At 40.1% G+C, this 72089-nt stretch overlaps 1 protein-coding gene across 2 annotated transcripts; it reads left to right on the plus strand.

The window, feature by feature from the left end:
- The first annotated feature begins 17929 nt into the window (after window positions 1–17929).
- Window positions 17930–40743, plus strand: stk35 (serine/threonine kinase 35). 2 transcript variants are annotated; one of them, XM_071897795.2, is made up of 4 exons: window positions 17930–18651; window positions 21624–22445; window positions 32373–34341; window positions 34412–35462. In XM_071897795.2, exons 1-2 carry the CDS (start codon window positions 18105–18107, stop codon window positions 22370–22372), a joined length of 1296 nt encoding a protein of 431 aa, XP_071753896.1. In that variant the 5' UTR covers window positions 17930–18104; the 3' UTR covers window positions 22373–22445; window positions 32373–34341; window positions 34412–35462. The 2 variants fall into 2 exon arrangements, with proteins under 2 accessions (XP_071753896.1, XP_071753897.1); XM_071897796.2 differs by lacking the exons at window positions 32373–34341; window positions 34412–35462 and adding an exon at window positions 40647–40743.
- The last annotated feature ends 31346 nt before the right edge of the window (window positions 40744–72089 follow it).

Genomic DNA, 72089 nt, shown 5'->3' on the forward strand with positions numbered 1-72089 from the left:
CGACCTCAGACTCAGGGGTAGGTACGAGAGATTTATCTCACGTCAGCCGCCATGTCCTGAAAATTGCAGCTCACTAGGCCAAAGTGTTAAGATTTTATAGGGGAGAGTGGGGTAAGGTCAGCCAGTGGGTAAGTTGAGCCACCCACTGTATCCTAGCAATGATAAACAATATGTGTCACATGACCAGACATTTAGGAAGAGACTTCCATTTCAACATGGCTGCAATGGCACCAGCCACATAGGACAAGTGGTTAGTACATTTATGCTCATAACAGTGTTAATTTTGACAGTAAATTTTGATTTAGTTTTAGTCATAGTCTTTTTACTAAAATGGCATTTAGTTTTAGTCATATTTTAGTCATCTGAATTATTTCAGTTTTAGTCTAGTTTTAGTTGACAAAATATTATAAGATTTTAGTCGACTAAATCTAAAACTTTTTAGTTTAGTTAAAGTGTAATGCATTATTTAAACGTTTTGCTCTACATTTATCCACATGACTGTACTTCTCTTTCTCCCAAATGCTGGCTGTGGCAAATACATTTCTGAACAGTTTATGGTCATTCATCAGGTCTTTTTATTGTTGTATTCTCTTATATTGTCAATATATAGGCTATTATCAATAAAGGATCCCATTACCTGGATGACTGAAAAATTATCTAATGTACTCCATTTTAAATAGTTCTATTTGTCAAACAAATAACTATACTGCCTATATCTAAAGTGCTCCCTTTAAAGAACTTTGTGTCAAAGATAACATAACTTAAAAATATAAACAGTGCTACACTGTTCTGTTTGTTGCTTGCTTTTGGCCTGTCTATAAGGTACAGAAGAATAGAAATGAGGCCCCTTTTACAGAGAAATCTGCTTTTCTGCCCCTCTGCCCTGCTACATCTCTCTGTGCTGTCAATTTCACCTGTATCTTTACATCGTTACATTACAGCCTTTAACATTGTTACATTATCTACTCTGTTTTACTGCTCAGCAGCTCCTCTGGTCCAGACTGTCCTGCTCCTCCTCAGGATGAGTCCTTTTCCTTTTTTGAAAATATTTTTCTATATTAATCTGGATTGAGGGAGCAAACATTCAGAGTCAGAGTTAAAAAGTTAATATTAACGTTATTAGTCCACTCAGTGGATACTGACTAGCAGCTATATACAGCTAATCTGCTAATCTCGGAAACCCAGCTGTATTCCGAATAATGTTAATAACTCTTAGTTCTTCTTTTCGGGAATTCAGCCAGTTGTCTTCTTGGCATGGAAAAAAAAAATATCCCTCACGCCTGCATGTGCAATGGGAGGTGCACAGACGGGTCTGGTGAGAGAAAGAGAGAGAGAGAGAGAGAGAGAAAGAGACATGAGAGCGAGAGAGAGCACGACAGAAAGAGAGAGAGCGAGAGACAGACCACACAAAGAGACTACTTCTGTTTGGATCTCTTCCCAACTCGTCTCTCCCTAACATTGTCGTCTCGTTTTTATTCGTTGACGAAAGTATCAATACATTTCGTCATAGTTTTTGTCATCATAAGTTATTTTTTATTTAGTTATTGTCTTGTTTTCGTCAATGAAAAAATGTTGTTAACACACGAAATTAACACTGGCTAATAAAATGTTTTTTGTAACAAAAACTTTTTTTTTTTTACATCAATTGTTTAATGGCTCTTGTCTCAATACCAATTTAGCTGCATTCAAACATATATACAATAATTGTTGGTCTATTACCAAGGAATAAAACCACATGAATTAATTAGCAAAAGGTTAGCAGTGAATTTTTGTTTTTTTCAAAATGGTGGCTATGGAGTGAACTGAATCAAAAGCCAAGGGGTAAATTGAGCCAGTGGTTCATCTTACCCCCATGTTGATTTCTGATATTAACAATAGTATTTTGATGAATACCTAACCCTAACCTCTAGGTCAGTAAAGAGACATCTGAATTTAACTGATTCAGTCTGACATACTATGGTCAAATATTTTACACTTTATAAATTAAGGGGAGACATCCAAGTGCACATGATTATGAGCCAGTTACGAGGCTGAATTGTTTTCAGAGCACTTGAGAAATTAAAAAAAAACATTATTCTGATGTAACACTGTGGTCTCTCCAGTAGTTCATGGACTTAATGACGCATATAAATGAAAACATAATTTACTTATTAATATGGGCTGGTCAGCAAACCAAAGTGTATATTTGGTATTTAGAAACTAGATGTCTCGAATAAGACTTTCATTATTTGTGAGGTCAGGGGTGAAATCCTTGAATTCTGAGGCACTTTTAGCTGAAATAATAGATATAAATGGATATTATTTCCCAGGTTTTTCCCCATGGGCTCACTGGAAACTCCCTGATTTGTGCCACTTTGGCTACAGTGCAGGACATACAACATCAATTTTCTAAATGTACGTATTTAGATAATTATATTACACATTATATATATTAGCACATTTTTGTGGACCATCGTCCCAAAACTCTTGTGGGCATTAAAGGCTAGAACCCTACACAGACTTCAAATCCAAAAGCAAGACAGAGGCCAATAAGGTGATCCATCTTAAGGGCATGCTGTAAGCTCTATGCTGTAGGCCATAAGCACACCTTGTTTTTCCAAATGTAAGGGTTACCCAAAAGGAGTAGGCAACCTTCAGCCTTTATACAAATAGGGGCAGACTTGATAGTCAAAGGCAGCTCAGTATCCACTCTAGGCATATGTCTGATCAATGGTGGAGGGTGCCAATACTATTGGCAGTAATATTACACACAGAAAATAAGGGGTGTTGCTATCCACAGACTGGATTTTAATGGCCACATAATGGCCACAAGGACCTTGATTAAAAATAACCTGGAGCTTCTTGCAAATCCCAGTGAGTTTTTATATTGCTCTGTCTTGCCAGCAATTTCAATAGGCTATCCACTGTATCCTTGGTAGTGTGGTAGTGTTCCGGATCCACTGTAGTACTGCCAGTTTTAGTCAAAGATGTGTTGTGAGTGTACAGTTGTTCTGGCTCTGCCAGTAATTTAGAGTTTTTGTGACACCTGCTGGTCATTTGTTATTTGCAGTATCCATTCTGTTTCCTTCCTGTGCTATAGCAAGTTGCTTTCACCACTGTAACATTCCGAGTAAGCATTAACTTCTCAATTGGGATAATTTAATCAGATATGCAAACTTCTGTTTCATATTCAAAATTGTACATAAATGAATATAAATGTAGGTGCAACCAAGTAAGTCTATCACTGAGAAATCTATATGCCATTCCTAATAGGACTGGATGAATGTAACATTTACATTAACATAATAATGATATGGATAGTGCTTCAACAATAATCATTAAACTGTGTGTATTGGGTCAATGTGTATATGAATGAAGTCTATGATGCTCTGTCCTCATGGACCAGTTATATTCCTGCTGATTTTGGTGGAGTGGGCTAAGCCCCAGTCAATACCCCTTTTGATTAGAGCCACAAATAAAGCTTACTGGCCAATGAGCTGTGACAATAGGCCAGTTGCCAGACAACCTGCCCTGTAAGCCCTGCCAGCCTGGTATGCATTGCAATGGATGCAACAAAGGGATGGCATAGTACAAAGGCATGAACTGTTTTCATTATCCTGAATTGGGTTTTAACTTTTTAATTTCCATTTGAGACAGATAAGGTAAAATAACATTAGATAACATTACAATTAGATTAAACTTTAATAATCCCTGTGGGGAAATTGGGTTGTTGTAGCAGCAAATAGTGATAGGATACAGCAAAGAAATATAGAATATACCTGTAAATATAGTTGCGAGCAGCAATGCAACAGTTTCCACTGCAGGCCAAAGATCGCAAAACCAAGTACAGCCCACTAATGTCACATGTAATGTGACATTAAGTACCTGTTAGACACACAGACGCACCAAGCTGCATGTCTCAGTGTTAGTTGATGGAAGAAGTCTTTTCTATTTTTGCTGAAGACATCCAAAATGGTGGCCAAATATTAATTGGTTCTAATTCCTTCATTTTTAATGCTATCTATGTCATACTTGGTAGGCTCTTACTAAGTCATAATGTTGCATTGTGCCATGTTTGCCATTTATAGGCCATTTGGAGTCGAATTGACAATATATTAAATACTCCATACCCTAATTTGTTCAAGTTCCGGCATGTCCAAGGACCACATATGCCAATTTGGGCATTAATCTGACTTACAGTTCATGACACAAACTTGTTCAAAGCTATTTCAAAAAATAAAAAATGGCAGAAAAAATTATAGGCAGAGCTTATGATCAGAGCCTAGACACCATACTGAACTCTGTATATTTGCATTCATTCTCAATAATCTGTATACAATACTGTTTACTGTTGGCTGACTGAAATAAATATAGTTGCATTGCAGCAATGCACCTGGGTTCACTACGTGAGGACAAGAGATGTAAAAGACCTGACTGCTATTGGGGAATGTTTGGAGCATACAGATTTACAGTTATGCAGTTGTTCAGAGCAGTTTTACTCCAACTCACAGATGAAGTGTTAGATGAATGTTGACATAGTAGTTATGCAATGGATGGAGAAATAGAAGTGCAGTGTATGATGCTAACATGGGTCTTGATTTCACACAAGAAAAGTAGTTGTATAGAGCATGTGACTATTTATAGTTATAGTAGTTGGCTAGTTGATTGAGAAGCATTTGAAGCATCACAATGCACTGAGCTAAAGGAAAAATGCAAGGCATTATGTAGTTTTTGTGTATGACACAAGGAGACACTGAAAATGTCAAATGATATAGATTTAAGCATTCACTGCACATATTGTGATGTTAGGTTGACAAACAAAATCACTGTATTTTGTTCAAATCTCGTGATATCAACATTTAGCTTGGTAAATCTATCTAAAATAATGTTTCTGACCAACTTTCAAGTGGACTAATTACTATGTCATGATTTTACAGTCAATTGAACTTTTAGTGCAAAAATTGATAGGTTGACAACTTCACAATTTTTTGCACACTAAGTAAAGGCTTACACAGTTAATGCACTTGCCAAATTGTGTCATTCTGACCTGTGGTTCATGAGAAGAATATTTTTAAAGGTTTTTAAAAAAATCCAAAATGGCAGCCTAAAATTGATGGCGGACATTATGGGTCTGAGAGGCAAAAATATTCAGCATGTCCAGATACGTATCTGCACCAACCGCAGCCCCGCAACCCCGCCCTGGCTGAGCCTCAGAGTTTGAATGCTATGTCCAGATACATCATACTATAAAGCAAGGAATCTTTGTCTGTATGTGTGTCCTTCACATATCTCGAGAACCGTTCGTCCAATCTACTTCACACTTAGCGGGTGTATTGCTGGGGACCCAAGGACGTGCAGTGTCGGATTGGACACGCGACACGTTCAATATTAATAAACTTTGAATAAACAAGTGAACAGCGCTCTGTGCAGCAGCGGGGCGGGGCGAACAGCGCTCTGTGCAGCAGCGGGGCTCAAAGCAAGCGACTGATAGCCTACGCCTATTTTGAACGGGCACTGCACTAGTATCTGTAAAAGATAAACAACATAGAATGGTCGCACACATCCTGGAACCATTCAAGGCAGGTGCTGGACCCAGAAGTGATACAATATTTAAAGGATAATGCTGGTGTTATTTAATGCATTTCTTACTGTCAACAAATCCTATGAAAATAACAAAATCAACAATGCGTTTGCTCTACTCCCATTACTTTCCGACTTCCCACGTTCCCTTTTTAGCCTTCAACCCGGAAGTCATTGGCTCCAATTGTAAGCTAAAAACCTTTAAATACAGCTCACAAAGACATAGTTTCTATTTTAAAAATCGCTGTTACCATGAAAACTCTTGTAGTTATTACCAAATCAAATTCAAATGGGAACAAATTCTTCATTACGGTGGGGACTATTTTTGGTGCTACGGAACTACTTTCCTGAGATCGCAAACGTGTTTACGGTCGGCTTATTAAGTTGTTTGAGGAAAAAGTCAGCTGGCCCGGTGCATCGCAATGATGAAATATGCTGCCAGAGCAGCAGCATGGCTCTTTGACATGTTTTAAATAGTTTTTTTAATACAATGGAGTTCTATGACTACTGGGACATGGCTTTATTGGGCATCGGCTACATGGACGAGACTTGTTGGCAAAACAAAATCATTGCTGATTTTGTTATTTTCATAGGATTTGTTGACGGTAAGAAATGCATTAAAAAAACACCAGCGTTATCCTTTAAGAAAGAAAGTCTGCACACTGTAGCTCCCTTTTGCTACTTTATTGTATACTCATTTATTACACAGGATATGATGTTAATATCCCTTGTGCCATAATCCATGGTGAGCATTCATATGGAGGCCCAATTCAGAGTTTAACAGAATGATACACTACCATACCAATGAGTACCATAGAAAACATCAGGCTACACCGTGATAAATCTACAGCACCATAAGACAGGCAGCAACATTCGACTCTAGTTTCAGGGTGAGTGTAGGCAAATCATTGGGGTTATCAAGTGGGCACTAGGGTTGTCGCGGTGGGCGGTGTTACCGGTGGCATTCGGTGTTGGAGTCCAGACCGGTGGCATTAGCCCCACACCGGGAATACCGTTATTTTGTATTTTGTAAAATAAAAGCACATATTCAGAGCTTCCATGTTCAAGTTAGGCTACAAAATGATAAATGGACATACTAACAACATACTGATCACTAATATGACAGATTAGGATGAATGGGATTAATTATTTGTCCTTACCTAGTGACAGCAATGTGTCCAGTACAATCCAATGGTAGTCTAAGGGGCGATCACACCGAGAAGCGTTGCTAGAAACGCGTCGCCACCAAAACCATTGTTTTCCTATGGTATGGTGCGCCTGGCGTGTGCTCTTCTCTTGCGACGCGCATCACGTTTTTCTGGCGGTTTTTAGGCGCGCATAAAAGTTAAAATATTCTCAACTTTTCAGCGCAAGGCGCGGAGTCGCACCGGTCGTCAATGTCACATTTGGGCCAGGCAGCCAATCAAATCAAGCAGAAGGCGGGCTTTCCTTCCTGTTTTGATGCGGTTTGATGTGGTGGAAACGGTGGGACACTGGCAAACACAGATGAAAAGCTGATATTAACGGTCTTTAACACGGTCGCACACACAGCCCTGCTCCACAGGCGCACCAAGCTGTTTTGCCTGATGCAGTCTGCCGAGGCGTTTTTGACGCGGCTGCGCCTGTAGCGACGCTTCTCGGTGTGATCGCCCCTTAAAGAAGGGCAATATGCCAGAATCTGCACTGCACTCACATTAACTACCTGAGTGTTGAGCAGTGTTATAAATCGCTGATTAAAAAGTGTTACGTTTACAAATGCCGTTAACGTGAGTTTGGAGAGGAATTATAAGTTTCACTTTCATTGTAGTGACGCTGACTTTGATAGCGCTTAGACCCTCTAGTGGCGACAGGCGGTATAACCGGTGTGACCGGTGTTGAGGAGGGAAACGACACCGGTGTCAAAATGACACCACCGTGACAACTCTAGTGGGCACCCTTCTTCACCGATGTTTTGTTGAATTAGGCCCACGACACCTCAAGAAGGCGCAACAGTGTATTCCAGCGTACCAGAAACACCCCCCTCTTTGCCCAGACTCAGCAGGCCCAAGTCCACTATACTGTCGCTGTCACCTGCACCTTGTTATCAACAACACTACTTTACATCACACACTACCATCAAAATCCCTTTCTATGCAGAACATTAAGTTACATGCTACATCTAAACCCCAACGTCACACATACTATGAGGTTTACATCCTACACTGCCCAAGCAGAGAGCAGATACCAGACCAACTCAGCAGTCTGCATATTCACATTGTATCTGCTTAGGCAAAACTAAGTCTGACTGGCCCTGCTGGGCTCCAGGGCCCGCTCAGCTGTCCAGCCACCCTCAATGTTTATACAAGTCATATGATTAATCAGAGGCCCCATTTGTGCGGGCTTTAGGTATGGTTGCTACCAACTTAATCTGCAAATAAATTCTAGCACAAGGCTACTTGTCGACACTTAGGCCCTGTTTATGCTGGCTCTAAGTCGTATTACCAAACAAGTTCTGACTCACTATGTTCACTCATGCTGCCAAGCTAATGCTTGGCTGACCAAAACATACTAGCAATCTGATACTAGCACCTGGCTAACCCAAGAATGCTACCAAGCTAGTGCTAACACAAGACTGACACAAGCATTCTACCAAGCTAATGCTAACACATAAGCATGCTACAAAACTAGTGCTAACACAAGGCTGACACAGGCATTCTACCAAGCTAATGCTAACACAAGGCCTACACAAGCATGCTACCAAGCTATTGCTACCACAAGGCTAACCCAAACATGCTACCAAGCCATTGCTAACACAAGGCCTACACAAACATGCTACCAAGCTATTGCTAACACAAGACTAACTCAAGCATGCTACCAAGCTATTGCTAGCACAGGGCTAGCTCAAGTAAGCTATCCTACAAACACACTATGTCCCTGCAACATCGTGAACGACGTTACTGCCAAATTACAGTTACAACGTTACTGCAGCAACAGGTTTATATAACACTTTATATAATAACATTGCTGCAATGTTGCTAACATTACAATTTACCGGGTATTCTAGGTCGTTGTTAGCCTGGTTCCAGACTCCTGAATCACGACCCGCCCACTCTTCAACGGCGATTTCTCGATCGGAAAAACGATCGGGCCAATCAGCGCCTTTGTGGTTTGAACCGTCGTGCAACGTTTTTTCAAAAACGTTTCATGCGTTTGCATTTCGGCAGAATAATTGCTGCCTTCAAATGGGGTCGTGTTTACCGTGTTCACGAGAAGAGTCCATATGAACCTCCTTATATTCATGACTTCGGAAGTGGAAATTTTCTGAAAGCTCTGAGTTCACGAGTCGTGTACACAACTTCCCATGTCGTAACCACGAGCTCAAGAGTTCCATTTGAAGGCAGCAAATATTTGTTGAAATCATTCCTTAACCAACATAGCTCTGTTCGAAACTGTTCCCTATTACAGAAATAGTGCACTATATAGTGTATCCGCCATTTTCTACTAGTGTCCGAATTCTCAACGGTTAATTTGATTCACTAAATAGTCCACTATAAGATACCCACAATGCACTACAAATTGTAGTGAACAGACAGTGCACCCTACAATTTCTCCTGTATACCACAATGCAATGTGATCATGTCTTACCGAAGAAGAAGAAGCAGCTAGCTAACATGTTAGCTAATAGAAACTGGAGAGTGTTCAGCCCCGACAAAACGTAGCAAAACGTTTATTTAAACGGAAACGGTGGTGCGTTGAACACCCTGTTGTGTTACACAAGCGTTGCAACTATGGCAGCTGAGAAGGCCATTCTTTGCGTTCTTTTCGAAGAATTTATGGAGCCTGATGAAATTGGTGTAAATACGTGTTTAATACAACAACATACGCTCGATGTTACAGTCACTGCCCTTGCCGTCCAGAATAGCAGAGAACATCCCAATCGAGTGAAGGGGTATGTGGAAACTGTGGTTCCTAATATAGTGATCCAACATTTGCCTCGCATTTCAGGATAAGGATAATCCACTTCTTACCTTCAAGACTGTGTTACGATCTATATGAGCTAATTATTTTATTATGAGTATTAGGCCTATCATTATTGCTGATCACTGTTGTTGTGATATGATATTGTAATATTTACCATTATATATTTAGAGTAGAGTGGAGTAGAAAAGTTTATGAAAGTGTCACTCCACAATGGTACATACAATAGCAAAAGATACAAACATGTCTTCTAATTAGTTCAATTGTTGCAGACACCAAGCTGCAGCGGACGCATTTGTAAAGGACTTTTGTTGGATCCATTGTGCGCACTACCTTTTTAATATGGCAGGGTTTATATACACGTCGCTGCTGATTGGGTAACACCTCTGACACACCCACCAAACGAGAGACAATGTACCTCAAAGCCCGTTGCACACCGTTTCGAGGAAACATGATGTTCAACCCGGAAACCGTAGCAAATCGGTGCACACCGTTTTCAGATTGAACGTGCCCCAGGTCTATTTACCGGTTGACAGCGTTGGCAAATCAACAAAAGACGTATTTGACACCTCATTCGAGTTGCCTCCGTTTTGAACCAAGAGCAGCAAAACTGCAGCAATCATCGTTACAGGTCAGCTAACTTTATCCACCAATACAGGAGGTGATATGAAAGCTGGTGCTAGTCATTAGCTCACAAGCTTGCGGCGGCGTTTATGAATGAGAATGATACGTCCATGGAAGACACACCTGGAGTATTTTCATCCTCACTGCGATACCAGATATTCAACAAGAGACATCATTGTTTTGGTGGAGCAGATTTCAATTAGAGAGGACGAACCTTGACAAGCGTTACAAGCTCTTTTTTGAGAATTATACCTCCATGACTACGAAGGTAAACAATAGGCCCTTTGCCCAAACATGGGCAAAATCTGAAGTGCCGTATTGATCGGTGCAAGTGGGCGTGGCCTATCACATATTTGCTCATAACTCAAGATGCCTTTGAGCAATCCTGATTAAACTCACTGGAGACATCCTGCGCTATCTCCTGAACATACACACCGAGTTTCGTTTAAATCCGATGGAGGGGGGACGAATGGCAGAACTTTGAGTGCGCAATTATTGAAATGCTGCAGGCTTTGTGATGATGAAACAAGTGTGTGATTGGTCTCGCTCCTTCTTTAAACAGAATTAAACTAGCTGAAGTGACTTTGCTCACCTTTGTGAAGCCTGAAACCCGCTCGTTGCTGCAAACATACCACGTGAAGATCTCTCTTCTCTTGCTTAGCTGACTGAATTTGGTGCCAAATCATGCTTGTGTGCTCTAAGCACCCGGAAAAACGTGGTATTCCTTTCCAGGTAAATTGCCAGCCTCTGCGCCACTACACTAAAGAAAATGTTCCCTTCTACATTAAGGAGGCAAATAGGCCGAGTTTTTCTCTTTGGGAATTAGGATCCCTCCTGCTCTATGCCATGATCTAGGAATAAACTGCTTTTTCCATGCTAGCTTCATTAGTTTCCATAGATATCTCAAAACATCTTGTGTACTTTTGTATACTCGGTAAGGGAGGTAACACCATTAGGCCCTGGTGCTGATGAAGCCCTTGCATGCCTTACCACCTTTTCCACCTCACTCCACTTTGGCGGGCTGTCATCTATTTGATAGTCTATTGCCCCAATGGGTGGGATATCTGGGGGCGGCCCTAGCTCTCTACCCCTCTCCTTGTCTGTATGCACCTTTTCTAAGTGGTCTTCTAGCTCCTGTCGTGTTGCTTTCAAGCTGCCACTCTTGCCTTTACTAAATAGCGTCTTAACAAATGTCTTTCTTCTTTATAAAATGCAATCCAGCTCGTTCTTTCTCTCTTCTGTTTTTCCTAAGATTTTCTGCTCTTCTTAGTGCTACCAACCGATTCCCTAGTGCTGTCTGAAGGACATTGATGTTCTCTTTCTCGATATCGCTAGCCTTCCTCCATTGCTTCCTAAGCTGCCTCATTTCTTGGATAATTCTATCAATCTCCTGCTGTCGCCTAGACTTAACTGGTGGTGCAACTACTTTATTTCTTTTCTCACAAATACCAAACCTTGCTACCCCGTAATCATAAATAATATCCCAGTTTCTCTAGCTTCTTCTCTGCCGTTCCTCTAAGTTTATCAAGAATCCCTATCAAATCTGTGTTAACAACTTCCCATTTCCTCATCTCTGCAGCCCGAGGCCATCTTACTCTAGGTTTTATCCCACTACCCTTCCCTTTCTTTGGCTGGGTGACCTCACTGCTCTCCTCACTTGGAATTTCAGTGCTATCGTCTGCCTCCTCAGTGACAGGGATACTGATATCCTGTGAACTTTGGTTTGTTTCCTGCCACTGGACTTCACCACTTTGTGCAGACTTTCTTTCTTAAATATCAGATGGATATCTGTACCATGTTTCACATCTCTACAATTAATGGCACGGCGGGGCTGAGCCTGAGACTCTGAGGGCTTACTATAGCGCCCCTATGGGCCAGTCAGTACCATTCTTTAGTAGCAAGTGACAAGGACTATCTAAGCGCCACATGTATGGTGCTTACCTAACCCTAACCCATGTATGGCCAATTATTGGACGAAATAGAAGAGAAAAAAGAATAAATATAGCCGCAAGCGGCAATTGCAGGATCCAAGCACACTTTGAAGAGACAGACAGATAGACAAAACAGTACGGAAGGTAGACAAGGTAGACACACAGACAAATTTAGTGAAGATCGGAAGAACTAAAGCGTAAAGCATTGTGATACTGCAGCCTGTGATTAAGAGTCCTAACCACTTAACTACAAATTCATTGGGCCTCATTCACGAAACGTGCGTACGATCAGATTTGATCTTAAAGTGTACTTACGAACGTTTCCACGAACATTTCGGCATTCATCTTTTTTTTTCTTACCTGAATTTGTTCTTTGGTACGATCAAAATCTACGTGTGTTTGGAAACATGCGTGGGGCATTACGCATGAAGTGGTTTCTGCTTAAAATGCCTTATTCTTTAAGGGAAATCTATTAAAGCAGTCCCAGACCTCATATCAACAACAAAATGTGTTTCAGGCCATTTGTAAGCCTGGTGATAATAACCATATTAACAAAGCTAGGCCGATATGAACAAATTCATAGGCAATTCTATTCAATTGGAAACATGAGTGAGTAAAGTGATTAATTAGTATCGTATATATATTATTATATTATATTATTATATTATGTATTGATCAATAAAGTTCTATCTTATCTTACCACAGGAGCAATAGACTGTGCACATCAAAGCACCATCTCCAAACGCTTTCCCTATTTAAATCGCAAACAATAACACACCATAAACATTCAATTAATTTGTGACGCCAACCTAAATCTCCTACATGTGGTTTCCAGCTGTCCAGGAGGGATCCACAACTCGTTGGTGCTGCAGAACAGTAGGGTGTCGTGTGTCTTGAGCAGGTGCTGCTGGAGACGCACGGCGCATATAGGACTGAATGGTAGTTAAATTAACCAGAGTCTCAAGACTAACTAGTTTGTCTCTAGGTGATAGAGGTTATGCCTTGACCACATTGCTAATGACACACCTGATAAACCTTCAGACCCCTCAGCAGAGATCATATAATTATCATACGTGCACTCGCTCCGCCACAGAGCGAGCTGGAGCTGGAAGGCTGTGATGAGTTTGGACACCGCAGGAAGAAAGCTCCTGTCAAGAGCTACAGTCAAAACCAGCAATATTATTATAAAGCCTAAAGTCTGAGCTTACCATCAGATGGAGATGCTGCTTGAATTAAACCAGTGTCCTGATGACTGGACACCTGAAAGCACAGTCTCCATATTATTTCCCCAAACATTTTGGCAGCGCCCTGCCGTCCGCCTGGAGCTAATAAACTGCATCTATTTGGAGTTAGACTATCGCCCTCGCTTTTTAGATTCTAACTGTAAGTCAAACAGTTTCTTTTTAATTTAATTCAAGGTGTGTGTTTCTGATGTTGCAGCATTGACAGCATCAGTAATTTCTTGCCATGTTTTCTTTCTCAGTTGCTGTCACTCCACCGCTTACACTTTTAAAAAGTATATATATTTTTTTCTCTCACTCCCGAATACAACACTTGTATTACAGAGTTTGAATTTTTCTTCTTGGGTCTGTTTGCCATTCTCCACCACTCCAGTAATGCTTTCCATTTGCGCACGACCCTTCAGACAGCAGACCTTTTATGGAGTTGCCAGGGCGTCTACCTATGCTAATCAGCATCAACAGGCACGCGCATCCAATTAAGGAACAAGTGGCATTCATCATCAGATACACCTGGAATACGCAAAAATCGAGACTCTGCGCATGCTTCAAGAATCCCACGTTGGTTTTGCGTAGGCATGTTTCTTAAGAACAAAAGTAAGAACAATTTAAGAAAAGTTTCGTGAATGGGGCCCATACATCAATTCTAAATCACATGAGCTAGAAAATTGCACTGCTGTATATGGGTTGAAAATTTAAAGCATATTGCACGTATGGCCACACCCCAATCAGTGATGTCAAATCAGGTATTTTGCTTTTGACAGATGATGCCAAACACCTGCTTTGAGTTTAGAGAGTTTTCTGCACCATGTGATTTAGTGTTGATTTACTTTTCATGAAACTTTAAAATGATCACACTTAATCAGGGACTTCAACTCACAATGTTGTGCTCGAACAAGGGACAAGTGATAGGTCATAGGTGATTCCCACCTATGTTTAAAGCCTCAGAGAGAGTATTATAATTGTATTAGTGACCCACATTAATCAATTCAAACATGGCTTTACAGATATCATCTTGAGAGTACAGACATCATTTGTCTTTAGTTTGAAAAAGATTGATCAAACTATCTGAACTTGTCACATTGTCAATTTAGTTTAATTTAGTTTAATTTTTTGTTTACTAATTAAGGTATGACGATTTCAAAAATCATGTTGTTTTTTTGCTGTAAGGAGGACACCGCTGTAGGATCACAGTCAGTTTTTGCTATAAACAGAGGGGGGAGACTTCACAATCAAGGGTAGGTACCAGTGTACAAAAGATTTCTGTCACTTCAGCTGACATGTCCTGAAATTTTCATTTCTCTAGGACATATGGCAGATTTAAATTAAAATTTTCACTTTAAAATATCTATGGAGATTTGGTTTATGTAATAAGCCCACTTTCACCAATAATGACTAAATTTCATAAGCCGACTTGATCCTACAGCATGTAAACAAAGTTTCATAAAAATCTATATGGTCAATTACGAAATATAAACTTTTGGCATTTGTGGCACCTACTAGTGGTAGAACTCAAAATGCTTTTGTGGGCGTGCTCAAGCAACATGTATTTAAAATTTTGGTTTGATTAAATGAATGGTCAATGAGTTAATGGCAATTAACTCAACGATCCCAAGGTGGTCCACACCAAGTTGATGTGTGAATCAGATGAACGACTTAGGAGTTGCGAAAAAAGCAATTTCTCAAAAATTCGAAATGCCGAATGTGGCCAGTGTGGCGGACTCGGCACCTTCCAAAGAATCTAGGAATGCAAGAATTTTCTCTCTATGACAAACGGTTCAGCACCCACTCTGCTGCTCGGTAGAGCTTTACCGCCACCTCCCCAGCCTCCACCTGTTATAGTCTATCCAGGAGCCTATATGTGGCTCTTAAAGTGATAACACGGCACAGTGTTTCTGCTCTGGCTCTGCTCTATGTCACCTATGGGGGGATTTGCATGGCGCCCCTGCTATACCTTCAGCATGCTTGATAAGCAGGGAGCTGCTAGTGCTGAGCCATAACTGCCAAATATATTACCATTTGTTGAAATAAATGGTTTTATCTTCTGACTAGAGTGTTCCTGACTGCCAAATATGGTTGCTGACAGGTTGCTGGTGCAGCTTATGGAGCAAGTTAACTAATTACAGCAGAGATCCAACTGAAACGTCTAGCAAATAGGTGATATATCATGATGCAAAATGCTGTTATTAAAATACTGCTTTGTCATTTGCTTTTTTGCCTTTTAGCTGAAATATGTTGTGTTGCTCGCATGTAGCACTGTACGGCAGCATATTGATGTCACAGTGAAAAAAAAAATCGGCTCAGTATCTCATTATAATGAGATATTTTTCTCCTTATAACGACATCTTTTTCTCGTTATAACAACACATTTTCACGTTATAATGACATCTTTCTCGTTATTATGACATACCAACTTATCTCGTTATAACAAGAAAAGTTTCTTGTTATAACGAGATACCAAGTCAAATGTTGTTATAATGAGAAAAAGATCTATAGCCTAATGAGAAAACAGCCTATGGACATTGGAGAAATTGAGAATGGCTTGTTTACACAATCTAATCAAGTTGACTCAGACTCATGGAATGAGACAACTCAGCAACAACAATCAGACTCACCATCAACTCATCCTGACTCAGACATAATCAAGTTGATATCTTGTTGTAACAAGAAAAGTTGATATCTTGTTATAACGAGAAAAGTTTCTCATTATAATGAGATATGTTGGTATGTCATTATAACGAGAAAGGTTTCTCGTTATAATGAGATAAGTTGGTATGTTGTAATAACAAGGAGATGTCATTATAATGTGAAAATGTCTTGTTATAACAAGAAAAAGATCTTGTTATAACAAGAAACTTTTCTCGTTATAACAAGATATCAACTTTTCTCGTTACAACAAGATATCAACTTGATTGTGTCTGAGTCAGGATGAGTTGATGGTGAGTTATAATGAGAAAAGTTTCTCGTTATAACGAGACACTGAGCCTATATTTTTCTATACGCTGCCGTAGCACTGTCTTCCATCGTTGATTGAGAATGTCTTGAAACCCAGATGGGGAGGGAGTTTTGGTTCCAAGAGAAAGTGAGTTTTGAAAGATAGAAATCTCATCACCTGACCAAGCAATCATTGAGTCATTGCTATTGATCAAGACCCCGCAGATACGTATATTATTATTATTATTATTGTTGTTATTTTGTGCTATGGGGCAGTAAAAATCTTACTATTGCACTTGAAGTAGAAATGTATCAATGAAACATATTAAAAAATATGAATTGTGAGCATTGTGAGGGTGTGCAAAAAAAACAGCAATAGAGCATACTGAGACAATCAATTTGTCAAAACACTACTACAATATTTTGGCACTACAGCAATTATTAAGGCCTATACTTGGCTAATAAGTTGCTGGTAATTAAAAGGTAGTTATAAGATCATTTAATTTTGTTAGGCCAACAGAATCAGTACCCTCTTTTAAATCATTTCTTTAAACTTGCTTTTATGTGATTCCTTTTATACCATTATTTTTACTTTTACATTGTTTTTACCCTCTGTTCTTATCCTATTATCTTGTGGTGCCTTCTTGTTTTTATTTTTTAAATGTTTTATAAGATTGATGTTTGCTTTTGTTTCACTGTTAAAGCACTGTAAATGTTTTTAAAAAAGTGCTACACAAATAAAATGTAGTAGTAGCAGTACTATTAGTAGTAGTAGTAGTAGTAGTAGTACAGCGGTAGTAGTAGTAATAGTAGCAGTACCAATAGTAGTAGTAGCAGTAATAGAAGTAGCAGCAGTAGTAATGGTGGTAGCAGTATTAATAGTAGTATCAGTAGCCTAATAATAGTAGTAGTAGCAGTATATTATTATTATTATTATCATTAGGCTATTAGTATTATTTAGTTGATTTTTTGAGTTGATTTAAAGAAGTGCTATACAAATCTAGTAATAATGATAATAATAATAATAATAATAATAATAATAGTAATAGTAATAATAATAATGGTTTCTCTAATTTTAAAACGTACAAACATAACTTGAATTTCTCCCTATTCCATCTTTGGTCTATCCCTTGTTGAACCGGTAGTGTAGGCTATAACTGTGTGTTAGCCTGACTCAGCCCCATGCCTCGGTACACGTGTCCTGTGTTCACATGTTAGTCCATGCTGGTACGGAACAGCAGGACAAGGATAGAGGAAACGACACTAATACATGTTTAGTCATTTCATATCCACATTACAAATCCATAGTAAGAATGGAGCCAAATCACTGCTGGTGTAGTATTTCAAAAATAAAAACACATGTGGCGTGTTCTGTAGCCATTCTCCACCTCTATGACCATATGGGCTTTCCCTCATTTACATCCCACTGGCACAAAATAATACGACCATAACACTGTTTTTACGTCTTATACACACTGTAACTTGCATATGTCGGCTGCATGTTATGAAATAATATGTTGATATATTATTGCTATAAGCTTGGTTAACAATATTGAGTAGATGACATAGATTTGTGCAAACTGCTCCGCCCATAAACGTGTTGTGGAGCTGCAGATTAAGCCACTCCCACTGTTCTGTCTTTGTACTTTGAGAGCTGGAACATTTTGTTTATGAAGCCAAATTAGTTCATACAGCTAGACAGCCTGCCTCACTTTCGAAGCGTTTTAATTTAACATAAAAACACAAGTCAGGACCGACAAACTGGCGTTTAACCCCTCCAAAAACAACCAAGTAAACGTCAGGAGGTCAAACTTTCCAAGCTTTGAATTAAAGTAATGAAAGATAAACACGTTTTCCCTTCATGCTTATTTTCAACAAAAAAGAAGGCATGGATATTTGCGACGGGAAGAAGAGAAGAAAGGTAAGCGGCGGTGTGCGGGGCTGCAGGCGGAGCGTGGCCGGAAAGATGAGGCGGGAGACGGGCAAAGTCCTCCGCTCTCTGACGGTGGAGGACAACAACCACCCGGAGCCCATGGAGGAGGAGGATGACGACGACTGCTTCTCCATCAGCTTCCTCAGAAACGACCGGCTGGAACCTGCCGTGGTGGTGGCTCCCCGGTACAGCTTGTTACGGGAGGTCGGACGGGGAAGCTACGGGGTGGTGTATGAGGCTATAGCCCGGAAAACAGGAGCCAGGGTGGCGGTGAAGAGGCTCCAGTGCGACGCCCCGGAAAACGTGGAGCTGGCACTGGCCGAGTTCTGGGCCCTGGCCAGCCTAGAGGACAGACACCAGAATGTGGTACAGCTGGAGGAGTGTGTCCTGCAAAGGAACGGCCTGGCTCAGAAGATGAGCCATGGCAATAAGAGGTCCAAACAGTACCTGCGACTGGTGGAGACCTCACTCAAAGGTACACTGTCTCCATTTAGTTTTATGTATTTTTATTTCTATTTCTATTCATTTTAATATAATACTCTTCAGTAATATATATAATATATAAAAGTACATCAAGAAACATAAAGATAAACCAATAAAAGCGAGCTCTAATTGCTAAATTACTGAAATGTCCTCACATAAGCAAGTCTATAAAAGGGTTTTAGTAAGTGATTTAAAAAGTGATAGTGATTTTGCCAGCCTGAGCTGCTCAAGCAAAAGTCTCGGCCCTGATGTTAAAGCCTTATTGTTTTTAATCTGGTCAAATTAAATTTAACTACAAAATAAACTCTATGTCTTTGTTGTCATCTTGTGATTACACTGATGACCACACTGACCAGGACCCTGTCAGTAACACTGCATTGCAACCAAAATAATACTGTCCCTGTTGGACTAAACCAAGCTCAGCCACTGTTTAACTTAGACAACTTTGCTTCTTATATTAATTTCCCTCACTTTAGATAAAGAATATGATTAGCTATATTAATGGTGCTTAATAATAGTAATTTTGCATTGATTTGTATTGGTTTGAATGACAATTATGGTTGTTATGCTTGTGCTAGTATGTAAACAAATGGTTATTTTATATTCTATTTAATTTCTTCATTCATTGATGAACGATTTTGTCAGCAAGTGAATTTAATCAGACCATCGTTCACTTTTCAGGAAGATATCTGAATATGACTTCCCCATACATTACCCTAGTATAGTCTAGGCACTGAAAGTACACTGTGTTACTCTCAGCTCACAAGAGAACACAGTGTACTAGTTGGCAGCAGGTTAATCCATTCTTTGTTGACTGAATCTTTAAATACTGGACAATTAGCTGAAAGTCTAATTTTGGATATTGTAATGAAATATTGTGACATTATCTTGTGGAACTTACATTTTTATTCACTTCTATTTATATTATTCTTATCAAACCAATTTGACCTACTTATGGCTTCCTCTTTCCTCTTAGTAGTTGCTCATTAGGCCTAACAGATAGCAGCTGTTTTTTTTGTTTTGTTTTGATAACATTCTCCATTGGTGGCCCATTGCTGAATCTTGCTGTTAATCTCTAGGATTACCATTGAACCAATGCACAGCCTTTGCTACCCTTCTTTTAATAGTCTGTTATGTAAGTGTCACCATTCAGGCTATTCCTCTTGTCATCTAATGAAATATTAATCTTGAGCTGACTTCTTTTGCAGCCATCATGTGATAATACAGAATGAGTATATTTGTGTGATTTTGATCTCAACATTGGAGGATGTCTTTTTATCCATTTGTCCTCCAACCTTTTGTCTTGGACAACTTAACCTAGCTTCTAAAGCTGAAAGCACAATGGTCAGCAGCCACAGTAGAGCAACCCATAATGAAGCATGTCTAAGTTTCGAGTCAGTTTGACGATGCCATAGGTAGCAACACTGAGGTCAGTATACTTTATTGATAATTTTGAAAGCCAGTTTCACTGCTGCCTCAAAGTTAAGTTGCATTGCTGAGACCTGCAACATCAGGAAGTGTTCCCATCTGATTGTCAGATGTTGTGACAGAAATCTTTTATTCATCTTTTTCAGTTTCCCACTTAATCAACATTCTCTAGCTCGGAAATAAGGTGTTGAATATTTGTCTGGTTTGATGAAAAAGTTTTAGATGCCGTTCTTCATAGGTTTTGATAATGAAACTGATCAGCAAGCTGCTTAATCAGTGGACTTTATGATGTGATTTGTGTTAAAGCTGTATTAGTATGATTGTTGGTGGTTATTATTGACGGGTTGTGATCATGCCCTGCTGAAATGATGACTAGAGTCTATTCTAACCTGAGTTCACCCAGCCCTCCCATATCTAGAGAATCTGCTGAATAAGCTTTAGCCTCCAATGTGGGCTGCGGACGGATTACCTGTGTTTTTACTGCGCCTCACTCTTTGGAAACACTCCAAGATACCAGACAAAAACCACCACAATGTCCAGTACTTACAGTCCTACCATAATGTATTTAGATAGTTCAGCACAGTTTATTCAAGCAACAGGTTCCATTTGCTTCAAGTCCATTGTTGCTACTGAAATATACAGGGAAGGCAGCAAGGTTTGTGGTTTCAAACTATCAGAAGAAACTGCATTCCAAGACTCAGTGCCTTTTTAATGTAAAACTGACACAACCTAATTTAGTTGCAATGAAAGACAGTTGCTAGAGTGCTACTCTGTCTTCAATCTGTATGGAGTAAATGAGCAAATCAGCAAAACACCATTTATTAGGTGCTCGGGGGGACCATTCTTTATAAGAACCAGGCTCTGTGTGCTCGTTTGTGCGTTTATTCATGCGTTTGTTTTTGTATGACAATTGTTGCCCCTAATTCCCCTAAGCACACTTGTTTTAGTTTGAGAGACACCTCTCTCCCTGTGGCTTGGAATTACAAACTATTGCTATTGCTGAAATGCATCCCTAGGGGAAAAAAACATGATCTGTTTGACAAGCTGTTTCAGGACATATAAAGTACCTGTCAGTTATCAAACTTTTTCCTCTTCTTTACTTGCATAACTATTTGGGTTGTATCGGAGTTCTGAAAACCACATAGATCCAACTTTGGAAAGGACACTTGTGTATACATAGTGTGTAAACATCCATATTCTTACACATTAATCTATTTTATTTTATTATATTATTAGAGTGTATGGGACACATATAGTTCATATATAGTGACCAATGGGTGGTCAGATTGATGAGACAGCAGTCAGCCATCAAGCCTCATAGCTCAGCCGGAAAATAATTAGCAGGTTGGCTTGGTCACCAACCATGCTGCACCGGATTGTTAGATAGTGAAAGCTGCACTGTACTGGGGCAGCTTCAGTGGTATTGAGCTCTAATGCACTGATCAAATGTCATGTGTCCACTGTCAAGTTTGTTTGCTTGCTGCTACCAACTCCCTAATGACGTGATATCTCTCCTCCTCAATCTGCATGCTGTAGGTGAGCGCATCCTGGGTTACCCAGAGGAGCCGTGCTACCTGTGGTTTGTCATGGAGTTTTGTGAGGGCGGGGATCTCAACCAGTACATCCTGTCTCGCCGACCCGATCCCCGCACCAACAAGAGCTTCATGCGCCAGCTGACGAGTGCTGTGGCTTTCCTGCACAAGAACAACATTGTTCATCGCGATCTCAAGCCAGACAACATACTAATTTCACAGAAGTCCGGCTCACCAGTTTTGAAAGTGGCGGACTTTGGCCTCAGTAAGGTTTGCGCTGGTCTCAGCTCCGGTGGCAAAGATGGTGAAGAGTACCCTGCAGCAGGCAGGAGCGGCAGAGGCAACAACCAGAATAATGTGGTCAACGTCAACAAGTTCTGGTTGTCATCAGCCTGCGGCTCGGACTTCTACATGGCACCTGAGGTGTGGGAGGGCCACTACACGGCCAAGGCTGACATCTTTGCCCTGGGCATCATCATCTGGGCAATGATCGAGCGGATCACTTTCATCGACGCAGAGTCCAAGCGTGAACTGCTGGGCACCTACATTCGGCAAGGCACGGAGATTGTACCTGTCGGGGAGGCACTATTGGAGAACCCCAAGATGGTTCTCCACATCCCTCAGAAGACCAGGAGCTCAATGTCTGAGGGAGTGAAGAAGCTTCTCCAGGACATGCTAGCTGTCAACCCTCAGGACCGACCCGATGCCTTCCAATTGGAGGTGCGGATGGACCAAGTCACATGTGCTGCGTGACAACCCCCACCATCCCAGCCCCTTTCCTTTTTTTACCCTAACCGGTCAAAGAAGGGACCTCTTCCCTTCCCAGGTAAGCTTGACCTCCTTTCTAACACTCACACAAATGCAATAGAGTCAACTATTGTTAACTACTTGGTCTTGGTTACCCTTGGTTGACAACAGCTAATCCTCATTACAGCTAACACCTTTAGCCTTTCTTTGCCCTCACTACTGGTTGGGATGTCTCTCATTCAAAAGCCACTGGTTTTGTGAAATCACTGGTTGTTGTGGTTGACTACTGTTTAGTATATCTGGTAGATCTTTCTTGTTTTTCTCAGGTTTGCTTTGCTTTAAAAAAAGCTATTAGCAAGTCTTCGTTACTGCCACACTAAAACAGTGAAAGCGCTGTACCAAGCCAGGTTGACATTAATTCGAGGTCTGTTCTCTTCTCATGAGGGCAGGATTTGGCCTAGCAGTTCTGCATAGTCAAAAGCAGGACATTAACTCAGAGACAGCAGAGAGATTTGGGTTTCCTATAGGATAATACCAGGCACAGTTTGTCTGTTTGATGTATGAACGTAGGCTTTAACATGATGCGTCCTGGGTGATAGGATTGTAATCAGACATAATACAGTAAAATCCAGGTGTAAATGCACCCAAGACACACTGAAGATCCGATCAGCCAAGCCATCTCCGGAGGTGGTCAGAGACGAATTTGGCCACACTAACAACAAAGTGTAAATGCAGTGCCTTTCCAGTCAACATATAGGAGCAATGTAAATGGAAATGAACTTTTGTGCACAAATCCAACCAGGAAACACATGCACACACAGGAGTCAGGCAGCTAAGGTAGTAACATACTGGTCAAAAATGGATTGTCAGAGTGCTCATGGATGGGGAAGAAGTGAAACGAGGAGGGAAAGGGAAATCGGATTTCAATGTGTATACCACAGATATATTTTAATGCCAGGGTTAAATATAATCCAGCTACATCGGATCTAGACATTAGGGGCCAAAGATCCTTCACAGTTAGTGTGTCTCTGCCCATGACTGTTTTGTCTGTCTGTCTGTCTGTCTGTCTCTCTCTCTCTCACTTTCTCTGTCTCTCTCTCTCTCCCTCTCTCCCTCTCCCTCCCTCCCGTCTCACTCACACACACATTCACACTCTAACTCTGTGGTTTTAATCAAAGCCAGGCTATTTCCCCTTAGGGCCAAAGTGTACCCTGTTTGATTCCCAGTGCCAATACAAAAACCCTCCTCCCTTCAGCCCGCATAGCTTTGCTCTTGCATCGCCCTCTTCATCCCCCTGAGGGCATTTTTACACACCGTTCCTCAACTAAGAGCAAACGCCCTTCCTTTCCTTTGTCTTTAACAACATAGATTTGTGTGTACATGTATAAGTTACCAAGGTTTTATCTGTGTCCTCCAATGAGGCTGCTGGCTTGACTTCAGTGTCTCACAGCATGTACTTTCTCTCTTGTTAATCCTATTTCCTCGATCATGTCGTAGGAAGCTCTGGAAGAAGTCAGCAATACCAGTAGAGCTTAGTAAGAGACTAGACCAGCATGTGGTCTGATGTCTTTACCTGAGACCTGTCCTCCACTTCCCAGGGATAAATACATCGCCTTATCTCGAGGCTAAACTAGGTTGGGTGACGCCCATGGCCTTGACATTGAACTAGCAAGCTGATGTTATTTGACTCAGTTGCTGTACATGCTCTATCCTTGCAGTAGAACGGATTTAGTTGACTCACTGATCGAGATGCCATTAAAGGATAACGCTGGTGTTTTTTAATGCATTTCTTACCATCAACAAATCCTATGAAAATAACAAAATCAACAATGCGTTTGCTCTACTCCCGTTACTTTCTGACTTCTCCCTTCCCGCTTTAGCCTTCAACCCGGAAGTCATTGGCTCCAATTGTAAGCTAAAAACCTTTAAATACAGCTCACAAAGACATAGTTTCTATTTTAAAAATTGCTAACGGTTACCACGAAAAGTCAGGCTGTTGTAGTTATTACCAAATCAAATTCAAATGGGAACAAATTCTTCATTATGCCGGGGACTATTTTCGGTGCTACGGAACTACTTTCCTGAGATCGCAAACGTCTTTACGGTCGGCTTATTAAGTTGTTTGAGGAAAAAGTCGGCCGGCCTGGTGCATCGCAATGATGAAATATGCTGCCAGAGCAACAGCATGGCTCTTTGACGTGTTTTTAATAGTGTTTTTAATACAGTAGAGTTCTATGACTACGGAGACATGGCTTTATTGGGAATCGGCTACATGGACGAGACTTGTTGGCAAAACAAAATCATTGCTGATTTTGTTATTTTCATAGGATTTGTTGACGGTAAGAAATGCATTAAAAAACACCAGCGTTATCCTTTAAGACTACACATTTGAAACAAGGAAAAGGAAGCCCATCATGGTCATTGTGTTTCCTTGCTGGCAGTGACTAGGAGAGTCCAAGGTGCACTGATATTGGCCTTTCACAGACTGGAAAAAAAATCTTTTACAAATCCCAAGAAGGTTGTGTATGATGCTCTTTAGGTCTTTAGAGGGCTATGTACGGTATACGATTTATATTTAAGATGCAATAAGTATGATTTTTACTGTCCATAGTACAAAATGACCATAAGATATCTGCGCGAGTTGATAGGGTTGTTGATTGATACTAATTACCAGTGACTCAATGATTACTTGGCCAGGTGCTGAGATTTCTGGCTTTCAAAACTAATTTTCCAGTTCATACTCTGTTTTGGAAATAACCCCCCTTGGAAATTACCCCTCCTGCAATGGTGACATTGGAGAAAAGTGCCCCTTTAAGAGATTTTAATTGTCTCAGTTTGTTATGTAGAGCGGAAACTCCTTCCAGCTCCCTAAAACTCCATTAAAGACATATGAGTGAATGTTTAGTGACCCAAAAATCCAGTCTGTTGCTTTTAAACTTGAACTCTCCACTGACTGGGGCTAAGCTGGGGCGCTTGTTTGAGAAGTATGGTCTTCGATCTAGCAACCCCCCCCCCCCCCCATGGTAACCCCTATTGTACGACCCTCACCACCCTCGCCCCCTATGATGTAACACCTCCTGGCTCCCAGCTGTCCACTAGATTGTGTGGAGGGACTCAGAAGGCACCATTGCATGCCAGTCAACTGCTGTTGAATGGCCTCATTCCCTCCAGCAGTATGATGGGATAGCATGTTATGCAACTGGCCCATGGCCCTGCACTGGTTCAATGGGAGAACCTGTCATCTGCTGGAGAGAGGGGGATTAGTGGCTGTAAACATAGAGAGAGGGGAGGGCGATAGCTTGTGTGTGTGAGTGTGTTAGGAGGTGGTGATTAAAGGAGGCGATACCTGATGACAGCAGAGTAAAGACATGGAGGTAAAAATCCAAATCTTTTTGCCGCTGTCAAACTAGTGGGAGTGGATTAGACATCCTGAACTGATGGTGAGATCATCATCATTTCACTATGGAGCCTCATGTAAACACACACCAACACACAAAAACAATCTTTGTCTTTTTTGGGTTATACTGATACATTGGTTTGACGATATATGGGGCCGATATTGGTCCTTTATTAAAAATGGGAACTGGTTCAGTCTGTGTGGTCCATCTCTGATATGATGGATATGATTCTTCTTCTTCTTCTTCTTCTTCTTCTTCTTCTTCTTCTTCTTCTTCTTCTTCCGTTGCTTGTTGCTGTAGTTGCATTTAAGGGCCCATATGGTATAATAATAATGTGTTTTTTTTTCATTATTATTATTTTTTGTGGCTTTTTGCCTTCATTTGATAGTTCAGTAGAGGTTGCTAGGAAAGTGAGAGCATAGAGAGAGGGGGGGATGCCACTGGAGCGCCGCATAATAATATGTTATAGATTTTTTTTTTGTAGGTTTCATCAGTTATTTGACTGGAAAGTGGTGGAAACTTCATTTGTTTTCTTGAAACCCTGTATTTTGTTGTATTTGCATGCCATTAACATATAAAGACTAGGGCTGCCCCCTAATAGTCGACCAATAGTCTTAGTCGACCAAGTTTTCATTGGTCAGTTAGTCGCAGGAAAACCCCCCCCCCCCCAAAAAAAAACCCCTCAAACTCCATTCGGGAGCTGCGCCTTGTCGTTAAAAAGTTATTAGACCAGGGTTGCACTTGGCGGGTGTATTGCTGGGGACCCAAGGACGTGCAGTGTCGGATTTGGTGCAATTTGGACATGCGACACGTTCAATATTAATAAACTTTGAATAAACAAGCGGACAGCGCTCTGTGCAGCAGCAGGGCTCAAAGCAAGCGACTGATAGCCTATGCCTATTGTGTGGTTTTTTTGGGTGAACCAGAGTGTATTTCACCGGTGTTTCTGACTGCTAGAAGCCGCGACTTGGGTGTGTTTTAAAAAAAAAAAAAATTGAAATAATTAAATTAATATCATAAACGTGCGACGACTAGTCGACTAATGGCTTGAACTAACGACTACTAGTCGACTAGGAAAATCTTTGGTCAGGGGCAGCCCTAATAAAGACCATATAACATGTAAAAAAAAAAACAAATTACAACTATACAGTCTGGATACAATAACTTCTGGTTGGCTTAAATGGGTATTATTATTAATAGTATTAGTACTAGTCATGGTAGTAGCAGTAGTATTCTGGGTTTCAATGGAGAGTTTTGGTATCCTATGCTCTAAATGCTGTTTCAAAGGCTTTTCCACACAGATAAGAATTAAATTATGAGGGGAAACACTGAATACTTGGAATTTTTTTCTGGTATGAAAATGGTCAAAATTAAAAATGTAGAATACCAGCACAAAATATCACTTCACCACTTCATCACTATCACAGCCTTCAGTACAAAAATATCAGTAAAGTATCAGTCTTCAAAAACCCATATGGTTGAAACCCTGGTTGAGCGGCATTACCATGCTTTCTCACCCATAAACTGCGTTCGCCCCTCCCTCCTTACCTCCCTCCCTCCCTGTCTTCCCCTGGACAATGAGGATGCTCCTCCTGGTCGAGGGCTTATGGAGGCATGTGTCGGGAACATTTTGTCCTCGCTCTGCCTGCCAGCCGTTAGCTGTACACTGTGCGCTGTAAGCCCTGGGCTTCCCCTCATCAGATATATAATTTTATGGGAATCCTGTTTGTTTTTGACTGTATTGTCAGGGTTTGTATGAGTTGAAGCATTTTCAGGGTGTTGTCTTGACTGTAATAAACATAGAGAAACTTAATGAAAGCAGGCCTGAACCTTGACATTTACTTGTGTTTGCATGCTGTAGATCATCAGCTGGATGCTGTACACTGCCATGTGAAGGCTGACCTATGTCTTCCATCCAACATTATAGAGATTGAGGTCTTGGACTAAACAAGGCTGGAATAGTGTACAATTTGGCAAAAGGCTAAGAAAAACCTGAGCCTGTTGTGTCTTCTCTTTTCCCTGGGTCCTTGTGAAAATCCTGCTGTTTGGACAGCAGATTCAATGCAAGGTACAGTATGTACTGTATGGGGTAAGTAGGCGGGATTAGGGGGGGTTATTACAGAGGGACGTAGAAAATGCCAGTGGGGGGGCCACCATTTATAGGATTTTGGGGAGTGAGATGAGGGCATTGGCGTACTTATTCAACGCGGGTGTTATTGAGTGAATGTGCAGGCTGTGAATATACGTATATAGGCAGTTGTAAAAGTGAGCATTCAGCTGCTGAGAAGGTAGTAAAAAGCTTTTCTGTTGGCCCTCAGGGTTTAGAGTGAGCACTGCAAAAACTAGTTCCTAGGCTAACTAGTTTCTTGAAAAATCTCTTTGTATTCTTATGTTTATTAAGAGGGTGAAACAGGACAAGAAGTAAGGTCCGTGTGAAAAGCAGAGACCAATTCAGTCACTTGGTCTTTTCCTCTTTTTTTAGCGTAAATCCATAGGGTACAACAGCACATTACCATTGTTCCCTTTACAGTTCATAAAGTGAAATGCTACCCACCCCCCACCCCTCCCACAGTGCACTGGAATAACATTGAACCTCAGCTTTTCCCCTTCACTGTCCCCATTCACAGAGCCATGGTTGAATGGTGGCAATATTGGATCTAATGGGCAGCTGTAATAACTCTAAGTTATAGATGAAAAGAGGCATGGTCAGAGTCTGTTGCAAAAAGCAGAAGTGGACCTCCTCTCTCCTCTTGAATTTGGTTTACTTTTCGATTTTTGAAGATGCCGTGTCATTGCTATAATCGACTGAGGCTCAGTGGAGGTTTTGTCACCAGCAATATTCCCATTGGAAGCTCTGTTGACATGTAATTAGTACAGAACTTCAGTAGCAGTGAAACTCAGCTCTTCAACTCCCAGACAGAAATTGTTCCAGTTAGCTGATTATGACAGACTGGTATATACATGTGACAGAGTTGCTTTGGCAATGTAACAGAGGGTGAAATATCCCCATGCGTACTTCTTCATGGGGCACACTCAAAACAATATTGATGATATTTGTGTATAACTGATATAACCCAGCATTTGATTGATGGCGATGTGCAGGAGGTCCAGTGTCAACCCAAATTAGTACAAAATTTTCACAATATATTATGGCAGGGTAAAAATTCATATTAAAACAGCTTTGGAAATGGTTTTGAACTGATATCAGAAATAGATATTTAGGTCCCAATTTCACAAAATGTTGCAGATAGCAGCAGTCTCAGCTTTCATTTTAACACTATATTTACTCTACTTTTCAACATTGGGGCAGGCCGTCGTATCAACATCTATTCAACGTCTCAATGTTTGCTTGGAATGGTTTGTCATCTCTGCATCATCTGATGAACTTTGAGGTACAAACCTAAACTTACATAGTGAACAATTTTTGTGAATGCCAGCCATGAGGAATGTGTTGGTTTGTGTACAGTACAACCACAAAACTGTCCAGCTTGTAAAAAGCCAATGTTCTTTTTCCAACTTGTAATGGTAGAGAGCAGCTACAATGTCCCAAGCTCAGAGGAAACCAACCCCCACCACTTCCCCAAAGATACCAGTCTCTGCTGGGGTTTTTTTTATGAGGTAGTCCTCTGGGTTATGCAACATCTGGCTAGCAGGTGGCTGAAGAGACAACAGTGCTCAGTTTTCTGCTGTGGTCTGACCTTTGCCTTCTTTCGCCTTATTTACACACTGATAATAACACCAACAACAACAACAACCAGAAAAATGACATGCTTACTTTAACAAGGGTTCGACCAGTATGGGTTTTTGAAAGCTGATATCATAGCAAAAAAATCCAAGTATTCAGTGTTTCCCCCAGAATTTTATTCTAGTCAGTGTCGAAAAGCGTCTGAAACAGCATTTAGACTATGGGACACTAAAAATCTCCACTGAAACCCTGGAAACTATGACTGTGTACAACATTGACCGGCCCATATCTGATTTTTGATAAAAAGTTGGCCATGTATATCAATCTTACCCTAACTAATCTGAAACATGCTGACTGCTAAATTTGCCTTTCTTTCAACTTGACTCTAACATGGTTATCTAAATCTTCATGTTAATAATTGCTCCCTATAGGGAAGTCTTTTCTCTTCCCCCCCCTCCATAGGGAGGTCAGAGGTCAGGCTGCAACCCAGCTATATGCTAGATGTATTGGAGTTGGGGTAGGTGGGCACTTGGATGCTCCTCAGTGTTTGAGGAGTTGCATAACTTTTCCATATTGGTGTGTATACTCAGGTATGGGAGGCATGCGAGCAAAATGTGTGCCTCCGGTCAGAGAGCACCAAGTTCAGACATCATTCCCTCAGAGAGGTGATTCAGAACTGCTTTGTTAAACACATGGAAAACAAGATACTCTTGAGAGCCACAGGGACCAAAACAAAATTATTAAGAAATGGTGTTTTTTTTCCCAAACAGGAAGATTGGGTTTTCCAAGAATGTTGTAACACAAAAAAATAATTTTCACTATGGAAACTAAACAGACCAAGGATTATGAATATGCACTGTATCAGACAGTTAAAGTACAGCTAAAGCATAACTCCAGCCATCCAACCTGGACTCTATTTTCCCATTTTCCATTATCCCGATAAATTCTGACCAAAATCTCATCAATTGCTTCACTATAGAGCAATTTATGTCTTGCTTACCTGGGTGCAGCTTTCCCATACAGTCCTATAGTTCCAATGGCAACCCAAAAGCACCCAAAGCATGTCTTTTGTAACATACTGATGCTCACTCTGTAATGACACACGTTTATAGTTAATTTCCAGTTTATCTATGACAACTTTCACTCTTTATTTTTCACTATTTTACACAGTGGTGCATATAGAATAAACAAGGAAGTGCTGAAGCAATCACCAAGGTAACATCAAAGGCATGAGAAAGGCATGATGAGAAAGGCATGATTTTAGATTATTTGCATTAACATCTCTTTACCAACATGTCTCATTACAGAGAAAGCAATGTGATGAAAAAGACATACTTTGGTACTTTTGTGGTTGATTGTTGGAGTGCCCATTGGCCCATTAGGACTGTATTAGAGAGCTAGGCAACCAGGCAAGCAAGAGATAAGTAGCTCTATAGTGAAGCAACTGACGAGATTTTGGTCAGAATCGATCGGTTTGATGGAAAATGAAAGGAAAATAGGGTTCAGGAGACAGAAAAAAAGGAGATGAAGTCAGCCACTTGCCTCTCCTAGATCAATAATACCTGGCTCTCAGCATTTAAGCTGCAGTATAGTTTATGGCTCAACAGCCTAGTACTGACATTGTAGGCACTAGGAGAAGAAGTTGACAGATGATGAATGAATGAATGAATCCCAGGTTCTGCAGTTGCAGAAGGGGGTAAATATATTGGGTGAGGGTCCTGCCACATATAGGGCACTGCTAAGATAATAGAGTTGTCCTAGCCAATAATTACATGAGTTTTCCCTTGTTTTTAGACACTTTTTTTTTTTCCAAAATAATACTATATCATGAGCAGTATAAGTAAATAAAAAAATTGCTGAGTTCTCCTCAGCACATTAACACATCCCATCCCCCCATTCACCACATCAAGGTATTTTCTCCGTTGTGCATGCTTCCCGCTGAGCTGACCCACTTCATACCATGTGCTGTGAGGTTATGCAACCTATGGCAAGAGGAACAAACCAGTGCTAGCCTAAGCTGTGGCACATCAGCCTGGGTTTCAACCACTGGGCTATTATTAGAGTGCAACACTGACTAAAAATGGACGGATCCATAGCTAAATGGTATCAGAGGTGTCAGTTTTTGTTTGCTGGAAGGTTACTGTATAAAAAATGCATGCTGATGGTTTTACATGTGTACTGTGACACAATCAGTGGCCTCATAAACCATCAACCAACCAGTGGCTTTGTTGGAGGCATTTGTGCTGCAGTAATGTTAAGCTTAAAGTGGTAATCCACAAGATATGTATATATATATATATATTTGGATTTTGTCTCCATCTTTGGTGCTTAGTGCTCATTGCTGTGGTGTTTTCCACTGCACTTCCCAGAGATCACTTGTCAATCAAACAGTGTGGGCAGTATTGTGACGTCTTTTTCTGTTGATGAAGTTTGAGTTTCTGTAGGTGGCGCTCTTTCTTTGTCTGTACAGCCATGGTGGCTATTGTTGCTCATGCTAACTACCCAGTTCTGTTTGTTCCAAACAAACCTGAAATGTAAAACGCATCACTTACTGTGTGCCAGAGCATTTTTCCCAGGAAAGACCTACCAGTCACCAGGTGTTTAGAACAGCAAATGTGAAAGCTTTCAAGAACTGGGAGTATATTGAATCACTATTATATTGGCAATTAAGAGTAGCAAAACATTTATTTGTATGAAAATGTTGTGGATTATTACTTTAAGACACAGATATGAATAAATTGTGAGTTTTTTTTATTATTAAAGGGTCAAATCCATTCAAAGATTTGTAATGCATTCAAAGCCTTTGATTTAGTCAAAGATGATGATCCTTAATCATGGTTTGGTAACGGTACATTTTTGGTTACAACTTTGAATTACTCTAAAGTAAACATTGTTTTATTGTTGCTTCCCTCTTTCTCTGCAGATTTGTTTACTACATGGATGTGGAATCCTATGTCTGCACAGCAATGGAAAAAGGGACTCTGAACAAACTCTGAACTGTGAAGAAAACCTCCACAATCTTAGTTCCAGTGGGAAGAAATGAATGAATGACTGGCTGAAGATTCCAAAATCCCAGGATGGGAATAGTATGCAAATCAGGTCATGATGGGTGCTTCCAGCGCCATTCGAATACAATCTGGGAATCATCACAGTAGAGCTGAGGACATTTACTGATGGGTAATGCCAGTGTCTCCAAGTGCTCACTGGGTGTGATGAGCCAGATTTTAAGACATTTTTCTTTAACTGTTGATTTTATTTTTTCCCCATTAGCCTCAACATAGACCTGCTCTTCCTTCCTTCATATCTTTATAATGGATTCGGCCATAAAGAAACGCAGCAGAAGCTGTTGCACTGGATACCAGATTTCCGGAGTAATAAGGTGAAACCATTGACTATGAATATTATGGGAACACAGCACGCCATAGGCCTCCCATACATAGAAGACACTAGCATTAACCAACCACTCTCTCCCGCCCAGTCCCTATCTCTCCCACACAACCCCTTACAACCTTGTGCCTTATTTTACCTTCATCAAATGGAGGCATAACAAATATTATTACTAAACAGTAACAATTTTTATTTTGTATGTGTGTAGAATTCACCCCTAAGTAGTAGCAGGCCTGTATCAATTCCATATATTGTGCATTTGAAACCAAACTGTGCCCTCTAGTCCCAGTAGGGGATTTGAACTGTTTTTATGGGCATTAGCTCAATCCAAAGAGCTCATGTTGGGCATATTATATATTCAGTCATTCAGCGTTGTTTAGCCCAGTATTACTGATATCAAGTTGGCTTTTGGAATTGTGTTAAGACCAAAAAACAATCATGATAATAATTTTGCTGACTAATAAGCTATTTTTGAGAAGTCTTACTTTTTTTTAACCTTGACATTTTACCATGCTTTTGCAAGAATGATACGAGTTGACATGAACTGCTGTGAAATTTGTACAAAATACTTTTAAGTTTAGGTTGTGTGTGACATTTTAAGACACTCTCAAATTGAAATTACAATTTTCATACAGTACAAGCAATGTACTTGATTGATGACTAACTTTACAGTCTTTCATTATTTAGGGATATTTTATTGAGCACTTCTAAATCCTGTCTGTACTCTACCATTTTGACTTTTGATATTGTTCTACAAAATCAACATTATTTAAATCACTGTTGGTGTGATATACATGTTTTATGGATCATTCTATGGGAACAAAATGACACCTGATCAGTATTGTGTTATCTTTGTGGCTGAATGCTTATTGGATATCTGTTTTGGGGGACTTTTCTTCAGGTGATTTGACGATTTGCTATTTGGAAGTATTCCCCAAAGTTCCCCAATCCTACAAACCCAATCTACTGGTTTTATACCCTAACTGTCCCTCCCTTCCTTTCCTCTTTATTGAAGTGCTTCGCAAAACATCAGAATGTCACATAATGCTGCGTAGAACATATTCAGGCATCAGGTGGTTGTACTGTCTGTGCTGTGAGAAAATCGTGGATAGTTCATCACTGAGCCATTTGTAGCCCTGCCACAAAAAGATGTGTTGGAAGAGATATCTGGAAATCACATGAAACAAAATAAGACGGTGACAGTGTCGAGATAGATGATGTTATTGTTTCAGACACAGACATACACACACTACAATCTTGAAGATGCATTGTAAAAGATTTTTTGTAACAGTCCACTCCTGTGGTATTTTGTCCTACAAGACTCGACCTATTCAGGTAACAGAATTTATGGTCAGATTCAAGGCCACTCATTATTGCAAATGCATCCTGGGATACTGTACCTTTTGTAAAAATACTGTCATACTGTCATAAATGGCTTCATTCATAAAATGCAAACGTGAATGTGGTACTTGGAGTGTTTGGTGGGTTTCCAGGATTTAATGGGGGTCATAGTTATAATAATAATTATATTGACCTCTATTTATAGTGCACTGTTCAAAACAGACAGTTACAAAGTCTGAAGACAAACAGTTACAAAGTGCTTAAGATGAATAAAAAAAAGGAAGCAGTAGTAAAAACATGAACAATAAATAAAAGAATAAAATGCAACGGGCAAATGCACAGAATAATTAAAACAAAAAAATAAAAACAATAGAATAGAATGTTTCAATAGTTTGGTCCTACCTCATTCTCCTAGCACTCTGGAAGGTCTTCGCTCTTGGTCTTATCTACCTTGACAGTCTCATTAGTAACCCTATTGAGTTTTAGCCTAGTTTACGATTCTGAATCAAAGGGCACTTTTCTTGAGCACAATAGATTTTTTACCTCAGACTGGATCTCTTCAATCTCGACCAACCCCTGACTGATTCTTGGTGTGGTGTTTTTGTTTTTGATAACCTGAAGCTTAGCGACAGATTACACCTAGCTTTTGCCTTTTTGATGGCTAGATAACTTCTCACACGAATGGCTCTATTATAATGTTACACTTATAGTGAACATTGTTGATTAATACTGCTTATTCTGAGCTTTTACCTAAACTAGGGTGTCACATACATGGGAAACCTCATTATTTACTCATTCAGCAGTGTTCAATATAAGAGTGTTTCTTTAAGCATCAAACCAAATGTGGCTAGACTGGATTTAGCATTGCCGTTAACTGAGGATCTTTCTGTCACGTCGGTCGCTGTATATAACTAAAACATCTTGTCCAGATGCCCTACTGTCACTGTATGTTATGAGCAGTTTAATTGAGTGTTCTTCAGAAACTTATAGTAATAATTCCACTTGAAAACACTATGCTATGCAAAATGTTTCACTGCCTCACTGTAAACTTCATAGAAAGAGCCACACCATTAAATGATTCTGTTTAATATCTTGAACCTTTTCTTTTAGTACATATTTCCAGTGTGTACAGTAATGTATCTTTCAGATGTCATGTAAAATATGAACTTTTTTGTTTTGTTTATGAAGCTGACTGGAGCCATTAGATGTTTGAGCAAAGCATCATATTTTTTGCTGTAAATATGTTTGAGAATTTGTTTTTTCTTGAAATAAATGATCAAAATTATGACTAGCACCTTTTCTGAATTATTAAGTGTGTGTCTATGTGTTGGGTTTAGTGTAGAGTTGTCCTTTTTGGGGGCAAAGTTGTCCAGCCACATTTTTGGTAGTCAATCGGAGCACATATTCCCACTGCATGTCTCTCTCTGCTTTTGAGTGTCAGAAAAAACAAAACGGAGAACTAGAACCAAAGTCTGGTTTACAGCAGTTCCAGTTGTCATGCTATCGACAGTCCTGTCATGCAGTCCACAATAGGGAGCTAACGGTGACATCTGGGAATATCATGTTATTAAAATGTTATTTAAAATTATTGTCAAAGTTGTCCCGGCTCTGTTCCAATCAATTGCCGTAAATAATATAGTTCTCCAGATGCGTGAACCTGAAAGTATGATTGGCGGATTTTCTTTATGATATGCACACAAAATTGCATCGATTGGCCAGTTTTGCTGACGGCATGTTTTACATTGTCGGTACCACTATCTTTAGCGTTACTGATTTTCAAAACTGATAGAGTGCCCTGTCTCCTCTATATAATACTGTCTCTGCTTGAACACAGTTTATTCCTTGTCTTAATGTCCATCCAGTTTAAATGAAGCAGCGGTGGAGAGGTTGTCTAACTGTTGCTTCAACTGTAGCAACTCCCCACGATAACTCTGGCTCAAGAGTCTGTTCTGCAGCGTCAGCTACAAGTGAGTATCTGTTATTATTAGGGTGGTAACAATAGGAGACCGAGGAGGCCGATATTCATAAAACTCAGCGGTAACAGCATTGTGCAGCGCAAAATCTGTGCTGCAGTTTAATTTGAGGTGATTCGTAAATTTACCTTGGTGGTGGCTATCGCTACAGAGACACTTTATCGTGCCATTATGGTCTGCAGTGGCCCAGGTGAAAGCCAATGAAAATCAATATGTAAATGTGGTGTTGCATATTAAACACCCCCGATCATCCACGCTCATGCACAAGCAGAATGGATCGCAAACTCGATAGGAAAGGCAAAGAAAGCTGTTCTCCCAGCAGAACTGTGTAGAAGTTGTGTTGAGTTGGTTGATGTTTTCAGGACTAAGCAGGTTGCCTTGGGTCTTTTTGATTTTATTTCACCTCAGATGTTGGGAATTACTGGATATTTTGAATGTACAATTGATATACTTTGGTTTGATACTTTATATTGATCAGCTTCACAGACAAAACAGGTGGCGAGCTTGAAACTAGTGCTAAGCTAGTTTCAGTTTTTAATTATAACTTGAGAAGTTGTGTCACATAAAATGCAATACATTGCATGCTGGCCAGTTTGCTAAAAAAGACTTGGTCTGGAATGTGGGTTGGTCTCTGTTGTTTCTGCCACCCAGAGTTATTCCTGCCTATTTGCTGCTCATCTGAGCATAGCAAACTGAATATTGGTTTTACAGCGTCTATGCTGTACCGTCACTGTATACTTAGGCAGAGGCACCAAATGGAGGAAGTTGTTTCCCACAGTCGTCAATAATCCTTTGGATCCTCAGCGGATTATCCCACGGGATTTGTTTATCTGTCCAAAAAATCCAGATAGGCTCCAATCTTTCATAAACTCTTTTCTACACCTCCCAAACATCAAGACTTATAGGGTGGTGATATTTTTATGTTGAGGATCATTCAAACAAACCCCAATTCAAAACACCCATGAGTTCCATTTAAAGCTGGGGTGAGCAATTTTTTGGGGGTATTTTTTTCTTGCATAGGAGAGAGCGGGGTAAGATGAGGCAGTGGGTAAGTTGAGTCACCCACTGTATCCTAGCAATGATATGATGATGTGGCCAGGCAGTTAGGAAGAGACTTCCATTTCAACATGGCTGTCATAGAACCAGGCACATAGGACAAGTAGTAAGTACATTTATGCTCATAAAATGTTTTTTTTGCAACAAAAAGTAATTTTTTTTCTGATATTAACAATAGTATTTTGATGAATAACTGCAATTTATTTATTTGTTTTGTATCTTGAACACTATAGAGCAGTGTTTCTCAGCCCAGTACTCAAAGACCCCCTGTCCTGCAACTTTTAGCTACAACTCTACTCTTGCACACCTGATTCAATTAAGGTGTCATGAGAATATAACCCTAACCCTTAAAAAAAAAAAAAAGTTGTATTTTCATTCTTCTTTTCCGAAAGTCAACATTTTGAAATATGGGTGGAAGCATTTATGTATGTCATTTATTATTGGCTCATCTTACCCCGCTCTCCCTTACTTTAAAATTCTTGCTCATTTCTCCAAAGTTGCCTACCCCACTTTAATGGTCTACAAAAAACACATTAAAGGTGATGCTTTAATAGCACAGATTGTAGCACAGGCTTGGGCAAAGTGGAAACTTGATTAGTTCAATTTAAAATGTAAACTGAAATCTATGAAGCACTGTCAGTTTGTTGTGTTGACCTGTTAACATTTCAACCTCTGAAAATGCCCTGCCCTGATTCTGCATGTTTGAGTAGGATAGGATATCATGTTCTTTGAAGTGACAATAGACAATGACATGAATATCATTTCTATTATAATGTTGTCTCATAACATCTATAATAATAATAATAATAATAATAATTATTATTATTATCATTATTATTATTATTATTATTATTATTATAACAATAATAATAATAGTAGTAGTAGTAGTGGTTTATATAGCACCTTTCTTACACAAGGACAAAGTGTTTCACAAGTTAAAAGATAATATAAAATAAAAACACAAACAAACAATAAGTACATGAAGACAGCCAATTGAAGAAAATACAGCTACAAAAGAAGCAAGCAAACCAATAGCATAAAAAAATAACCTAACTAAAAAGCTAGACTAAATAAGTGTGCTTCTAATTTGTCTTAAAAGAGGATACAGAGCTGTCCACACATATTCCTTCAGGCAATTTGTTCCAAAGTTTAGGTGCTTTGATAGCAAAGGCATGCCGATTAAAAGTAATCAATAAAATCTTAAAATCAATTCTAAAACTAAACGGCCCCTTGCCCTCTGCTGAGTTGATATAATACATCAATTGTGTAACTGACCCACTTGATTTAATAAAGACTAAATAAAAAATAAAACACATCTATGACTTCTGCCCATAATATCATCCAGTGTAAATCAGAGGACAGTGATCCTACTGACTGACTGAAAAAGTGGAAGACCCCCTGCTGTGAGTGTAAGGAATATGTGGACAAAGTCAAGTTATTTATCCTAAATATCTTCATACGCGATTATGACTGTCACATCCCAGTCATGATGGGAAACAAAGCCCAGCTGCCAATGCCCCAGACAACCGCTGAGCTCAGCAAATCTGATTAGCATGTTGGATTAATACTCTGTCTGATGTATGCCAGGCACACACATACACACACACAGCAGACAATGTGTCAGTGTGTTCTGTTCTCATGCTCAGCTGGGTACACAATGTACTCAGGGTGTAGGAGCAGCAAGGAATGGTGGGAGGGGCGACAGGGCAGTGAAATTGAGCTAAAAGGCGCGGGGGGTGGGGGATTTACAAGAGGTTGCTGAATCGGGAGTCCTAATGTGTAAAGATGGAAACAGCTGTGACATGAGCACTTATCCAATCCAATAGGTTCAGTGTAGTTCAATAGATTCAGTTCAGTTAATAAAGCACCACTTGTAGTCACCAAAAAAGCTACTTTTGTTTATATTTACGTATATAACAATTCAGACATCATCCTGCAAGTGATATCAGACCAATCCTGAAACTAATGTTTGCTATGTGGAGATTCCATTGAGATGTAATGATATAAACCAATATCCACCCAAGTGGGCCAGCTATGTTGCTGTTTTCACCTCTTTTCTAAAGCTTGTTGTCAAATTCTGGTCAGGAACGAAGCTCCTCCCGGCCCATTCAGTAGCTTTCCAGTTTTTTAAACTAGCTTCGCACCTCCCTTGCTATTTAAAAGCGGCCCTCTCCCCCTCCCATTCCTGAAAATGTTCTAATAATGGCGGAATCGATGAAGCGAGTGTTCTTTGGGCAATTTACCACCAAAATATAGCCTACACATGTAGGGTGTAGGCCAGATGATCCCTACTGATTGGAACTCAGACATTCTTCAGTTCTTGTAGCCACGGCTGGTTCTGCGACCAAGAGCTCTTTCAAACTGCCTGTGGAGTGGACATGGGGTTTAAAGGATAACGCTGGTGTTTTTTTAATGCATTTCTTACCATCAACAAATAGTATGAAAATAACAACATCAACAATGCGTTTGCTCTACTCCCATTACTTTCCGACTTCCCACGTACCGTTTTTAGCCTTCAACCCGGAAGTCATTGGCTCCAATTGTGAGCTAAAAACCTTTAAATACAGCACACAAAGACATAGTTTCTATTTTAAAAATCGCTAACTGTTACCATGAAAAGTCAGGCTATTGTAATTATTACCAAATCAAATTCAAATGGGAACAAATTCTTCATTACGGTGGGGACTATTTTCGGTGCTATGGAACTACTTTCCTGAGATGGAAAACGTGTTTACGGACGGCTTATTAAGTTGTTTGAGGAAAAAGTCGGCTGGCCTGGTGCATCGCGATGATGAAATATGCTGCCAGAGCAGCATCATGGCTCTTTGACGTGTTTTTAATAGTTTTTTTAATACAATGGAGTTCTATGGCTACTGAGACATGGCTTTATTGGGCATCGGCTACATGGACGAGACTTGTTGGCAGAACAAAATCATTGCTGATTTTGTTATTTTCATAGGATTTGTTGACGGTAAGAAATGCATTAAAAAACACCAGCCTTATCCTTTAAGGCTGGAGGTACCATCATGACCTTTGACCAGCTGGCTCTGGCTGCCCCCAAAGGACAGGGCACTATTCTGCTGTCAGGACCCTGCAAGGGCAGAAGGGTGCACAGGCACTTTGGCAAAGCCCCTGGAATGCCACACCAAGCTCATGTCTGCTCCAAGGGCAGGAAGTTCGAAAGAGCTTGTGGTCGCAGAGCCAGCCGTAGCTACAGTGCTCCTTCCTTCCATCTAACTGTTAATGCTGGCAGAAATAATCAAGGCATCTTGCTAGCCTACTGTTATTGTTAACGTTTGGGTTCACCACTACTGCTAGGAAGCTAACATCACAGTGAGTGTTATTTTCCCTGTGTGTGTGAGTATCTAGTAGAGTTGAGTGTGTGAGTGAGTGACAGGGCCTCCACTGAGTTAATCTTCTCACTGTCTCTGTCCCTCCAGCATCCCTTCCTGCCCCTTCCAGACCTCAAAGGAGCCAAAGAGGGAGGGAAAAAACAGAAGTGGGGGAGTTAGAAGAGAAGAAGACATGGAAACTAGTCTCAGTCTATGTAAGCACAGCCATTTCTTTCTGATTTTTTTTTTTTCTCTCAGTGAACCGTTAACCATTGTCCCTTCACAACTACAAAGCTTCTCTCTCTCTCCTATCTCCATTGTCTCTTCCCATGCAAGAATGAAAATGGACAGGATGCTGAGGATGAACTGGTCAAAAGTGAAGATGGCATGTCATCTGTCCCAGATGTCAAGTAGCATGCCAAGCACAACAAGCTGGTCTGGATGAAGCCAATGATGACTTTGACCTGAATAAATTACATTGAAGTTCCATGATCAGTGATGTCTTCATTTTAGGACAGTGGAGATTAATTACATTGTGTGGCTAATATGACTTATTCTGAGGGAATGTATTAAAAGTAGCCACAACTTAGCAAGTCAAGGTCAAAAGGTAAAACCAAGGAGCACCAAGTTGTTTAAACAATAATGTATAAGCTGCAGTATATTTTCCTTTACTCTTGTTTATCTGTTACAGAATGGTATAGTCTTTGTTTGCAGAGATCTGCCAATTAAAACACTGACCCAATTACTTGGCTTTGTGTGGTAGGACTGTCTTTTTGTTGTATATATATATATACACATGTTAGTGGGGTGCATTTATTGATTATGTTCATGGTACTGTGTGAGTTATTTTTTAAACTTGATTGTATTATTGAAGCATTTGTTTTACTAGCACACAGTTGACCTTGGCTCATGACTACACATTTCTTTTATTTAGGCCTACATGGGTCTATTGTTGATTTTCATAAGGTCAAATAATAAAAACAGAACTTAGACCAAACAGAATGGGCTTTTTTTTTTAGTGCAAAAACAATGTAGAATGGTATATTATATTGCTTACACAAATATACCCTTAAAGTGAAATTAAATAGTATAATTCCACTAAAATGTCCCTGGCAGATGGTAGAATGAGTCTCATAGATGTTGTTGTCTAATGGTAAATTGGTATATTTTCATTAATTTTTCTTCTATGCCTCAGTATGCTGTGTAATTGTTATGAACATCCTTATTATGTAGTAATTCATATATATTCATACTTTAATTTATATATTTAGGGGTCCAAGCATGTAGTGCTGGTCACGTTTTGGCCAATAACTTCTGAATTGCTTGACACGGAAACAAAATGTTTTTTTCCATAGATTCCTTGGATCAAGCCAAATCAAGTACATGTAGTGTAGTCAATTTCCACCATATTGGATTTTCCACCATTTAGTGTTTTATGAAAAACCTTTTCCTGCTACTTCTTCAAGTTTTTACTTTTGCCTCCAAAATGTGTGCACCACACTATCAGACCAAGCTACATAAAGATTCATTTTTTTTAGTTCAGTTTAATGACATGGCTACAATTTACCAACAAACTTGATAAAGTATGTGGCTAAGCAGAAAAATGATCATAACTCATCAACTGTGTGTCCAATCTTCAACAAATGTATAACTCATCAACTGTGTGTCTAATCTTCACCAAATGTATAACACATACTTTCCTTAGAAGAAATTAACCTTGTTTGCATAATTATATGAAAATTGGCCTCCTAGACCGTCTAGGAGGGCAAAAAACTCTAGGAGGGCAAAAAACTTAAAGGATCCCTTTCCATGGGGATTAAAGTTTCGTCTTATTTTGTATCTTATGATGCACCAACTACTACCTACTTACATAAGAAGAACTGAGACCACAACACAACCTATACAGGGGGGTGGGCAAAATAACAGAAACACCCAACAATACATGAATATCAAGTAGTAGTAATACTGTAGTAGGAGTTTATTCTTTACTTCATTCTGGTGTTCATGAAACCAGCAGTGTGTATGGGGGCACTATCATGTTGGTATATGGGGACATCCTGAGGTAACAGTGTGTGCACCCTAGGGTGCTCCTGGTCCTATAAAATGACTTCCATTTGCCTGTATAGCTGGCTTTGTAATTGTGTTATTTCAAAGATGATGTCCTTTTTCCATGTGGTGTTTTTGTTATTTTGTCCACCCTTTGTAATTTGATTCATTATTTTGTTGTGACCACACAACAAAATAATCCATGTTAAGCACATCTATTCATTTTCTGTTTGTTTGTATACTGTATTCAGACAAAACAAAACAAAATAATTTTTCTTTCCAAAACACTATATATTCATTTTGGAAAAAATACCCTAACATAACTAAATATGCAAGGTATTTTATCCTTTAAAATGTTACTATTTTGTATATAACATCCAAAAAATAACAATCTCAAAATGTAAGCAAACTAACTGTACTTATACTTGAGTATGACGATATTTTGGTCGTGTTTCCAGCCCCGGCGCTGCCAAGGAACAACGTGTTCTTTAACATGTAGGACAGGAGGGCGGAGCTGCAGACAGACACAGAGACTGGGTGAGAGAGGACAGGATGGCTGGGAGGGAGAGAGAGAGAGAGAGAGAGAGGGAGGGAGAGAGAGAGAGAGGGAGGGAGAGAGCAGTGAGAGGATCATATGGGTTACAGTGGTGTCAGTATGAGACCTAGATTGCAAACACTCCCTCCCCCATTCAATCCCTATGAGACATATTAAAGTATAGACACACACACCCTCACACACACCAACTTACATAAAGACTTACATTAATTGGCACCCCCCATACCTTAACCATGGTGAGTCCAAATTTTATCCGGTTTTATCGTTATAATGGAGAGCAAAGATCAAGCAAAAATCACCAGAAATTTATTTGGAAGCCATATCTTAAAAAGAAAATCCTATCAGGGAGCATCAGACCAATGTTCCTAAGATCATAAGATCATAGTTTGGTGACATACAGGTACATTTAATAATTTAACATATTGACCAAAAAATAAAATCATGTCAGTCCTTATGTCTAATAATTTATCACACTGACCAAATCGTGAGCTTGGAATTATAAGGGTCTATCTGGGTGGAGTGCAGTTCTGAGATATTCAGCATCAAAGGGTTAGTTTGACATACCTGCCTGTTCTACCGTTGTAAATATTTAACCACCAAAAGGTTATTTGTAAAAAAAAAAAAAAAATAACACCACACAAGCAAAAATAACATTCAAAGGTAATGAATATGTGGATTTTCACACTTTTCAAATAATATCTTCTCAGTGATCACAAAAATACTAATAAATGCATATTGACAACTTTTTGTTTATCCATCACATGAACACTGATATAAATATATCCCTTGTATCTCTCTCCTTGGATCTTATTCTAGTCAGACATAAATGATGCAAATTAATAGTATGCATCATAGCAAGTGGTATCAAACTGATGTAAGTTATATGAGGATAGGGACTTGTAGGGAAAGAAAAGCATAAATGAATGCAGTTGCTTAGGAAGATGTCAAAAAAGTCAAAAATGAACAGTGGTCAAGCTACATACAACGTTGTTTTTCTAAGTTCCTGAAAAGTTGACATTTTGGACATATGAGACAGCGATGACATGCAAACATGTGCGTGCACACACAAACGCACACACGCGCGCACACACACACACACACACACACACACACACACACACACACACACACACACACACAAAACCACAGATTTAAACAAACAGGTACAAGCCCATAAAGACACAAGCACACCAGCAGAACTGAGATCCAAACTAAACTGACACAGACAAGACAAAGAAACCCTCGTACTGCATCAGTCACTTCTTTGACTGTCTCCTTTCAAAAAATATGTCACATAAAAGGCTTACATAAGACACCTTGATGCTGCCGTTAAAGTACATGATGTTCTGTTCACATACATACAATATAAAGGCATTAACCCAGATCAGTAGTTCTTTTATGAAGAGATGAGGCCTAAACAGAATAGGAGAAGCCATTATCAATTATCATGTTAACTATCATACTAACAAAACAGTACATTAAGCACATTACGTTTGTTTCCTAAGATGGCCAGACTCACTAATCACAGACTCACACTTGTCAGTTCCAAAGTCTCTCAGTCACCACATTAGAGAACATGGAGTTGAAAAGACACGCAACCTAATGGAATACTCTTAAAGGTCAAAAATCATCTCAGGATGTGATTGTAATAATGACTGTAAACAAAGGTTGTATAAGGCTGTTTTTAAGCTGACATTCAATGCCATAATGGCATCAATGTGCACCAGACAATTATTTCTTTATCTTTTTCCTAATAAATCTAATGGAAAGTGCACAAAATGGCCTAGGTGGGCCTGGGCCCACCCACTTGGAACCCAGGCCCACCCAATCACGAGACTTAACACACGTAAAATTTCGTCATGTAAACACTCATTCTGATTACTTTCTTTGGTTGGACTATCTCGCCTCTTTCTGCACATGCTCACGCATTTGACGTAAGTAACGTCAATTATGTTCCCTATTTTTCCGGGAGAATTTGAATGAATGTGCTTGTTATGGACCCCGGGGCGCTCGGGCTTGATGTTGGCGGCGCAGCCCATTTTTATATCAAGTGCTGACTGTACGGCAGTGAGAATTACAAATGGACCCAATCATTGCGGGGGCAAAACAAAACGTCTTTTTCTGACACTAATGGGGTCGTATGTTGTGATAAAACGCTTCATCAGAAAGAACAGCAGTAAAGCAACAGCCGTGCCAAGCACCCGACGCAGGATCATCTTTTAAAAACATGTTAGAGTGCTGGATTCTGTATTTTGCGCATGTCAGAAACTTTTATTATGATTACATACATTGGAGCACATAAACACACACCATGCGATCCTTTTATTTAGCGCACATGTAAACACTTGCGGGTGAATCCTCAATCGGAATGAATTCATTCAGAATAAAAAAATAACGCTCATGTAACCGCAGCTGTAAGCTAACTACGGTATTACGTTACACACCAAGCCCCGTCGTCTCCTGCTGTAGGCTAATCATCAAAGGTAGGCCTAAACTGTTTACATTATCTGAATGTAATATTGCCTATTGTTTATTGTTTTTTTTTTAGTTATTGGGTATGCTGATTGTATTTTACGCTACCGCGTCTGCATCTGGTGTGCGTGTGAGATTATTTGGCAGCTGTGCCGGGCTGTTATGCCGTTCTGTTGGGTCTGATAGGCGCATGTGTTTGCATCTGAATATATAGGCTACAGTATATGATTTAATGCTGCTCTTGTGTCTGACAGCGGAGTGTGTGTGTGTGCGCGCGCGTGTGGTTATAGGAGGGCAGCGTGCCAGGTTGAGATGCTATCATATTTTTTTTTGTTTTGGTGCCTGTAATGCTACGGCTACGGGCAAATTTAGGCAAGTAGTGGTGTAATTTTTTGGCTCGTAACTAGCGTCTTGGAGGGCCCACCTGATTTTCTGTAGGCCCACCCACACTATGAATCCTGGCGCCGCCAGTGGTTACCTTGTAGCAGCACATTTTATGGAGATGAGTCACCCAGTTTCCCATCTAAAATAAACTGGAATTGAAAAAGTGATATTGCCAAAATGAGGGAGTGATTTTTGATACGGCACTTCTAAAGAGGGATACCCTAACCCATTCATTTTGGATTTCCTTCTTGGAAACACTGACTCCAAGTAAAACACTAGATTATGGATTTTGTGGGTCTAAGTCAGGCCAACAAGCTATCAACTGAATGGGGTAAATTAAAAGATGGTAACAGGGGGTAACAACCCTTTCCTTGCATAATTTAGAAAATTGTGTGGAAATGTGGTCTCAGAAAAGTCATGGAGGGACATTTATTTTAAAAGCTGTGTTACTTCAATTCTAAAATTCAAAGCTGCAGTCAGGTGAAGGCAGCTTGGCCTTTCTAGTGTTAAAAGAACTTTTTAAGCCCACACACTGGCCTCTTAATTCTTAATTCTGTTTTATTTTACTAGCACCAATTCTTCCAGTTCACCCAAAATGAATACCATCCTTTTTTTTCTCCACCCAGTGGTGGCCTAAAGGTTAGAGAAGCGAGCTTGTGACCAGAAGGTCGTCGGTTCAATCCCCCGGACCGGCAGGATAAATCTGGGTGGGGAAAGTGAAAAGCAGCGCTTGCCCCTCCCTCATTACCACCACTGAGGTGCCCTTGAGCAAGGCCCTTAACCCCAACCGCTCCAGTGGAGCTGCTCAGTGGCCAGCAGATTAGACTGTGGTTGTACTGATCAGCTTCCAGGTGTGAATGTGATCAGGGCGTTCCTGAAAAACAGAGCATTGCTCTCAGTGAAACTCCCCTGAATAAATAAAGGTTAAAAAAAAAAAAAAATGTAAAATATGTTTCAGAGTGAGAGGCTTTGGGCATACTTTTACCAGACAGACTAAAACTCAGAGAATGAAGATAAGAGGATGATGACTGCACAGGATGACCCACAGAAACGCAAACAGCTGAACCTCCATCAAATTCTGGCTGATTCACTTAAATATAAGGGTTAGACCAATGCATGGGGCAGATATTTGCCTTTTATTAAAAATCAGACATGCTCCAGTCAGTGCCGTCCACCTCTGATATGATAGATTTTAAGCTTGACTGATTTTACAGATTTATTGTAGAATTGATTAATATATAATAATAATAATAATAATATAATACTAATATATAATGTAATAAAAATAAATACTGGTTGTCTATGGGAAGCCCTTAACCTGAATATATTCTAAAGACACATTGATGAGATTCCAGTATTCATCAATATGTTTTTATTAGTACTACTGTATTAATATCCAAGGTTTCAATGGATAATTATAGTGTCCCATGGTCTTAATGCTGTTTCAGGAGCTTTTCCCCCCTGACAACAATAAAATTCTGGAGGAAACACTAATATTTTTGTTTTTTGAAAATGGTCAAATTTAAATTTAAAGGTCCTGAATACATTGGTCAAACCGTATCAAACAGGCTGCAGAAGGCTGCTCTCTCTGTCAGACCATACTGACCCACTTCTTCAGTGGTGTTGCCTTGTTCCAGGGCGGCACGTGGCGCCAGCCGCCAGACAGACAGACAGACAGACAGGGTGAACTAAGGTTGAAATCAGGCTTCTGTTCATTCAAATCTGATCTCTCTCTCTCTCTATCCAACCCAGAGGTATAAGGGATTCAGCTTTGTTGTTTTATGCTGGTAATTTTGCTATAGGTGCTGTTGATAGAGACATAGAAACCTGCTCCTTCATTAGATATCTGTGTTCTGAGTTGAGATTAAACCCTTTAATGTTACTTGTTGCTCTAAAAGTTATATGATGAAGAAAATAATGGTCACAATGCCATTAATGGTCACAACCTCGGGAAATGAGAATAGAGCAAAAAGAAAGAAAACAGAAGAAAAATATAGCCGCAAGCGGCCATGAAAGGGGTTCAAGCCTTTTCTGAACGGTACTGACGTCGCGAAAAAAGCGTCAGTGGTTCCGAGGACATCGTCCAAATATATCCCTTGATATATCTGCCAAGTTTTGCGATCATTGAACAAACGGGTGTGGAGTTACGGCTGTTTTTGTGTTAGGCCACGCCAATTTTTTGCGTTTGCGGCGCCCCCGCTTGGTCGAATCGCACAAAATTCGGTATGCATGTTAGAAATGCCATTCCAAATGAGGCTGAGAAGGTTGGGACCGATTATGTGAATGGGCTTTGATTTACCGGCTGTTACATGGTTATTACACCATAGGCCCTGCCCACTTTCACCAATGATGAGGAAACTTCTGATTTTGACTAGTACAGCCTCCCTGAACATGTGTACCAAATTTCACGCAATTTCGTCATCTGGATTAAGAGATACAGTTTTTTGGCATTTGTAGCGCCCCCTACTGTTCAATCTTAAAACAGCTTTGCACACATGGTCATTGATGATATCTGAACATGTTCACCAAGTTTCGTGGTGATTGGGCAATTGGTCATGAAGTTATAACAATTTAGCTGACAGGCCACGCCCTCTCACAAATGTAAAAATTAATATCTTCAAAACGACAGTAGATATCAACAACCTTTTAACAACTTTTAATGAGATTAGTCTGTAGATGCTACATACCGATTTTGGTGGTGATCGGTCAAACAGTGTAGGAGGAGATGTTAAAAATGTGTTTTTCAAAACTTTCAAAATATCTCAAAAACTTTCCAGGCGGACCTTGAGGGTCCAAATTGCAAAATTGTAGAGTTAGGACACCTGCACATGTGTACCAAGTTTTATCAAAATCGGACTTACGGTGTAGGCCTTTAAAGTAAAACCTTTAATTATAGTGCCCCCTTCAGGCCGATTGGGTAAATATTTCTTGAGCAGAAACTAGCCACCAATATCTGTTGGGCCAAATTTCATGTCTCTGCGAAGTACCAGCTCACGGGAATTTGCGTCGTGGCAGAAGAACAATAATAAACCGGCACAAAAACAATAGGGTTTCAGCCCTACGGGCTTGAACCCCTAATTAAGAACTGCTTCTGCTGTGTCATCACTACATGTTGCAAAATGCTTCTCCCACAATAAACAATTAGAAATGATTGGGAATCATTCCTAATAGGTTCCCACCAATTCAACACTGCTCTAATTCCAACACACTCAAATCTCAGATCTTCCAGTGGTCACTTCCTGACCTCGCTTCTTACCAATATGAAGGCTGGAAAGTGTGCACAGGTAGAGGTGACTAATCCTAATCCACAGAGCTTTAATCTGTTGTGAGAACAAACTCTGGACACACTGTGCCTCAACATAGCCTGATCTGGTCTGGTTTGGCCTGGCCTGGATGATGAATCCTTGATCCAATTTTTCTGCTGATAGTGACACAGCAGGAAAGTAGAGTCAGCACATACAGAACAGATGAGTTTACAGGTGTATATGTCCCTCCATAGCATCTGCATTTCCACATATTTGTTTTCTAAATACTTCAATTTTCTCTCTCATTTGTGCATATTGCTTATATCACAATATTTTTTTTATATTTTTTCACTTCATGCTGCATATATATATATTTTTTTTTGTATATTTTCACATGGTACATATTTTCATTCTATTGCTTTGTGTCAATATGTTGTCTTGTTATTTTGCACACCCCTATAATATTGTAATTCATATTTTTCATACTTTTCATTCATACATTTCTACTTAACATGTTCTATTGTTAGTGAAGAGGGTCTTCCAAATTCATTGAGTGTCATTGTATAACTTGATCATCGCCACAGCATGCTCCTTGTTCAGAGTAGAGTTGCACTAGGCAAGATTTTTAAGAAAAAATCCACCGGTCTTATTACTTTAAATCACAAAGTGGGGCTGCAACAGAGAAGACTGTTCCATTGTCACTAAGACACCGTATAGATTCGCCTTATTTGCCCAAATTATATTCTGGTGTTGGTATGGTCACTGGTGGGAAATCATCAAGCTGGACTCACCAGTGTTAGAACTTTTGCCTCTGTCGTCCCTTTGGAAGCCTTTGGTTGGTGAACACAAGCATGCTGTCTGTAGTTCACTGATGTCACGTTACAGGATTTCTGGGAATTAATCACATATTTCAATCAGTTCCCTCTCACTGCCATTCGGAGGCACCAGCGTGCAAAATTGCCTTGTGTAGCTATAAATTAAGATTACAGGCATCAGCATTTTGAGACACCTTGAATGCACATTTAACTACTGTATTACTTGAAATCCATATTTAATTGCAACTCATTCTTTTTACTACTGCTACCTACAAACTGAGTTTTAGGCTGAACAGAAGAAAAGAGCGCCACCTACAGAAACTGCATCAATAGTCATGTCATCCCCCTCACTTTAAAAAGAAATACACAAATAAATAAATAAACATGTTGAAAACCTGTTTTTTATTGTTGCTGTTTGTGTTAAAAAAGTAAAATATGAAAAAGGTCTTCTGTTTGGTACATTTTTACTGTCAATTTACCCATTCTTAATCTAATCTTATCAGTATTTTTCATTGTTAATCATTTTTTTCAAATGTGTTTTTATAAAGCACTTCAGTTTTTTTTTTATTTGCGTGAGAAAAGCATGACTGTATGCTTGATTACAGTTGTATACAGTCATATGCAAAGCATTACAAACCACTACAACTAGTTAATCGTTTTAAAAATCAATCTTTATTGAGGTGGAAATGTAGTTACATTATTTCCCCTGCAGAGTTGCCGTACCTCACATTGACTCACATGCGTAGTCTAAAACTGTTGGTCTGAAACTGCGGTCTCCGCGGCTGCAGCTGGTTGATATTGCTGGGAAGTGCAGTGGAAAACACCACAGCAATGAGCGCTTAGCACCAAAGTTGGAGACAATATTAAAAAACAGGATCTCAAGGATTACCACTTTGAAATCATTGCTCAATAGGGTGTCATATTAGAATCACACTCCTATACATACAGTATTACTATACATTATTCCCTACCAGTGCACCATGTTTACCGTGGCATATTATTGGATGGTGTTTTTACTCACTTTAGTTTTTATTTAGTTTTTCCTTTTATATGAGGAATGTGAGTTTCTCCATAATACATCTTTCTCGAATGACAGTATGTCCAAACACTGGTCTGTATAATTGACAAAATATATGTTTGTTAATCCAAATATTTGGATTAACTTTATTTTACTGTATTCCTTAACGGCTGACTTTTTGGAGATACTTGGGTTTCATCGAACAGCAGTCTATTCTCTATGTGCGTTCACCAACAGTACACAGCGTTCAGTACACAATGTCCCAGCACATTTACAGCACTTTGTCCTAAGCTTGGTAAGTTATGTCTAGCAGCAATATAGAAACATTACCCATACACAGCATGAACACACAGCAACACCCAGGCAGCACTGCCCTCTGTGTGTCATTACAGGGAAATGCCATACCCTTTCTCTGCTTGTCTGGGATTTGTTCCTGCTATTCTTGTATGAATAGTTATCATTGAGATGAGATGTGTAATATAGGCACTGGGGTTAGACTGATATGTGGCACTGATATTGGTCTTATATAAAATATGTATATATATATCTATATATAGATATATAGATATATATATAGGTCCAGTCAGTGTTGTCCACCTGCAATATGATGTGTATGATAGAGTTTGACTGATTAAATATTTATTGTAGAATTGATCAACGCTACACTGGGTGTCTATGGGAAGCCCTTAATCTAAAATGATGTGTGAAAGTATGCATGAATATATTTTATTATGAGTAGTAGTAATAGTAGTAGCACTAGTAGTAGTAAACTAACTAATTGAATTGATTTGCATTTGAATACCATTATATCATACAATGACCAAAATTTTGTTACATTAGCCAAATCTCCGATAGAGTCAATTGTTTATGGGGAATTCAGAACAACGCCACGTGAGCTCCAATTTCACCAACGCTCCTGCAAATGTTTTGAAGCTGCTTTTGAGTTAGTAAAATACTTGTGTGTTGACGTTGCATCTATAAACTGTTCATATATCTCCCTCATTTCTATTATTATGGGGTAATCAGACAGCAGCTTAATATAATGGTAAATTATGAGTTATCTGCTGTATGTGTTTTACTCTGTGGTGTGGAGGTTAATCCTCAGTAAACCATTATTCATTTCCTACCATGTCCACATTCCGAGACCTGCTACGATGCTTCCTTTTGAGCTACACTTAGGCCTGGAGTGACAAGATTAAGTAACCAGAAAGATCCTGTATATAAGAAAGAAGGTGTCTTGTACATAAGACAGGTTAGTGCTCCTAAACTAACTGGCTTATGTTATGAATACCCTGCAGGAACTAGCTATTGTAATTCTTATCTCAGTGAGAGCTAATCAGCTAGAGGGAAGTGAGTTGACCCTGCAGCCAAGATAAGACCTGTGGGCCTGGTGTTGTATCAATGGAGCTACACTGATATATTGGGCTAATATTGCCTTTTATTAAAAATCAGATATGGTCCTGTCAGTATCGTCCACCTCTGATGATAGATATGATGCAGTTTGATTGATGACATATTTAATTTATAATTGATCAATTGAGTTTAATCATATATTTTGATCATATTCAACACAAGTACGCATGAATATAGTAGTAGTTCTTGTTGTAGTAGTAGTAAAAGTAGTAGCAGCAGTAGTAATTAGGCTTCCAAACACGTAGTGCTAATCCACACATACTTGCCAGATGGCCTAACTCTCACACCACAAGTCCAATTGAAGCTAAACTTTGTACACACATCCAGGCCTCCTACATCTACAACTTTGCCACTGGGACTATCAAGTTCAAGTTCAAGTTCAAGTTCAGGTTTGTTTATTTATATAGCCCTTTATCACAAGCATGTCTCAGAGGACTTTACAGAGAATGAGCCTAACTAGATCTAACTAAACAAAAATCAGTGGTGAACAAAATGATATAGTACAAGTATAGCAAAAATCACAAGACAGACAAGAGCAGATTTTAGCAAGACAAACAATCTACCTATTCTACATAGCCTAACCTACCTGGCACCCCCAGCCTTAGACCCTAATTGCACACAAGGAAAAACTCCCTAGAAAAACCTTAGTAGGAAAACTTGGAAGAAACCTTGGGCGGGCTGAGCCAAATTCCCATGAGCTTGTTAAAGCTAGCGCTCTGAAACTCATCACACATCCAACTGGCACAAGTCAACATCAAATACTTTAAAGGATAAGGCTGGTGTTTCTTGATGCATTTCTTACCGTCAACAAATCCTATGAAAAATAACAAAATCAGCAATGAATTTGTTTTGCTAACAAGTCTCATCCATGTAGCCAATACCCAATAAAGCCATGTCTCAGTAGCCATAGAACTCCATTGTATTAAAAAAACCTATTAAAAACACGTCAGAGAGCCATGCTGTTGCTCTGGCAGCATATTTCATCATCACGATGCACCGGGCCGGCCGACTTTTTCCTCAAACAACTTAATAAGCCGACCATAAACATGTTTTCGATCTCAGGAATGTAGCTCCGTAGCACCGAAAATAGTCCCTGTCGTAATGAAGAATTTGTTCCCATTTGAATTTGATTTGGTAATCTACAATAGCCTGACTTTTCATGGTAACAGTTAGCGATTTTTAAAATTGAAACTATGTCTTTGTGAGCTGTATTTAAATGTCTTTAACTAACAATTGGAGCCAATGACTTCCGGTTTGAAGGCTAAAAAGTGTACGTGGGAAGTCGGAAAGTAATAGGAGTAGAGCAAACGCATTGTTGATTTTGTTATTTTCATAGGATTTGTTGACGATAAGAAATGTATTTAAAAACACCAGCGTTATCCTTTAATGACTGGTCAAAAGGTGGCGCTATAGCCTTACAAAATCAAAACTGTAAAATTGGATAAAATGGGTATAAAATCTTAACACTTTGGCCTAGAGAGCTGCAATTTTCGGGTCGGGTTGAAGTTAGACAAATCTTTCATACACTGGTACCTACCCATGATTCTGAAATCACCCACCTCTGTTTATGGCAAAAACTGATTGTCATCCCACAGCGTTGTCCTCCTAAACTGTACATTACAGAAACAAAACATGATTTAAAAAATCGTCATACCTTTATTAGTAAACAGACAAAAATTGTAATATCTTGAAAACCAAGAGTATGGTAGATCAAAATGTCTAGCTGCGAATACTTTGATAAATTGACAATGTCACATATTCATGATAGTTTGATCAATCTTTATCAAACTAAAGACAAAAGATGTATGCACTCTCAAGATAACATCTATAAAGCCATGTTTAAATTGATTGATGGGTGCCACTAATACAGTTATAATATTCTCTTTGAGTCTCGCTTTGCCAGGCCTTTCTTCCACTGAAGGTTACATGTCCCACAATGACAAGGGAAGAGGTAGGTAGCAAGTTTACTAGTTCACTAAGTTTGCTCCCTCGCTTCATTGATTCCGCCATTACGAGAATTTTTTTCAGGAATGGCAGGGGGTGAGCGCCGCTTTTAAACAGCGAGGGAGGTGCCAAGGTAGTTTTAAAAAACATGAAAAGCTACTGAATCGCCCGGGAGAAGCTTCGTGCCGGAGCGGAATTTGACAACAAGCTTTAGAAAAGATGTGAAAACCACTACATAGCTGGCCTGCATGTGTAGATATTGGTTTATATCATTATGTCTCAATGAAATCTCCACATAGCACACATTAGTTTCAGGATTGGTTATAAGGTCTGATATCAGTTATTGCAGGTTTAAGCCTACATAACCAACGTATGCCTGCGTCTGTGGGTGTTGTCATTTCTCATGGCACACCACAGCATCAACTAGGGACTAGTGTGCAAGTAAGCGCAGTGTACAGGGTCTTTTATTTTGAAGTTCAGTTAGAGTAGGCAAGACAGGAGGTGGCAGCCCTTTATAATAATGTTTTCCAGTGCAGGCAGATATCATTTGGAAAGTTTGCAGCCTTTAAATATCTTGCTCTTATATTGAAATTATCCTCTCGTGTTTTACTTTTAACTGTTTACAGGCCACCAAAATACTCTGTCAACTTTTTTGATGACTTCACGCAGCTGCTGTCTATCGCATGTATTGACTTTGACTGTCTGGCTATCGTTGGTGATTTTAACATTCATATTGATAACACTAAGGACAGAAGTCTTATTATCTCTAAGGTTGTGGTTCCTGATGTTGCTCTCTCTGACCATTTCTGTGTTTTCTTGGAGATGACTGTCACTGCTGAGATCCATACCAGGACGGATGTAATCTCAAGATGGTATATGAGAACACCAGTACATTATTCATCCAGGCTTTCTCCACGTCACCTGCTCTCTCTTCGGCCTCTGTCAGTGATCTTGTGGATAATTTTAATTCTAAAATTACAAATATTATTGATGCCATTGCACCTGCAAAAGTTAAAGCGATCTCTGGTAAGAGAAAGGCACCACTGAGAAATGCCACATTAGTAAAACTCCAAAAAACAGAGTGCCAGAAAGCTGAACGCAGGTGGTGAAAAACAAAACTCAGGGTTCACCATGACATTTACAAAGAAGAACTATGTATCTACAGTTTGGAAATGAAGAGAGCTAGACAATATTTTTTTTCTGACCTCATCAACAAAAGTATTAATAATGCACGTGTCTTATTCTCCACTGTTGATAGGCTGACTAACCCCCAAGTGACAGTAGCCCCTGAACTGCTCTCCACTCATGTGTGAGAAGATGTCAGCACCTGCATTTCAAGTAAAATTTCTGTCACCTTTGTATTTACACAAAACAAATCTAGTTAACATGACACAGTTTAATCCAGTTGATTACAAAACACTAGAAGAAGTTGTGTTGCATCTAAAGTCTTCTACCTGCTGCCTTGATACTCTACCGACAAACCTTTTTAAGAATATTTTTGATTGTATTGCATCAGATTTACTGCAGATAGTCAACAGTTTATCAGGTGATTTCCCTAAGGCCTTGAAAACTGCAGTTATTAAGCCCCTTCTGAAACAGAATAAGCTTGATGCCTCAATAATTAATAATTACAGGCCTATATCGAATCTGCCGTTTTTAAGTAAAATAATTGAAAAGGTTGTCTTCCTACAATTTAACAGTTTCCTAAGCTCCAATAATACTCTTGATATCTTCCAATCAGGATTTCGGTCCCACCACAGCACTGAGACTGCTCTAGTAAAAGTTTTAAATGACATTCGTTTTAATACGACTGCGGAAAAATCTCAGTTCTAGTTTTATTGGACCTTAGTGCTGCGTTTGATACAGTAGACCATGACATGGCAGTAGACAGTAGACCATGACAGGCAGACTGGAAAAATGGGTAGGGTTGTCTGGCACAGTCCTAAACTGGCTTAAATCTTACTTACAAGACAGAGACTACTTTGTATCTATTGGTAACTGCGTATCTGAGCGAACAAAAATGGCATGTGGAGTTCCCCAGGGGTCGATTCTTGGGCCTCTTCTGTTCAATCTTTACATGCTCTCACTAGCTCAAATTATGCAAAACAACAGTATTTCCTATCATAATTACGCAGATGACACTCAGATCTACATAGCTTTTTCAACAGATAACTATGGTCCAATAGATTCACTAAATAAGTGCATTGAACAAATCAATGACTGGATGTGCCACAATTTTCTGCAACTAAATAAAGATAAAACTGAAATAATTGTTTTTGGTGCCAGAGGAGAGACTTAAAGTCACTGCTCACCTTGAATCCCTCTCACTGAAGACTAAATACCAAGTCAGAAATCTTGGTGTAGTTATAGACTCTGACCTAAACTTTAGCCGCATCAAGAAAATTACAAAATCTGCCTACTATCACGTTAAAAATATTGCAAGAATTAAAGAATTCATGTCCAAGCAGGACCTTGAAAAACCTATTAATGCATTTATTTTTAGTAGGCTGGACTACTGTAACAGTGTCTTTACAGGTCTCTCTAAAAAAGGAAAATGGACAACATCAGTCCAGTGCTGAGATCACTGCATTGGCTTCCTGTGTGCCAAAGAATTGAGTTTAAAATTCTGTTGCATGTTTATAAAGCACTAAATGGTTTAGGACCAAAACACATTTCTGATCTCCTTCAGTGTTACGAACCCGCAAGACCCCTCAGGTCTTCAGGTGCTGGTCTGCTTACTGTTCCCAGGGTCAGAACAAAACATGGAGAAGCAGCTTTTAGTTTTTATGCTCCTCATGCCTGGAACAAACTTCCAGAAAATCTGAGGTCTGCCTCCACTTTAGAATCTTTTAAATCAGGGCTTAAAACGTTTCTGTTCGCCAGGGCTTTTTAAGAAAACATCAATCATCTGCACTGGAATATTTATTCTTTTATCTTTTATATTTTTCTTTTTAAATGTGATTTTAATATCTTTATTTTTCTTTTATTTATGTAAAGCACTTAGAATTGCTGTTGTGTATGAAATGTGCTATATAAATAAACTTGCCTTGCAGAGACATGCAGAAAATTGTCTTTTTCCCCATGCATTATTGTTTTTACAGCATCATGAAAACCTTGTGGGGAGAAAGACAAAACCTACACACAACATCCCAGTAAGTCAAAGTAACTCTATAAGCTGTCGTTTTCGCCAGTAGATGTATTTTGTAATTAGCCAATGAATAGATGTCAGACCCTAGGGAAGCGTACCTTACATAGATCGGCAAAGAAACTGGAAAAGTGAGCCATGTCTACATAAATTGGTGCAACCTCTGTTTTAGCTTGCATTAGTCTGCCACCTGCACCAAGTTATTTCAGTGCTGTTCAAGTTTGTGTTGCGCGCTCCTCTGTAAAGGCCCAGATTGGCTGAACCAGAACTATACAAAAGTATTGAAAGTTGGCACTGTTTACTTCAACATGTTTTGGTACTCAGTAGTACTGAACTGATTCAGCCGTTGCCAAAAAAGTACCAGTCTTCGGTACCCAGCCCTAGTGACCAACACCTGCTCAGACACACAGAGTTGACTGCCTGAAAAGTCAAAAGATGGCTTACAGTTGGTGCCTGCTGCCTGGCCCTTGAGAAAGACCCACTCTCTGTCTGCCTTGAAGCTTTTAAGGGCGCTTTCACACGCAAAGTCTGCTTAAAGTCTGAACCAGAGTTCGCTAGGTTGTTACATTGTATTGGTCCGGTTTGTTTCACACCGACTATAATATCAAGCGGACCTATTGGACAGATATCTGGGTGGGAGTGAAAACAAGTACAGATCCTGTACAGGCCCACGGCGCATGTGTTGAATTCAAGCCCCCAGGAACAGGGGCATTGCACTAGCTGCGGCCTCACTGATCCGTCGGAAAACGGACAGAATTACTGATGGATAGAAGCTCATAACGGTGCTACTTCATAGAAACAAGTTAAACTCACTTGAACATGTTGTTTTATCACTCACATTGGGTTGAAAATAGGAAAGAATGTCTAGTTTCTTCTTTCTCTACATTTTCACAACACAACCTGCCAGCTCTGTGGCTCAGGTTAAAGAATAACGCTGGTGTTTTTTAATGCATTTCTTATAGTCAACAAATCCTATGAAAATAACAAATCAACAATGCGTTTGCTCTACTCCCGTTACTTTCTGACTTCCCACGTACTGTTTTTAGCCTTCAACCCGGAAGTCATTGGCTCCAATTGTAAGCTAAAAACCTTTAAATACAGCTCACAAAGACATAGTTTCAATTTAAAAAATTGCTAACTGTTACCACGAAAAGTCAGACTGTTGTAGTTATTACCAAATCAAAATCTATTGGGAACAAATTCTTCATTACGCCAGGGACTATTTTCGATGCTACGGAACTACTTTCCTGAGATCGCAAACGTGTTTACGGTCGGCTTATTAAGTTGTTTGAGGAAAAAGTAGGCTGGCCCGGTGCATTGCAATGATGAAATATGCTGCCAGAGCAGCAGCATGGCTCTTTTACATGTTTTTAATTGTTTTTTTAATACAATGGAGTTCTATGGCTACTGCCTTCATTGGGCACCGGCTACATGGACGATCCTATTTTCATAGGATTTGTTGACGGTAAGAAATGCATTAAAAAAACACCAGCTTTATCCTTTAAACTGTCTGTCTGTCATTTGATTGTGCATTTGTTTAATGTCGCCCGGTATCCCGGTTGAGCGCAGTTTTCTGTTTTTAAGCACTGTGATTGGCCCGAAGGTCCAAACACCGCCCAGTTGAAAAACTTTGGTTATGAAACGAACCGAGCCAGTACTTCAAGCTCCTAAAACAGGTACAACCACCGGTACTGCTACTGTATTTATTTTTTTAGCGTCATTTCCTTTTTTTGGTTTGGACTTTATCAAAGTTGCTTTCACACCAAAATGATCCGCTCCACTGTCCGAATGGAAGAGGCCGATTTTTGGCGAACCTTTTGTAAGATTTTGGTCTGCACCCGAGTCCACATGCCGCGTTCACACCAGTCAAAATGATCCAAACTTAGCAAAAAGGTCCTAAAGTCCGGACCAAACGATGCTGATGTGAAAGCCACCTTATAGACTGATATTTGAAGAGCTGCTGCCCTGGACAAGGACCAAAAAACCCACCTAAACTCTTAAACACATAATCTTAACTATATATATTCATAGTTAACCTAATAGTAAGCAGTATTAAACAAATACAAGTTAGACCCTATCCTCATCATAACTTGCATCAGTTTGATTACATATTTTTAAGGGAAAAAAATGGTATTTAATACCATTGGGAACCCCTAATGTTTCTTCAAAGATTTCTACATGACAGTAAATGGGCCTTTTAAGATTCATAGTTTTTTATTGTAAAGTACTGGATAAAGATTCAGTTGATTACTTTTGATGACATATTGCACCTCGAAGACACAAAATTTCACACAATATTTATGCTGAATCTGTTTGTACCTGAGATTTCTTTACAATGACAAGACATTATGAGCTGAATGCATTTTTGAAGTAAATTTAGCCATAAAGAAGAATCTAAGCACAGTTATAGACTGTCCCCTTGTGGTGACTGATAACCAGTCACTATACACATACAGTATACTGTAAACCACACATACTGTTTACACCACACACACATCCACCAATGTTTAATACCAACAAGAAGTGATGAAGAGAAGATTAATGAAGATTCATCAATTAGCTATAGTACTTTTTCTAATTAGCTAGCAAGTGTCAAATCAGTTTGCTTTATGTCCCCTGACACTGAAACTTGAATTTGCCATATACACTTATTAGATTGAATTAGAGGCTAAACAAAGTTTTGTGCAAGACAAAGAACTAAATATCGAGACTGGAAAGGTTATGCCCTGTATAATATGAATGTGTAGTGACATTGTTTATTCAGGGAGTTAGAGATTCATGGTCAGGGATTACAGCAGCCTCAAAGGCTTCTGAAACAGCTGAAAGGAGCAGACAATGGCTCTAACCATTAAGAGAGGACACCAGTTTGGGACCAAAGTATGGAAATCTATCTCATGATCAGGATAGGAGTTATATTTTGAATCTTTAATTTATCCAGTGAGAGTTGACTGAGCTCCATGTTCTTTTCTAGCAACACTGTGCTTTACATTCATACAGTTCCACACACATCACACCTGGTCTAGCCCAAACAGTCTTACTTGCATCTTCGAGTCCGAAATGTGACCCATTCCAAACCTTGGAAAAAATCTTGACCAAACACCATGCAGCAAGAAGCGGCTGGTTGAAGACGGGTTGCAATGGCTTCCACCTTGAGTGTATACACAATACAGACAGAAGTGAAAATACTCACGAAGTTTGATTTTGTTAAAATCCACTTTGAACGTCTAGAGACTGGAAGCTCCTTGTCTATGTCCATTTGCACTACTGCACAAGCACTGTTCTGCATATCCATATGGTGCCTCTAGTACCACAGACCACATTTCAAAATAAGAGTGATACATGGATCAAACAAACCTGATTAACCCGGTATGATACAGCACTGTGGCCTTGTATATTCAGATTTGTACGTTGGATCTACGCATCACTCTCGGTCTGGGATGTCAGAACTTCCTGTTGATTTTCTGGAGGTGTTGTGGGTCTAATTCAACCAAACATTTATAATGAGAGAAGTCCACTTAGTAACCCAAATGACAAGCCTACTTTAAACCCCCTTTTCTTGTAACATCCAAGCTAGGTTTCTAGATAGGTGATCACCCAAAATAGTATTGGTAAATAGGCCTATCTTTTGCACCACAACACCCCCTGGTTGGGCCATACCCCACTGGCTACTAATGCAAAACACTACAACAAATGATGGTTGAAGATTTGAAGCAACTCTGGATGGTTTAGATGGGATTAATTTAGATAACACTGTACACTTGATCAGTAAACTGTACTGAGTTCTTAGTTATTTGGTAAATCTTCCTGATAAGTGCAATTATTTATATCATGATTATTACATTATATAATAGCCATACAGATATATACATATATACATGGCTACATATATATATGGCTCAGACATATTTCTACTTTCATCCATTAATGAGATTTTGATTTTAGAGGTAGAGCTTTAATAGCTTACACCCTGGACAAACCCCAGTGACAAAAGGTACAACAGAGCACCTTGTTTTCTGACAGTGTATGTATACATGACTTTATGGACCTTATTTATAGAGTGCAGATCAAGATGTTGAATTGAAAAGCTTATTGTTATGGGATGTATAAATTTGACAGAGCAGTGTATTCCTTGTCTAATCCTCTTTATATTGTATTTTATCTCCAGTGCAAATAAAAATGCTGGTTTAGGTTTGCCTGGAGAAATCCTGAGCCCGTTTGATTTAGTATCTGGCTAATCTCTGCAAAACCCAACTGGCTCCCACTGCAGGATCCTATCTCTGCTTTTTTCTTGGGCCCAGGGATTAGAGGAATTTATTCTTGCGTTTGTCCTGTGTTTTTGGTTGGACATAGGTTGCGCTTCTGGTAGAGGACAGGACTGTGTACATACAAAGTAGGCATTCATTGCCAACATCTCATATCCATTTTATGTGCACAATTTGGTCTGCATTTTGTATGTTTTCACTCCAGTACACAGAGGTCTTTAACACAAGAGAGCGACACAACACAGCATCTAACAGATCAATACAGCAACACCACAAACAGGAGGACCAACACACCAGCTCCAACTATTTGTTTGTGTGTTAATTGATTGCAAGTTTCATAATCTAACAGCCACAGCGGCCAGTATTTTTTGGATTAATTGCCCACAGAGAAATGGCCATCCTGACATGTTTGTGGCAGTTGTTCAGTTGGTGTTTCAGATCCTGTGACAGTTGACTTGACAGAGATGACAGTCAGCACCCATGTGTGTCAAAACACATGTGCAGATTTCAGTATGGCCAACAAAAACCAATGAGACATGTTCTTTTTCTTGGGAAGTAAAGTTGGCTAGTGGGCTAATGTTATGTATGGTATGAAGGTTGTTTTTTTTTCCCTTTCTCGATTAGCAAATATATATATTTTTTGCTTTCCCCCCCCTTAATTTCTCTGCTATTTATCTATTTTCAGTATGTATTTATTTTCTTTATTATTTTATTTTATCTTTTTTCTTTTTTGTTCTCTCTTTAAGATACTATTGTACCGACTAAAAACAAAATATACAATGTAGTCTATAATTTAGGAGATGGTTATTGTTATTATTATTTTCAAGATGCTTAAAGGATAACGCTGGTGTTTTTTAATGCATTTCTTACCGTCAACAAATCCTATGAAAATAACGAAATCAACAATGCGTTTGTTCTACTCCCATTACTTTCCGACTTCCCACGTATCGTTTTTAGCCTTCAAACCGGAAGTCATTGGCTCCAATTGTAAGCTAAAAACCCTTAAATACAGCTCACAAAGACATAGTTTAAATTTTAAAAATTGCTAACGGTTACCATGAAAAGTCAGGCTGTTGTAGTTATTACCAAATCAAATTCAAATGGGAACACATTCTTCATTACAACGAGAAGTATTTTCGGTGCTACGGAACTACTTTCCTGAGATGGGAAATGTGTTTACGGTCGGCTTATTAAGTTGTTTGAGGAAAAAGTCGGCTGGCCTGGTGCATCGCAATGATGAAATTGTCAGGATCAGTACCAGGACTCAAATGCAGACACACAGACAGGGAATACAGTTCAAAACGTCTTTACTGAAGGAATAAGCAGGTACAGGGTCGTAGGCAGGCACAGGTCATACACAGGCAACAGTACCAGTAGGAGCAGGCAATCCAAAGAACGGCTGGGTCAGAACCAGGCAGACAATTTTTATTTATTTATATTTTATTTATATAGCACTTTACACACAACACAGTTGATCCAAAGTGCTTTACAACACACACAGAGGAAAACAAAACAAAAGAAGGAGACAAACACAATAGAAGAGGAGAAAAGATCAGAGTGAATGATAAATAATGATGATAATAATAAATAGTGAAGGCACATGGTCACACAGAGCCCAAGTGACAACACAGACCTACAGAGACTCCAGGAGAAATACCTGAGCTGGTTAAGTTAAGTTAGGCACAGTTAAAAACTAGTGAGTAGAAGTATGTTTTAAGATGACTCTTGAAGATCTCAATAGTGGGGGAGAATCGGATGGTGGGAGGAAGAGAATTCTATAGTTTTGGGGCAGCGATAGAGAAGGCCCTGTCCTCATAACACTTAGTCCTGGATCTCGGGACAGACAGAAGTCTTTGGTCAGACGATCTCAGTACTCTGACAGTGTGATATGGGGACAGGAGTTCTGTAATGTAAGAGGGAGCGAGACCATTTAACACCTTGTAAACAAACATCAGGATTTTAAAATCAATTCTGTAGCTAACAGGCAGCCAGTGTAGGGAGGCAAGAATGGGAGTAATGTGCTCCCTCTTTTTTGACCTTGTCAAAACTCTTGCTGCTGCATTTTGAACTAGTTGGAGACGGGATAAACAAGACTGAGTTATACCAAAATATAACGAGTTGCAATAATCAAGGCGGGATGATACGAAGGCATGGATGACTTTCTCCAGGTCAGAAGTACAGAGAATTGATCTGAGTTTGGAGATGATGCGGAGCTGCATGAAGCTTAATTTTACCACCTGATTGATTTGTTTGTCAAACTTCAATCCTGAATCGAATACGACTCCAAGATTTTTTGCATGTGGTTTAACAGAGGGGGCCAATGGGCCAAGATGAGGAGAAATAATGTTGGTCAAATGCTGTGGTCCAAATAAGATAACTTCAGTTTTATTCTCATTGAGCTGAAGAAAGTTTGCAGCCATCCAGGACTTGATGTCTTGAAGACAGTTATTGAGGTCAGTTAGTTTGGTGTAGTTATTAGGCTCTAGGGGGAGGTAGATCTGTGTATCATCCGCATAACAGTGAAAAGAAATGTTGTGTTTTTGAATAATGTGGCCTAGCGGAAGCAAATAGATGGAGAAGAGGATTGGACCAAGTATGGAACCTTGGGGGACACCACAGGACATGGGGGCAGAGGAAGAAGATGAGTCGCTAATAGAGACACTGAAAGATCTGTTAGATAAATATGAAGAAAACCAATTTAAGGCAGAACCGGAGACCCCTACCCAATGGTTTAACCTGTGAATGAGAATGGAATGATCTACTGTATCAAAGGCTGCAGTTAGATCTAGGAGCAAGAGGACGGAGCAGTTACCTGAGTCAGCAGCTAGAAGGAGGTCATTAGTTATTCTTAGTAATGCAGATTCAGTACTGTGAAGAGCTCTGAAACTAGATTGGAATTTTTCAAAAATGCAGTTTTGAGCCAGGTGGGACAACAGTTGGTTAAAAACTACTTTTTCAAGGATTTTAGAAAGAAAGGGGAGTTTGGAGATTGGTCTGTAATTATTGAGGACTGAAGGATCTAGATTCCGTTTTTTTAAAAGTGGCTGGGCCACTGCATGTTTGAAAGATTGGGGAACATGGCTGGTTTCCAGAGAGCTATTAACAATTGAAAGAATGCTGGGGCCAATGGTGCCAATAACTTCTTTGAAGAGTTTCGTTGGAATAATGTCGAGAGAACAGGTGGAGGTCTTCATAGAGGAGATAATATGATGAAGTTCTGGTAGAGTGATGGGAGTAAGTGAATTTAGAACTGCAGTGTTCTCAGAGGAGATGGATAGGCTATTTACAGGTGGACTAATACTAGCTCTGATATCAAGTACTTTGTCTCTAAAGAAGTTTAGGAAATCCTCACATTTAGAGACAGACACTTCTAAGCAGGGGGTGGGAGTGGAGGAGGTGACAGAATTTAACACACTAAAAAGTACCCTGGGATTATGGCAGTTTTTGTCAATAAGATTGGAAAAGTACTGAGCCCTGGCATTTTTGACAGCCAGCTGGTATTTATCCAAGAGATCCTTCAGAATTTGAAATGAGATCTGCAATTTATCTTGTTTCCACCTCCGCTCTGCCCTTCTGCATGCTCTCCTTATTTCTTTAATATTACTGTTATTAAGCCATGGTGAGGCCAAAGGCTTACGTTTTTTAGTTTTGACCGGTGCAACAGAATCAAGGGTGGCCGAAACAGTATTGTTGAATAGTGAGACAAGTTCCTCTGTGCTCACATGAGATGATGCAGCCTCAATACTGGTAGTGATGGAAGCCTCTCTATAGGCTTCTGCAAACCTAGTGGCAGTGGAAGAGTTTAGAATGCGGGAGCGGAGAAGAGCAGGGCAGACAGGAGAGGCGTGTGGCAAATCAAGGTCAAAAATGATTGCCCTGTGATCAGATAGGTGAAAAACTTCTATCACAGGGTTGGAGATAGAGAGACCCGAGGAGAGAACTAAATCTAGGGTATGGCCTTTAACATGGGTTGGGCCATTCACAGATTGTTGGAGACCAAAGGATTCAAGTAAATTTATAAAATCACGGGTCATGGCTTCAGAGGGACAGCAAATGTGGATGTTGAAATCTCCGAGAATGAGAATATTGTCATATTTCGGAGCAATGTGGGAGAGGAGATCAGAGAATTCACTGATAAAATCAATATTGGGCTTAGGGGGTCTATATACTAGTAGGCAGAAAACCGGCGGGGTGCTGTCTATCACAAAAGCCAGAAATTCAAAAGATGAAAAGGGGCCTATAGAGATAATGGAGCACTTGAGGGCATTTTTGTGAATTACGGCAACCCCACCACCGCGTGCATGTGACCTGGGTTGATGAAAATGAGAGTAACCTGAAGGAGTGGCTTCAATGAGATGGGAGAGGTCATCAGGGGTGAGCCATGACTCAGTGATGAAGAAGCAGTTTAGATTTTGGGACACAATAAAATCTTGACAGATAAATGATTTGTTTGACAGCGATCTCACATTTAGCAGACCAAATTTGGAGGGAGGGGGAGGCGAGGATGGAGTTATAGTGCGTGTAATGGTAATAAGATTGTCATAATTTACTGAACGGGATACTCTAGAGACAGAAGTACAGTGTCTGAGTGTTAGACAGATTGGGATGTGATTTACAGGTAGAGCAGCTGAATGTGAGTTTGACAATCCATGCCCCATGATTGGTAGGGGATGAATTTGGCCAGATGTTGCAGAAATTTCACTTGTAACAGGAACCCTACCAGTAAATTTACAGTGGCAGTGAGCATTATTTTGAATGTATGTGTGGGTTACCTCATGGTGGCATGGACTGTCTCAGACAGTCTGACAGGCATTTTGCAGGTTAACCAATGCATAGTCAATGTTTGCAGAGAGCAGCTTTGCCCCATGCAGGTTTGGATGAAGTCCGTCGGGTCTGTACAGTTGGCTACGGTTCCAGAACAGGTCGAAATTGTCAATAAAGTCCAGGTTCATTCGTGCTACACTGGATTCTCCTTTCAGCCAGGTGTGTAGTGACAGTAAACGGGAAAAACGACCACAGCCCCGCCCAAGGGACGGGATTGGACCAGATATGAGGATGCGTTTCCCAGTGTCCTTTAGGGCAGAGATGAGTTGTTGAAAGTCCGCACGGAGGATTTCCGACTGTTGATTGCTGATGTCATTTGATCCCACGTGAATGACCAGGTTGGAGCAGTCCGGATGGCGTTGTAGGACAGAAGATAGTTTATCACGGATGTCCAGAATGCGGGCACCAGGAAAGCAGAACGTGTGGGCACCTTTGGCTCTGATGTTCCTTACCATGGAGCTTCCAATAATCAGTGTCGAGGGACGAGGCAGAGAAGCGTATTGTGGCAGTGGTGGTGGCAGATCTAACCGGGGATGCACCTCGGTGCGCCAATCATTTTGCCTGGGGAGGCGATACCGGGAAATCCCAGGCCGCGATGTGGAAGAGGAGCCAGTTGAGGTGACCACAGGAGGATCAGCAGTGGCAGGATGGGAGACGGCCGCTGCAGCAGAGGAGGAACCTGGCGCGTTGTTGCCGTTGTAGCCAGCAGTGGATTGAGCGTGGAAGGCGCAAGCAGCCGCGGGCGCAGCTCTTCCAGACCTCGGGCCAGCAGTAGAGCGTGGGTCGATGGCTGCATCCACGGAGAGATCCGCTGGATGTATCAGTGCTTCGCTCTGTAAAATCGCGAAGGGATTGGAAAGATTGAGGGGGGGTGGTGAGGCTGCCTGGTGACCATTCTTCTTCTTGCGGCCCCTGACCACTACCTCGGTCCAGGTTGTCGGGTGACTGGGAGTCGAGCAGGAGGGTCGTGGTCGGGTTACTGGATCCCACAGAATGGTGTCGGATATAGCCGAGTTCATCGCTGATATCTTTTTAGCCTGAGTAGAGGCGGTGTTAATGAAGCTGGACAAGAGACTATCTTTCTTTTTCAGCTCATCCGAGAGTCTACGGATGTCCTCCTTGAGGTTAGTTATGCTTCTGTTCGCCTTCTGGAACAGCTGGCAGTCTTCACAGGGCATTGTGTCTGATCCAGATACAATCCGACTATTGCGAGGATGTCAGTCTCCGGAGTCTTGGAGAGATACAATCCGGCGAAAGTCTGTCTTGGAGCACTAGCTAGCTACTTTGGCTAAAAACAAGCTGGTGCTAGCTAGCAGCAGATTTCGCTAGCGGTGGTTACTCCATGCATGTAAACATAGACAGTGTCTCTGTAGCATTACAGAGTGAAAGGAAGTAACACCGTGGGCTGGAACCGTGTAATCCTTATCAGGAAACCAGGGAACTTGAAATTAATCTTCTTCTAGCTAGCGCAAGCTTCCAGAAGTTTTTGAAGTGTAGAGGCAGTTAGTTGGCAACAATATATACAGGCAGAGCAGAACAGGTAAGGTGGGAACGAACTAGGGCTGAACGATTTTGAAAAAATATCTAATTGCGATTATTTTGACTGATATTGCAATTGCGATATGATTTGCGATATTAGAGGGAATGATAATTTTTACATCATTATTCTCATTTTCATTGAAAAACGTATTCAAATGATTATGGTGTGATTTTTGCGGGGATCTGTACCAAACAAAGATATTTTCTGAAGTCTGTAGAATATGATGTGTAGGCCAGGACGTCTCTGCAGCATGACAATGTTTAATTTAAAATGGTATTTTGACACACATTTCGCCTTTAACAAATATTGCGCCTCCTGCGATTTGAAAATTGCAGTAGGCCATATTGCGATTTCGATAAAATTTTGATTAATTGTTCAGCCCTAGAATGAACTAGGTAGCAGCCAGGACGATCTGGCAGAGACTGAAGGGAGAGTAGGTAAAGTATAGGGCAAGACTAATTGGGAGATGAGCTGCAGCTGGTGCAGCCGGCAGCAGGCGGGGCAGATGCAGACAGGAACTGGTGAGGTGAAAACCAGGACTGGAGCAGAGCTGGTCAGGATGATGAGCCGGCTGGAGTCGTGACAGAAATATGCTGCCCAGAGCAACGGCATGGCTCTTAGACGTGTTTTTTTTTGGTTTTTTTAAACACTTTATTTATAGATTTTCAGTTTACAAAAAGAAAACAAACATTGACAGCATAGAACATCAACCCCCCCACCCACCCCAAGGCCGCAGACAATTCCTGACGTACATTGTTAAGCAGTGTTTAGAATAGGAACATAGTACAACATTGTGCATCATGAATCCAACTGGCTATCTCATGTGTATGTAAATGTGTAAGAGAAGATGACATCAAGTGAAGGGTATGCTTTCGACAAATTCCATAAAGGGGACCCAGGTTTTAATATATCTATCCCGGGAGTTCTTTCGATTATATCTCAACTTCTCTAATGGAATCATAGAGAGTACTTCCTTAACCCATTGATTAAATGAGGGAGGTGTCACTGATTTCCATTGCAGAAGAATTAGCCTCCGGGCCAGCAGCGTTACAAATGCTGTAGCGTTTGCCTGGAGAGCAGTAAGTTGTTCTTCTGACGGAGACACCCCAAAGACAGCAATAATGGGGCTAGGATCTACTGTCCCACCACAAATGTAGGAGATTGCATCGAAAATCCTCGCCCAGAAGTTACTTAGTGAAGTGCACGACCAGAACATGTGACCTAACGTAGCTGGACTGTGGCGACATCTCGGGCACTCAGGGTTGGTGCCAGGGTATATTTTGGCCAATTTCTCATTCGAATAGTGCAACCGATGTACAACTTTGAATTGAATGAGACCATGTCTTACGCAGAAAGAGGTGGTATGTATACGTTGTAAACTACGTTGCCACGTCTCATCAGAGAGTATAACATCCAAGTCCTCCTCCCATGCCAGTTTAACAATATCCCGTGAGGGGGGGCTGATGTCTTGTATTGTTTTATAGATTTTAGACACCCTCCCTTTCCCATAAGGGTCAAATTCCAGTATAGCGTCTATTGCATTTTTAGGTGATAAGGAAGGAAATGGGAAGTGTTTCTTAGCAAAACTACGCACCTGCAAGTATCTGAAAAAATGGTTCTTTGGAATATTGTAATCTTTCTGCAGTGTTTCAAATGGAACAAATGTTCCTTTAACAAAGAGGTCACCAAAGAATACCAACCCATTCCTATGCCATGTTTTGAAAGCAGTGTCAATTTGGGACGGAGGGAACAGGTGGTTGTCTACTAACGGGAGGAAAATGTTTGCCTGGTTGAAGCGAAAATGTTTCCTGAATTGAAACCATATTTTAAGGGAGTTTTTAACAACTGGGCTCAGGCTTTGGAGACTTAAACTGACAGGTAAAGAACAACTTAGGATAGAAATAGGTGAAGGTAACGAATTGGATATAAGTTCCATAGAGGCCCATGTTGGTCCCTGTTTGGTTTTATACATTGAAATCCAGTAATTCAGCTTAGAAATGTTGGCTGCCCAGTAGTAAAATAAGAAATTAGGCAAACCCAGCCCCCCTGTGCATTTGGGCATCTCTAAGCAGGCTCTTTTGATTCGCGGGGTGGAGTTGCCCCAGATGAAGGTAGTAATATGGCTATGCAATTGTTTAAACCAGGACTTGGTTAGTAAAATGGGGATCATTTGAAATAAATATAAGAAACGTGGCAGTATTGTCATCTTGACTGTGTTTACCCGGCCTGCCAATGTGATAGGGAGCGCTGACCATCTTTGGAAGTCCTGTTTAGTGCGGTCTAATAGCAGTTTGAAGTTGTGGTCATAAAGGTCCTTGTACAATCGTGTGACATTTATACCCAGATAAGTGAAGGATTGATGTTCTAGTTTGAAGGGAAAGCTGCTGTAATCGATGGATGTTGCCAGTTGGTTTATGGGAAAAAGCAAACTTTTGGATAAATTTAATTTGTAGCCAGATAGTCTCCCAAACTGTTGTAATGTGTATATGAGCTCAGGAATTGATTCTGTTGGGTTAGATATGTACAGTAAAAGGTCGTCTGCGTATAGCGATACCTTGTGTGTTATTTGGTGTCTAATGACACCTGCAATGCTCTGTTGCATTCTCAGGGCTACGGCAAGTGGTTCAATGGCTAGGTCGAATAAAAACGGTGAAAGGCAGCATCCCTGCCGAGTCCCTCTGTGCAGTATAAAATAATTGGATCTGATAGAGTTTGTGCGCACTGAAGCTGTCGGCGAGGTATACAATATTTTTATCCATGAAGTGAAAGATGGACCAAACCCGAATCTATCCAGTACCATGAATAAATAATTCCACTCGACCCGGTCGAAAGCTTTCTCTGCATCGAGAGAGAGTACGACCTCTGGCTGACAGGTTGAGTGGGAGGAGTAGAGTATATTGAACAACCGTCGCATATTATAGAATGACTGCCTCCCTGGTATGAAACCTGTTTGGTCGGGATCGATGATGTTAGGTATCACCGTTTCAAGGCGATGTGACAACACCTTAGTGAGGATTTTGTAATCGCAACACAAGAGGCTGATAGGGCGGTAGGATCCACAGTCTAGGGGATCCTTGTCTTTCTTCAATAGTACTGATATAGTCGCCTGGGCCATAGTGGGAGGTAACTTCCCTTCAGAGATAATTTCATTAAACAGCAAGCACAGAAAGGGTGTTACTTTGGACGAGAATAATTTATAAAATTCCGTAGGGAATCCGTCTGGACCAGGCGTCTTCCCACTCTGCATGGAACTTATTGCCTGTATTATTTCTTCATTTGTTATGGGGGCATCAAGGATGGTTTGATCTTCCTTGTTAATTTTTGGTAATTCTAGGCCATCTAGAAATGTTTGGATTTCAGCAGTATTTGAGGAGGCTTGTGATGTGTAAAGTTTGGCATAGTATGACTTGAATTGGTCATTTATGATTTGGGGATGTGTGGAGGTTGAGTCTGGTGAAATGCGGATTTCAGGGATTGCGCTGCGTGCCGCTGCTTGTCTGAGTTGATAGCACAGTAATTTTCCTGCCTTTTCACCGTGTTCATAATATGATTGCTTTGTTTTAAGTACCAACCGTTCCGTTTGTTTTATGGAGAGGTTATCAAATTCTGTTTGCAACAATAGCCGTTCTTTAAGAAGTCCAGGTGTAGAGTCATGGGCTAGCCTGTTGTCAATATCCAATATCTGCTGGGTTAGTTCCGTAAGGCGCTTAGTTCGTTCTTTTTTCCTGTGAGCTGCATATGAAATGGTCTGTCCCCTGAGGTAGGCTTTGAGTGACTCCCATATGATAGTATATGACATTCCAGGGGTGTTATTGACCTCCAAATAGAAGTCGATTTGGTCAGAGATTAGCTTTTTGAATGAATTATGTGTTAGTAATAGTGGGTCA

The sequence above is a fragment of the Centroberyx gerrardi genome, chromosome 14, assembly GCF_048128805.1.
Source record: "Centroberyx gerrardi isolate f3 chromosome 14, fCenGer3.hap1.cur.20231027, whole genome shotgun sequence".
Taxonomy (NCBI): domain Eukaryota; kingdom Metazoa; phylum Chordata; class Actinopteri; order Beryciformes; family Berycidae; genus Centroberyx; species Centroberyx gerrardi.

What these genes read in the sequence shown, in the direction of transcription:
- stk35 (XM_071897796.2), top strand. Translation starts at nt 18,105, where the DNA reads ATGCTTATTTTCAACAAAAAAGAAGGCATGGATATTTGCGACGGGAAG. An exon ending in GGTGGAGACCTCACTCAAAG is followed by an intron (nt 18,652 to 21,623) that starts GTACACTGTCTC and finishes TGCATGCTGTAG; the next exon opens with GTGAGCGCATCCTGGGTTAC.